The sequence below is a fragment of the Medicago sativa genome, chromosome 7 (assembly GCF_051527215.1).
Source record: "Medicago sativa cultivar Bolivia chromosome 7, Bolivia_mono, whole genome shotgun sequence".
Classification (NCBI taxonomy): Eukaryota; Viridiplantae; Streptophyta; class Magnoliopsida; order Fabales; family Fabaceae; genus Medicago; species Medicago sativa.
In genome coordinates, this window is record NC_140755.1 from 54,262,491 (window position 1) to 54,318,896 (window position 56,406).

At 33.8% G+C, this 56,406-nt stretch overlaps 3 protein-coding genes and 1 pseudogene across 6 annotated transcripts; all 4 read right to left on the reverse strand.

Annotated features, from left to right (window-relative positions):
* Window positions 1-6,382: 6,382 nt before the first annotated feature.
* On the reverse strand, window positions 6,383-9,562 carry LOC146906808 (ras-related protein RABA5b pseudogene; annotated as a pseudogene). Its single transcript, XR_015020173.1, has 2 exons — window positions 9,433-9,562; window positions 6,383-6,967 (listed from the first exon to the last, which is right to left on the reverse strand). The product of XR_015020173.1 is annotated as a ras-related protein RABA5b pseudogene (transcript).
* A 9,628-nt stretch (window positions 9,563-19,190) lies between these two features.
* LOC146906809 (ras-related protein RABA5b-like) lies at window positions 19,191-22,994 on the reverse strand. The gene is made up of 2 exons (XM_085730398.1): window positions 22,553-22,994; window positions 19,191-19,663 (listed from the first exon to the last, which is right to left on the reverse strand). Exons 1-2 carry the CDS (start codon window positions 22,890-22,892, stop codon window positions 19,353-19,355), a joined length of 651 nt encoding a protein of 216 aa, XP_085586524.1. The 5' UTR covers window positions 22,893-22,994; the 3' UTR covers window positions 19,191-19,352.
* Window positions 22,995-26,118: 3,124 nt separating this feature from the next.
* LOC146906810 (FAD/NAD(P)-binding oxidoreductase family protein) lies at window positions 26,119-37,533 on the reverse strand. Of its 3 annotated transcripts, none has more exons than XM_085730395.1 (10): window positions 37,293-37,533; window positions 37,029-37,137; window positions 34,415-34,514; window positions 31,347-31,490; window positions 29,999-30,057; window positions 29,580-29,647; window positions 29,448-29,499; window positions 28,133-28,306; window positions 27,147-27,746; window positions 26,119-26,618 (listed from the first exon to the last, which is right to left on the reverse strand). In XM_085730395.1, exons 1-10 carry the CDS (start codon window positions 37,298-37,300, stop codon window positions 26,403-26,405), a joined length of 1,530 nt encoding a protein of 509 aa, XP_085586521.1. In that variant the 5' UTR covers window positions 37,301-37,533; the 3' UTR covers window positions 26,119-26,402. The 3 variants fall into 3 exon arrangements, with proteins under 3 accessions (XP_085586521.1, XP_085586522.1, XP_085586523.1); XM_085730396.1 differs by having other exon boundaries at window positions 34,311-34,514; XM_085730397.1 differs by having other exon boundaries at window positions 34,307-34,514.
* Window positions 37,534-40,957: 3,424 nt separating this feature from the next.
* LOC146906811 (receptor-like protein kinase-related family protein) lies at window positions 40,958-41,931 on the reverse strand. The gene has a single exon (XM_085725538.1). The coding sequence runs from the start codon at window positions 41,899-41,901 to the stop codon at window positions 41,128-41,130; it is 774 nt and encodes a 257-aa protein (XP_085581664.1). The 5' UTR covers window positions 41,902-41,931; the 3' UTR covers window positions 40,958-41,127.
* Window positions 41,932-56,406: the final 14,475 nt, after the last annotated feature.

The window sequence follows — 56,406 nt, forward strand, 5'->3', positions numbered from 1 at the left end:
AATCTTAGCCATGTGGTTGGTATTACAACTATATTGATATAATTGATAACGGTAACATAGTTATTGCCCTATAAGTTCTTTTTACAGCTACAATTCACTAATTATCAATTATAAACTATTAGATAGCTTATTAACTATTCCCTATTTTTATCAAAAAGAGCCTTATATGGAATATAGATCAAAGTTTAGTCCCAACTCATCTTTCATTACCACAAATAATGTGATTTTTCCTATTAATACAAGTTTGTTCCTCTCTATGTAAATACATGTTTTTGGCCTCCGTGAGCTTAACTCAGTATGTAGCAACAATGCATATTATATAAAGGATCGGGGTTCGAACCTCAAACATCTCACTTATTCATCTTAAAGAAGTGAATATTTAACTATTAGACTACTTGAAGAAGGAAAAAAACTAACAATGTGTTTGTGTAAAAGTTAGTAAAGCTAATCCTTTGTATGATACTCACTTCCACTATGATGCTAATCTAATCAATCATAACTCTTAGCAATAATTTCACGTACTCTATTACACTAAAAGATCTAAATGTAGAGTTGCAAAGCTTCACACAGTTCAAATTAAAATTATCAACTATCTATTGAGAATTTTCTTGAATTGTCGGAAGTTATAGTGAAGGTGGAGATAATCTATTGGCTTGGTCATATATATGAGGGACCTTACATTAGTAAATTGACAACAAAGGTGCTACTTTTGCTTAACGTTAAACATTTGGTTAACGTTACTCACCAAACCACATATTATAATTGAGAACATGTTGATTTCTATAGAGCCCGTGAAGTTGGTTATGGACCCAACATTGTTCGTAATACCTTATCCCAACAACTAATGCTTTAACTTTCATTATTACTCTTGCTTTTTTTTTTTTGAAGGAATTATTACTCTTGCTTTTGTTGCTTTCCTTTTAATCATGGCTTAGATTTTATGATATTAATTCCCATGTGATGTTATCCATGCATGGACACATCCTCATTAGTAATTAAGAATTAGTTAAAGAAAAATATAATCATCATCATGATGAATTTCAATTTGTTAAATAAAATAATGGTTTTATTAACTGCTGCCCCGGAACACTGGAACATTGGTTAAAGAATTCAAAAATAAAAAATTTGTTTTAAAATTATAAGTTGTTACTCTTAATCAAGTAATTTACACCATTTTTTAATAAAATCTTAATTCTTTTGACCGTTTAACATTCTCCATAAAATAATTGTAAAGAGTCTTTTTAGAAAAAATTGTACTTAAAATACTGTGTACTAAAAATTGTTCGATCAAAATTGATAGTTATTTTTTCAACAACTGTATTTTTTGAACAGAAAAATACAAATTTTGCATGTGATACAGTATCTATTTATATCATCTATTTCTTTTCTTTTTTATCTTAATTGTGAAATTTCAGCATCTGTTTAATTGTGAAATTTTGAAATTAATTGTGAAATACCAAAATTTCTCTTTTTTATTGTGAACTTTTAATCAATCACTTATATTTTGAACAGAAAAACAAGTACAATTAATTGTGAAATTTCTCTTTTTTATTGTACTTGTTATTTTTAAATATTTATCTAAGATACATAAAAACAAAAAACAAGATGTCATTATTATTCTTTTCTGTACGAATCATTAAAAATCATCACAAATGAGCCAAAATTTTCAACCAAAAATAATATCAGAATAAAAAGTAGAAATATTTTTGGGTTCTATCTGTTTATCGTATATATATGGCCTTTCATGGTCTTGTTTAGTGTTTTAACCAACATAAATTAAATGGTTGCTATGAACTCAAGGTATAGACAACAACATGCATGCTTTGTCTTTTCCATGCAATATCAATCACAAAGGGTAAGGGTGATGTCTAACTTTTGGTGTTTTCCCTTTTTTGAAAATGAAATGAAAGAATAAGACGATAAAGTAAATACATTATAAAAATAGTTATATGACAAAAATGTATAATAATTGTGTTGTCGTAACAATTATTTTTTAAATATTTTAATTTTTATGCAATTTATGCTTAATTTCTAATAATCCATTAGTGTATATACACAAACTAATTAATCATGTTTTTGAAAAAAAAGACATAAACTAATTAATCATGCTTTAATGTGACTCATTGTTTGTAGTGAAGAGTTTTCAAAAATCTAAGACAATTTTGAGGAGACTTAAAAATAGATAGTAGAATTAGTTGCATAAATGTAATCGGATGGATTTTGTTATTTTTCATATTCACAAAGAAGGAAATAGTTGTCTTGATAAATTACATTTGTTGGACTCTTTCACCTAATTTCATTTTACAAGACTTTAACCGTAGGTAGAGTCTTCCTTTCTTTAGGTCTAGTTGATTTTGTTTTCCTTCATAGGTTTTGGTATTTGTCTCTCATGTTTGTATTTTCATTTTATTCTTTTTTTTTTAATTTTTGGTTTAGGTTTTGGTGGTTGTCCTTCATGTTTGTATTTTTCTTTTGTTTTCTGAAAATATTCTTTGTTTGAGTTTTGGTGTTTGTACCTCATGTTTGTATCTTAATATATGTTTTTGGTCTACGGTACATGATAAGAATCGTCTCAAATTTAATTCCACATTCATCAAATACTAATAACTAACCTATGCTAACATCGATCTTTTAAAAAAATATATAAGACTTTAATAAAAAATAAAAAAAAAGTAATCATACACAAGAATTGGAGCCCAGAAAATGATCTAGCTAGGTTCCATTGTACAGACTAATTATATATGCTATGAGTTGCCACTGATTAGTTGACAAGGTTATCAATAGGGTTTCATATTTACACACTGAAGTCATTATTCCGTCACTCTTAGCTCATTCTGGTTCGACTCTTCGATTATCTTACATATTTTCTTTTGAACACTTATTTCAGTTATTTGTATGTCATATATATATATATATATATATATATATATATATATATATATATATATATATATGAAGCGAATGTATAATGTTTTGTCCCTTTCAATCAAGGATAACATAACAGCAAGCTTTCCCTTCAGCCCCTATGGGCTATGGCTATGTACCACTATTATGTGGTCCTTCATCTATTGACTTGTGAATTAGGGTTATCTTGCGATAGTGAAGTGTAAACACGCTCATGATCGTGGGTCCCACCCTTGTAGATGCAAAGAGGTTTTTTGGGTTTATCGTGTTATAAGTACTTATTTTCTCTTCTCCTTGGTTAAGATTAATCTTAGTCGAAAATTTGTTAGATATATAAAATGGATTCTCCTTTTACAAAATGTGACATATAAATTCAAGTTAATGTTGTGACATAAAAAAAAAATTAATAGTAAATTTAACCAATAAACAAAAAAAAAATCACAATAAATATAAAATATACTTCACAAAATACACTTAAAGCAGTGGATTTTACCAAAAAAAAGCAACAATGGAACAAATAATTGTACCTAAAAATCAACAACTAAAGAAATTAAAACTAATAGTAGCTAATTATGAAAGTCGAACTCGAGGATCCTTCAATTACTCAAATTCATCCATAAATGCCTATGAATTTAAGTGAATTGCAATGTCCTTTTCGGTGTAACTAAAGTGTTGTTTCCTTTCATTTGCCCAATTTCTTTATTAATAAAATAATAATATTATAATTTTAATATAACAATAATAATGGATTTTCAAATTTCTCTCTCATGTATTTTATATGTTGAGAATTTCACTTTCAAAATTTGTTTTCTATTTTTCATATGAGCAGCACTGACATTTGGAAACAAAAATTGAACACTATATCGCTTTCACTTTTATGGTGGTTAAAATTGATTATGAAGATGTAGAATTTATTTTCATTTCAAATGTTTGGTTTTTTTTAAGTAGAATTGATTTTGACTTCAGAATTGATTTGACTTAAAAAATTTTATATGGAGATCTTTTTCCATGTAAGTTTATAAGTGAGAAAATTGCTCTTATCCTTTTCTTTTTTTCTTATTCCCTTAATTCAGCGTGACTTAACTCACTCTGACACTTTTAAGATTGGTTCAATCACTTTTTAAGTCGGATTAACCGGTCTTAAAAGTGTCAGCGTAAATTAACTCACACTGACAAATGTCGAGTGTGAGTTAACCTCCGCTGAGATAAAGGAATTAACAATTTTGAAAGGAAGAAGAGCAATTCTGTAAGTAATGGTTATGGATTTACTATTGATTTGAATTTCAAAACGAACTTTGAAAGCATACGAATTGATGCGTCTTTTTGCACCCCCATCTTAAAACTTTATTCGGCAACACATATTCGATTAACTACTAGACTACATTCACTCGAAAAGTTACGTAATTTTCTCTCAGACACTTTGCAAAATTTGAATACATCACAAAGCTCTATGCGGATATAAACTTCTAGAGTGTTAATGGATGATTATTTACATTGGTATGGTGTTTGAAGGACTGAGATTGCACCTATTAAATCAATTGTACACTACTGCTTAATAACGTACTATGACATATCTAGAAATTTTGATTAGTGACGGATAGGTGTTTGGATGTTTATAATGGTGTTTATATGACTACCAACTCAGAATCCTAACCAACACAACAAGTTTAAGGAATAAGGATATAATTCAAGAAGCTACAACAGTTATAGAACAAAATCAAAGTTATCACAAAAATGGACGAACAAGAAGAAAAGTTTGGTGACAAAACTCAAACTTTGAAACGGGTTGAGCCACCAAAAGTGAAAATTAAAAGTTAGATTCTCATTATTTGCTTTCTAGCATAAAAAAGATAAAAGTTTCACTTTATCAAGTTATTGGTGTGTTGAATACTCCTTATGCTAAAAGATGTGACAGTTTATCTCCTTCCAAATAACGCAATCACAAACCATCCAAATCAATTGGAATGAATATCGAACTTTTTAGAATGGCCTCCTAACTCGGCAATTCGATGAAAAGGTCGGAAAGGTGATTTGGAGTTACCGATAAAATTCATAACCATGGAAGAACAACAAACCAAATACTCACAAAGTAATCCCAACCCAAAAACAGATGATTTTTTTTTTTTTTTGGTTACAGAAAGTTTAGGTGGGTTCGGCTCCGGTAACCACCAGGGTCAGGGCAGGCCTCAGGGCTCAGAGGAATTTCTTCACAAAGAGCGCTTATAGAGGTACTTACAGATCACCAAAAAAGTTTAGGTGGGTTCGGCTCCGGTAACCACCAGGGTCAGGGCAGGCCTCAGGGCTCAGAGGAATTTCTTCACAAAGAGCGATTATAGAGGTACTTACAGATCACCCACCAATACTGTCCTCACATCGGCAGAGGGAGTCGAACACACAACCTTCTGCAAGGAAGTGGCCCGCTCCTTACCAACTGAGCCATATTTCATTTGTACGATCGAAATATATAAATACATAAAAAAAACACATTTTAATGTATTTTTAAGAAGACAACACACCTAATGAGCTTAGGAACGCCGAAGAACAAAGAGCTCAAAGCTCAAACCGTCAAAATTAATACAAGCCACTAATTTACTAACATTAGTCCATAGAAAACATTTTAAGTAAAAAGTTGGAAATAACAAAAACTATGCAATTATGTGTATAAAAAAATTGAAGACACTTTTACATCTTTCTTTCTTTTTTTTTACCAGAAGACACTTTAAAATCTATGAACTTTAAAGCTGTTTAATGATTTTTTGTTACATATATGATTGTTTCATTTTCAATATTATCAAAAATATTCGATATGTAAAACACTATAAAAAACATTTTCCTCTATGTTTCTGATGAAGCAATTGTTCATCAACTGATCTCTCATATAGTTAGTCATTTGATTTTTTACAAAAGTACACCATCGAAGATACAATATATCTCCTAGTTTCTATTAATGTTTTGAAAAGATCACTAATCAAAAAAATTAAGTGGGTACAACTAACATTGTACTAGGACTATTGTTATGAAACGCCTCATTTCAGAAACAGTTATCAAAAGCCCTTCAGAAACCATACTCTTTCTTAATTATAAGAGTCTAACACTCATTTTTTTATTTTACAAATCTCAAATTACAACGACCTATGAAGAGATCGTGTTTGAAGTCATTGTACTTGATGTTTTTAAACCAATTGTTAAACGATCAAAACTATAATATCAAAAGGGTAGTTGATATTGATTATCGATGTCCTAAATCCATAGGATATGAAAGTGTTCAATACGAGACTCATAAACTCGACGGGTAAAGGGGGAAGATAGAAAATAAAAGAGATTTTCCTTTTCCAAAAATACGATCTTAAGTTTTGATCATAGTTAGCCAAGAAGTTAATTTTATGGCTTATTCGTTATCATATTTGGATATCAGTAACCAGCAAATGAGAATATAGTATTTTCTTAAAAGCTTTCAAGTACAGATCTACCAAAAAAATTGCCTCTAAAACTCCATAATTTCTATCATGAAAATATTGTTATAGTTTCATGGAAGAGTAAAAACTTTCTAGTTTCTTTTCTTTTCTTCTTTCAGAATGTATGGATGAGGGTCATAAGAACTAAAAACATTGAGGAGGAACAGAAGAGGCAAATACATAATGCCAAGAAATAGTAGCAAGGGAAAATGACCCAAAAGAAAAAAAAATTATAGAACAACATACAGCTCTTGAAGGATCCAAAGTATCAATTCAAAGTTAAAGCTAAAAAGCTCATCAAGAACAACAGGAACTGAACATACTTTTCTTTGATCCAGACCCATTAGCCAGGGTTACTCGATTCACAGACAATTCAGCCTTATAGGAATCGGAGTTTAAGACTTTGCGGCTGATATTATTGTAAATTTCACGGATGACAATCTCAAAAGCCGTTTGGACATTAGTAGAATCGAGTGCCGATGTCTCCATAAAGAACAAACCTTCTTCTTCTGCAAGAGCTTTGCCCTCCTCTATGCTCACCTCTCTGATATTCTCCAAATCACACTTATTTCCCACCAACATTCTCGCAACGGTGCTATCATTTTGAGCTGCAATTATGCAAAGAATCAAAAACTCTGATATGAAACTGAAACTTTATGGAAAGCAAATATCTGATATAAATTAAGGGTATTATAGCACGTTATTAGTAAAACGTCAAAGGTAAAAGCCAAGTTTTAAAAGTTTATCTCTTCGAAATGTTTGTGACTGACCCAAGCAGCAGACATAATCAGCTAGACCGAGACTTAGCCTGCAGTCACTACATCAGCAGATCTCAACTGTTTGATGAAGATTGGACAGCTTCTATTTTGACATCACAAAATCAAATTTAAAATACAAGCTGTCTTATCCTCATCCAACAGTCGAGATCCGTGATTGTTGCAGATTATCCATTTCCCGTCACAAGTATCAAATAAGTATAACTTGGTACTCGAGGTTTTTTCATCAATTTAGGCTGTCAATAATGCAAGTATGATCAGTTAGGTTCTCCAAACATTTCAGTGACATCTATTTAATCCTCAATAATGCAAAGCCCGATCATTTTACTCCATCTATCATACAAAATACCATCAAATTAGCCCTGATTAAGGGTTCCATTATACTCATTTCTTAGTCCAACAAAAAAGGATTAATTTGATGACACTATGCATAATGGAGAAACTCAATTGATAACATAAAGAGGACAATGTACGTTGAATAAAGCAAATGGAAGTTTATATAACAAGTTCACGTTGTCCATAGTTAAGAATATATGCACACAATAGCATTCCATCTTCAAAATTCACAATACAGTCAGTCAGGAACCACTCATCGTGGTTCAACTTGTTAAAAAGATATCTGCAAGTTCTCTACAAAAGTATATCTTATTGTTAACTTCGAAAAATCCATAAAAATCTCTCATCTACGGTCACGGGAATGCTAATTAAGCAACAGGTGTTGAGGATCAAAGGGAGACATACATACATCTAGCAAAAACAGGGATCATATACCGTTTATCAAATAGAATAACCTAGTGTCCCTTTTTAATGATTTGCAAATTTTAGGCCACTACTGAGGTAACTCCCATTCATATCATGAAGGAAACAAAACCAGATAGATATCCTTCCAAATTCAAATGTATTTATCCTAATTCTAATCAAATAAAAAAATCCAGATCAGCGCATTATATTGAAAGAATAACATAATACTATATGATAATTTATTACTAGGTATTTGGAAGTGCTTATATGAAGAGTGAAATAATAATGCGCTTATAGGATAACTTAATTTTACACATATAATACTATCTGACCATATTTTTTTGGTGTACAATCCTATCTCACCATAATGCCATATTATAGTAATATATTTTAAATATTCGAGCAAATATCTTAATTTATTAGTCAAAAAATTTCTTATAATGTGAAAGCATATTAATTAAGGAATTAATTTGTATGCATAGTGAGTGTAAAGATCTTATACACACTATTGAGCAATCACAAATCATCATGTATGATTGTTCAGATAAATAAGATTAAAGCCCACATTTTAAATGATACAGCAATTTATAACTTATTGACAATGCATTATTATTGTGAGGCATACAATCTATTTATTTTTTTGTGTGTTACCCTAGGGGAAGGGGGTCCTGCTCATCCCGAGTTCGACCGAGAGATAAATCAGGATTGCTCAAGAATTGTTGTTCCACACAGGAATCGAGTTCGGCTAATCAATACAAGGAAAGTGTATAAAAAGTAAACTTAATAGTTAAATCCTTACAAAAATGAACAATGTTCAATATATGTATAACTTAAGTTCACAATCGTCATATGATAGCTTATGAATGCAACTTATCCACACCTTACACAAAGTTCTATTCCATCTATATCCCCTCTTAACCTCTTTGGTTGTAAAAGCACCTCTTGCATAAAAATTTAATTAAATCGTTGAATCAAACGTTCACCTAGTCTACTCTTGAATAAAAGCGCCCCAATCTCGTCTCAGTGCACATTTTTCAGTTAGTAGATACAATGCATTGAAATATGTAGGGGTCAGGGATCAAACCGCGAGATTCCACTTATTCACTAAGTAAGGGTGAAATTCTAAACACCAGATACTAGACCAAAAGGTAAGTTCTCTTTTCTCAATCGGTTTTTCTCATTCCGCAAAAAAAAAAAAATTAAGAAAAAAAAACGCAATCCCTTATTATAAGCACTTTTCACCATTTTTACATAAACAATAAACATATATAGTAATTTATAAATGAAACAATTTTTTTAGAAAATTATACTATTTAAAAACAAAATTAAAATGAATCTCCAAAAGCAAGATTCAAGAACATATTCCTAAAAATAGGCAAATTAGTCCACAAATCAAACTCAAAAAAGTCAATAATATATATATCAACCATACAGTACGACACATGTAATTACACTGAATTATGTCATTTTCTCAAACTACTATGTGTCTGTGTGTCAGTATCGTGTCTGGTGTCGGTGCTTCAAAGAAAGAAAGTAAGAGTAATAGAAACACTTACTAGTGAGTTCATCAAGCCACCTCTTAATACTCTCAAACGTTCCTCTCCTACTAATATCATAAACAAGAGCACCAAAAGCACCACGATAATAAGCAGAAGTAACAGCTCTAAACCTTTTCAGAAGTTTCATCATCTAAAATTAAAGATGATTCTGAAACTGTTGATCATATAATTATGAGTGATAACAAAATTCCTTATGGAATTTATGAGACTAATAATAGTCATAAAGAACGTAAAACGTCCCCAACTGAATCAGATTTTTAATTCTTGTTTTATGGATCTTACGCCCAATAGTTTATGGAGAAAATTCATCAATGATGAATTTATGATGGAAAAATATTCTGATTTTAGAAAATGGTTTTTTAAGAAATTCCCAGATTGGGAACGTGAAAAAATTAAAGATAATTATTATGAACATCTTAACAAAACTCAGGATTTTGTTAGATTTATAGATTGGTTTATAACCTATTTTTTAAATCAAACTGAAAGTGAAATTCTAACTTTAAAGACCAGGCCTTGGTTTATTGCCGGGGAAAATGAACCTGTTCATATGCCTTTTCCTCCTGAAAAAATTGTTATTCTTGGAAAAGATGTTGAAGCTGTTGCTTATTCGCAATCTCTTATGGGTCAAAGAGTTATAAGTCTTCAAGAGTTAAATTCTATAATTAAAGCCCAAAATTTTTCTAAAGCTTATTTGACTCGTATTGGAGATCAACTTATATCTCTTGATAACGATATTGCTTTTTTAAAATTTTTGGTTGAAAAAAATATTGACAATCAAAAAATTATTATTGACAATTTTGAAAAAAAAGAGCAACCTACGAGTTCAAAAGGTTTTTATGACCAAATTAGTGAGACTCCTATAATTCAGCCTCCCACTAAAATTGAGAATTTCAAAATTGATGATAATTCTAATGAATTTATGAATACTTTACACGAGAAACTTAAGAAATTAAATCTTAATGTTATTTCCAAAGTTGATGATTCAAATAATGAATCCAAAAACTATAATAAAGATTTTGAGAATGTGGATGAACTTGCTACCATGTTTAATGATTTTAGTCTTAATGAAAAGGCTGATATTAATACCGTTTATACTAAACGCGGAGTTGATAAAATTTACTACGATAGACCTTCTCCTCAAGATTTGCTTTTTGAAGAAAATGAGGATATTGTTCAAAACTCGTACTCGGGTAGATCCATTTATGAATGGAACATTGACGGTCTAAATGATAGACAAATTGTCACGGTTATTCAAAAAATGCTTATGTATTCTACCATTTGTAAACAGCAAGGAAATTCTGATAGAAATATTGCTAGTTTCATAACCGTTGGTTTTGTTGGTCAACTTAGAGGTTGGTGGGATTGGTATCTCACAGATGTTCAAAGAGAAGAAATTCTTTCTCATAAAAAGATCATTAAAAATGAAGCCACATGATCTGTGACTAATACTAATGAAGAAGACGCAGTTTATACTCTAAGTCTTTCTATCATAAACAATTTTGTTGGTACTAGAATACCTGTTGGAGAGCGTATTTGCACTCTTTTACAAAACTTACGTTGTCCTTCTTTGACACATTTTAGATGGTACAAGGATACCTTTCTATCAAGACTTTTTATGATTGAAAATCCTAATAGCAGTCATTGGAAAGCTAAATTTGTTGATGGCTTACCTCATCTTTTTGCCAAAAAAATTAGGCAATCGTTAAGAAATAGAAATGATGGGATAAATATTAACTACCCAGAATTAACTTATGGTCAAATTACGAATACTTGTATTCAAGAAGGCCTTTCTTTATGTAATGACATAAAGTTAAAGAATCAGCTTAAAAAGCAGAAATTAACTGAGAAACACCAATTAGGTGAATTTTGTGAACAATTTGCCTTCGACTTAGGTAAACCTGCAGTTGAAAGAAAGAATAAGAAGAAAATTAGTTCTTCTAATGATACTTCTCAAACTAAGAGAAAGAAACATCATAAGTCTTCTAATAGGAAGAAACATAGAGAAAATTTCTCTAAAAGAAAGTCTAGGGAAAATTTTCCTAGTTCTAAAAACAAAAGGAAAGCTGATAAGTTTTCTAAAGATATTACTTACCATAAATGTGGTAAAGCTGGTCATTATGCCACTCAATGCTGGACTAAAAAACAGCTTAACGACATAGAAGATGATAATCTTCGATCTCAACTTGAGAAAGTTTTATTTAAATATTCTGATAATGAATCAGAAGATAATAATGAAGTCATAGATCAAATTGATGATTCTTCAAATGATAGCGAGTCTAATAAAAGCTCAGACTCTGATTGTCTTTGCAGTGAAGAAATAGACTATTGGAAACAAATAGTCAAAATGAATGGTTTAAATGTTCTAACTGCAGAACATGATGAAGCTTTAAAAGCTATTGATAGCATTTCAGACAATAATCTGAAAAGAAAAATGTTAGAATTTCTTATTAAAGATGGTTCTAATAAGGATAAAGGTCCTCAAATTATTGAGACACCTTATAGAATTAGTGAAGTCTTATCTAGATTTCGTGAAACCAATATTAAAGAAACACCTGTTTCTACTGATGATTTAAGAAGAGAAATTAATCTTTTAAAGGGTGAAATATCTCAGATAAAAAGAGATAATAATATATTATCTCAGCGAGTTTCTAAATTAGAAACTTTAAAGATTGAGGAAATTATTCAGGACATTCCTAAAATTGAAAATTCTAAACCTTCTACTTCCGAAGAAAAATCTGAAAATACTTTTTTAACTACTCTTCAAAGAGTTACTTCACAAAAATGGTTTGTGAAAATTACTTTAGTTATTAATAAAGAATATATTCTTAAAAATGAAATTGCTTTGGTTGATAGTGGTGCAGATTTGAACTGCATTCAGGAAGGAATTATTCCTACAAAATATTTTTCTAAAACTACTCAATCTCTAACCCAAGCTGGAGGAGATAAACTTCAAGTTAATTATAAACTTTCTAATGCTTATATTTGCAACCAAAATATTTGTTTACCAACTAATTTTATTTTGGTAAAAAATTTAATTCATAGAGTTATTTTAGGAACTCCCTTTTTGCATAATATTATGCCTATCAAAAATATTGATCAAAAAGGAATTACTACTTTAATTGATAATCAAGAAATTACTTTTGAGTTTATCACTAATCCTCACACTAGGATGCTTAATGAAGTTAAGGATATTCTTAGCAAAAAAGAAAAACAAATATGTTTTCTTAAAGAAGAAATAAATCTTCTTAATATAGAGGAACAGTTTAAAAAAGCTGATATACAAAGACAAATTAAGTCTTTAGAGCTTCAATTCAAAAATGAAGTTTGTAATGATCTTCCCAATGCTTTTTGGGATAGAAAGAAACATATGGTTTCTCTTCCTTACATTGATAACTTTAATGAAAGTCAAATTCCTACTAAAGCCAAATTGGCTCAAATGAATGATACTTATCAAGATTTGTGTAGGAAAGAGATTCAATCTCTTCTTGACAAGGGATTAATTAGAAAATCTAAATCCCCTTGGAGTTGTACAGCTTTTTATGTTAATAACGCAGCTGAAAAGGAACGTGGTGTTCCTAGACTTGTCATTAATTATAAACCCCTTAATAAAGTGTTAAGATGGATTAGGTATCCTATTCCAAACAAAAAAGATTTGTTAGATAGATTAGCAACTGCTGCTATCTTTTCAAAATTTGATATGAAGTCTGGTTATTGGCAAATCCAAATTAAGGAATCGGATAGATATAAAACTGCCTTTTCGGTAACTTTTGGTCAGTTTGAATGGCTGGTGATGGCTTTTGGTTTAAAGAACGCGCCATCAGAATTTCAAAAAATTATGAATGATATTTTCGAGTCATACTCAGAGTTTGTTATTGTCTACATTGATGATGTTTTAGTCTTTTCAAAAACTATAGATCAACATGTTAAACATTTGAAAATTTTCAAAGAAGTTGTTAAGCGTAGTGGGCTTGTTGTTTCTGCACCCAAAATGAAACTTTTTCAGACCAAGATTAGGTTTTTGGGTCACACTATTGATAAGGGAACTATTATTCCTATTGATAGAAGTATTGAATTTGCTTCTAAATTTCCAGATATTATTCTGGATAAAACTCAATTACAAAGATTTTTAGGTAGTCTTAACTATGTGTCAGACTACTATGAGTATTTAGCTAAAGATACAGCTATTCTGTATAATAGATTAAAATCTAAACCTAAACCTTGGACTAATGAACATACTCAAGCTGTCCAAAGGATTAAGAGCAAAGTCAAGTGTTTACCCTGCCTTTCTCTAGCTAATCCTAATTATTTCAAAATTGTTGAAACTGATGCTTCCAATTTGGGTTATGGGGGAATTCTTAAACAAGTTAACCCTACTTCTAATAAAGAAGTGTTAGTTAGATTTACTTCAGGAAAGTGGAATCCCACTCAAACTAAGTATTCTACGGTTAAGAAAGAAATGCTTTCTATTATTAAATGCATCTCTAAATTTCAGAGTGATTTACTTAATCAAAAGTCTTTGCTTAGAATTGATTGTAGTTCGACAAAACCTATTATTGAAAAAGATGTTAAGAATCTTGTAGCAAAACAAATTTTTGCTAATTGGCAAGCTCAATTATCTGCCTTTGAATTTGATATTCAATATATTAAAGGAGAAAATAACTCTCTTGCTGATTTCTTAACTCGTGAATTTTTGCAGGGATATGACAACCCCTTATAGGGGAAGAGGAGGCCGTGGCCAATATGGTCGAGGCTATCAAGGGAGCAATAATATGTTGCCTCAAGCTCAATCCACTCCTAATGTTCCGGTAATAGGAGATTGGTCTGTTGTGCAATACAACAAAGGAAGACCCACCTTTTCAAATATGAAAAAGGAAAAAGAAGAAGCATCTTCTTCTTCGACTTCTAAGAGTAAGAATATTTCTTACAAGCAAATAACTCAAGAAGAATCTTCCCAAGAGTATTTAGAAAATCCTATTGTTGAAACCATCATGTATATTGATGATGAAGACCTCTCGCTAAATAATAGTGATGGTTGGTCCATTAAAGACAGGTATTTGGACACTAGAGGCTATCCAGGAATGGCTGGAAAATCTAGACCTCATCTTGAGATGCTCTTGATAGGATCAGGGTCAGTTACCATTACTCATAATCACCATAATGGTAATACTAAAGACTTTATAAGTTTTTCTAAATGTCATATTAATAAAATTCTTCTTCCTAAAGACTGGGGAATTAACCCAAATATTGAAAAGGCTATTATAGATAGTCAAAACAATCCTATTAATTTCAACTATTGGGATTATGTTAACGCTTTTACCCAAATGTTTTATTACCAGAATCCTAAGAACAAGCATTCTTGGTTCTTTTCTATTAACCCAGAAATTGTGGAAAAATCTATCCCAAACTGGTTCTTTTCTTGGTGGCAAAAATTTGGTCCATCTTTAGAAATTCTACCTGAAGAAATTCAAAATTTGTATACCTCTTGGTGTAATACTAGCCCTTTAATTGAAAAGGTTGCGTCTAGTAAACTTATTACAGGACAATGTCCTTGTCTGTTTTTCTGTAAATTTCAAATTCCATGGATTTGGAGATGGAATATCACTATCTCTAAAGACAGGTTTAATGTTCCTATTCTCCAAAGAAATTTCTTTTATAAATTTTGGACTAATATGAGTCCAGACGACCTTAAAATTATGGTTGATAAAATTAAGGCTTCTATCTCATCAGATAAAGTCAAGAGTGTTAAAAATTCCAACACTCAAAACTTCTCTATGAATGAAGTAAAAACTTATTTTCAGAGGAAATATCCTCAAGAGACTAATGATCAAATTAAGGTCAGAGTTCTTGACTTCATGAAAGATCAGTTTTTCTGCTCTTTCCCAGAAGATAATATGTCAGTCTCATCAAAAGGATCCAAAGAAATTGATGAAGACGAAGAAGTTCTACCTGGTGAATCTCAACCAGATCCAACAATGGAAGATATTTGGGACTCTATGATTGAAATTGTCGCTAGCAAGGCCAAATAATTTCCCTCCGCAATTATCTCAAAGAATCTTTTGGTGGACAATATGTCCCTGTCAGCTTTTGCTTTAGTCGTAATCAGTTTTAGCTTTAGCTTTTTCTTTTGCTCTACCTTTTTGGCAACTTTGTAAAAGTTGTTTGTCTTGTTGTATTTATTGTCAAAGTGACGATGGGGCCCTTTGTGCACCCGGCTTTAACAATAATGTTGTTTTGTCGTTTGTTTTTGGCTACCGAATGTTCAGGTCGCCTTTTACCGGTTCAAATAGTGGACCTCTTTTCCTATATATAGGAAGTTTTTTTTTCTTTCAGAAGCACGCTTTGCTTCCGCCTTGTAATCTTTTCTCAGTTTATATATAAAATTGTGAAATTTCCTGTTAACCTCTATATTTCTGCATTATTAGAGCAACAAGAACAACTATATATATATATATATATATATATATATATATATATATATATATATATATATATATATATGAACCGAATGTATAATGTTTTGTCCCTGTCAGTCAAGCTCAAGGGTAACATAACAGCAAGCTTTCCCTTCAGCCCTTATGGCTATGTACCACTTTTCTGTGGTCCTTTATCTAATGAATTTTGGAATAAGGTTATTATCTTGCGATAGTGAAGTGTAAACACGCTCATGATCGTGGGTCCCACCCTTGAAAATGCAAAGAGTTTTTTTGGCTTATCGTGTTATTTATAAGTACTAATTTTCTCCTCTCTTTCATTAAAATTAATCTTCATCGAAAATTTGTTAAGATACATAAAATGGCTTCTTCTCTTACAAGATGCGACATGAAAGTTCAAGTTAATGTTGTGTTTGGTTACCCGTTCAATTTAGCTTCTCATTAAAAAAAAATTGCATCCATCTTTCAAATTGATTCTCAACCAAAGTAGTTTTTCCGACCTTTTCCATTAGAATAAGTGGTAAACCGTAAAACTCACACGCAATTTCCCTGATTTGCCCTTTTATTCAACACCTGCATGACATGAGAGTTGAACAACATTCTTAAGTAACTAAAAGAAATATGTTATTTGAAGAGTTATTTTTGGGACAATTTATGAAACAACTAAAAATATTAAAAAAAATGTAAATATTGACACGAAAATCAAAACAATGGAGAGAGTAAAAACATAATGAGATTATGAGAGAGAGATGTTTTAAAAATTATCATAAAATAGTTGTACAACTATCATTTCTATAACTAAAAATGGATTTTCAAATTTTTATTTCTCATGTATTTTGTATGTTGAGAATTTCACTTTCAAAATTTGTTTTCAATTTTTCATATGAGCAGCTCTGACAATTGGAAACAAAAATTGAACATTGTATATACATTGTATATTTGCTTTCACTTTTATAGTGGTTAAAATTGATTCTGAAAATGTAGAATTGATTTTCAAATGTTTGGTTGTTTTTAAGTAAAATTGATTTTGACTTCAGAACTTAAATTGATTTTCATATATGGAGATCCTTTTCCATGCAAGTTTATAAGTGAGAAAATTGTTCTTCTCCCTTTCTTTTTTTCTCATTCCCTTGATAGTGTGAGTTAACTCACGCAACACTTTTAAGATCGGTTCAATCACTTTTTAAGTTGGATTAACCGGTCTTAAAAGTATCAGCGTAAGTTAACTCACGCTGACAAATGCCGAGTGTGAGTTAACCTCTGCTAAGATAAACGAATTAGCAATTTTGAAAGGAAGAAGAGCAATTTTCTGTAAGTAATGGTTATGGACTTACTTACTATTGATTTGAATTTCATAATGGACTTTGAAAGCATACGAAATGATGCGGCTTTTTGCACCCCCCATTTTAAAACTTCATACAGGCAACACATATTCGATTAACTTCTAGACCACATTCACTTGAAAAGTTACCTAATTTTCTCTCAGACACTTTGCAAAATTTGAATACATCATGAGGCTCTATGCGGATATAAACTTCTAGAGTGTTATTTGGATGTTTATTTACATTGGTATGGTGTTTGGAAGACTGAGATTGCACCTATTAAATCAATTGTACACTACTGCCTAATAACGTGATTGCATCTATGACATATCTAGAAATTTTGAGTAGTGACGGATAGGCGTTTGGATGTTTATTTATATTGCAATGGTGTTTATATGACTACCAACTCAGAATCCTAACCAACACAATAAGTGTAAGGATATAATTCATGAAGCTACAACAGTTATAGAACAAAATCAAAGTTATCACAAAAATGGACGAACAAGAACAAAAGTTTGGTACAAAACTCAAACTTTGAAGAGGGTAATCAAAAGTTAGATTCTCATTATTTGCTTTCAACCATAAAAAAGATAAAAGTTTCACTTTATCAAGTTATAGGTGCGTCAAATACTCCTTTTACTAAAAGATGGAGCAGTTTCAGGTTATAGGTGCTTAATGATAACATTCATAACCATTGAAGAACAACAATCCAAAATACTCCCAAAGTGATCGCAAAAATAGATAATGTTTTTTTGTGGTGGTTGGGGTTTGAACCTCAGACCTTGCATATATTATGCATTGTCTATACCAACTGAGCTAAGCTCACGAGGACACCTAAAAACAGATAATTAATATTTCATATGTACGATCAAAATATTAAAAAAGTACATTTTAATGTATTTTTAAGAAGACAACACACCAGATGAGCTTAGAAACGCTGAAGAACAAAGAGCTTAAAGCTCAAACCGTCAAAATTAATACAAGCCACTAATTTACTAACATTAGTCCATAGAAAACATCTTAAGTAAAAAGTTGGAAATAACAAAAACTATGCAATTATATGTGTATAAAAAAATTGAAGACACTTTTACATCTCTTTCTTTTTCTTTACCAGAAGACACTTTAACATCTATGATTTAAACCTGTTTATTGATTTTTTGTTATATATTTGATTGTTTCATTTTCAACATTATCAAAAATATTCGATATGTAAAACTCTATAAAAAACATTTTCCTTTATGTATCTGATGAAGTAATTATTCATCAACTGATCTCTCATATAGTTGGTCATTTGATTCTTCACAAAAGTACACCGTTGAAGATACAATATATTTCCTAGTTTCCATTAATATTTTGAAAAGCTCACTAATAAAAAAAATTAAGTGGGGACATCTAACATTGTAATAGCATATGTATAAATAAAATTGTTATGAAACGCCTCATTTCAGAAACAGCAATCAAAATCCCTTCAGAAACCATACTCTTTCTTAATTTTAAGAGTCTAACACTCATTTTTGTGTATTACAAATCTCAAATTACAACGATCTATGAAAAGATCGTGTTTGAAGTCATTATATACTTGATGTTTTTAAACCAATTGTTAAAAGATCAAAACTATAGATGTCAAAAGGGTAGTTGATATTGATTATCGATGTCCTAAATCCATAAGATATGAAAGTGTTCGATACGAGACTCTACACTTGACGGGTAAAAGGAGAGGATAGAAAATACGAGTGATTTTCCTTTTCCAAATATACGATCATAAGTTTAGAAAATGGTTAGCCAATAAGTTAATTTTATGGCTTATTTGTTAACATATTTGGATACCAGTAACCAGAAAATGAGAATATAGAATTTTCTTGAAAGCATTGAAGTACAGGGCTACCAAAAAATTTGCCTCTAAAACTCCATAAATTCCATCATGAAAATATTGTTATAGTTTCATGGAAGAGTAAAATCTTTCTCGTTTCTTTTCTTTTCTTTCAGAATGTATGGATGAGGGTCATAAGAACTAAAAACATTGAGGAGGAACAGAAGAGGCAAATACAGAATGCCAAGAAATAGTAGCTAGGGAAAATGACCCAAAGAGAAAAAAAATTATAGAACAACATACAGCTCTTGAAGGATCCAAAGTATCAATTCAAAGTTAAAGCTGAAAAGCTCATCAAGAACAACAGGAACTGAACATATTTTTCTTTGAACCAGACCCATTAACCAGGGTTACTCGATTCACAGACAATTCAGCTTTATAGGAATCGGAGTTTAAGACTTTGCGGCTGATATTATTGTAAATTTCACGGATGACAATCTCAAAAGCCGTTTGGACATTGGTAGAATCGAGTGCTGATGTCTCCATAAAGAACAAACCTTCTTCTTCTGCAAGGGCTTTGCCCTCCTCTATGCTCACTTCTCTGATATTCTCCAAATCACACTTATTTCCCACCAACATTCTCGCAACGGTGCTATCATTTTGAGCTGCAATTATGCAAGAACCAAAAACTCTGTTACGAAACTGTATGGAAAGCAAATATCTGATATGAATTAAGAGTATTAAAGCACGCTATTAGCGAAATTTCAAAGGTAAAAGCCAAGTTTTAAAAGTTTATCTCTTCAAAATGTTTGTGACTGACCCAAGCAGCAGACACATTTAGCCCGACCGAGACTTAGCCTGCAATCACTACATCAGCAGATCTCAACTGTTTGACCAAGATTGGACAGCTTCTATTTTGACATCACAAAATCAAATTTAAAATACAAGCTGTCTGATCCTCATCCAACAGTCGAGATCCGTGATTGTTGCAGATTATCCATTTCCCGTCACAAGTATCAAATAAGTATAACTTGGTACTCGAGGATTTTTCATCAATTTAGTTTGACAATAATGCAAGTATCATCACTTAGATTCTCCAAACATTTCTGTGACTTCTATTTAATCCTCAATAATGCAAAGCCTGATCATTTTACTTCATCTATCATAGAAAATACCATCATATTAGCCCTGATTAAGGGCTCCATTATACTCATTTTTTAGTCCAACAAAAAAGGATTAATTTGATGATACTATGCATAATAGAGAAACTCAATTGATAACATAAATAGGACAATGTACTCATCTCCTTAAAATATGTCTAACTGACACATGCACTCCTCACTTTTGCAAAAGATATTAACCTCCCCTTAATTATATCCATTCCTCTATATTGTAATATAGGGGTATGTATGTATTATTTAAATAAGGGAGGTAGGTGTTTGTTTTTAAAAAAAGGAGTGTGGGAGTGTACTTCTCAACAGAAATGTTTTGAGAACTAAAGTAATGATGACACTTGTATGTTTGGAAGACTAAATTAAGGTTCACTCCTATTTGACTCATATAATAATGTACTAAAGTAAAGCAGTAACAAAAAGAAAATAATATGCTAAATTTGATTAAGTAGGCTCTGAGTTCTGACAGTAACACATGTCAGTAATTTTAGCAGCTAAAATATAGTTTCAGTCAATTAGAGACTTAGAAAATGCAATCTCCGAGTAAAGTGTCGGATAAAAAATAACATAAGATAAAGCAAATGGGAAGTTTATATAACAAGTTCACGTTGTCCATAGTTAAGAATATATGCACACAATAGCATTCCATCTTCACAATTCACAATACACTCAGTCAGGAACCAGTCATATGGTGGTAGCAACATTTAATTATAAAATATAGTTCAACTTGTTAAAAAGATATCTACAAGTTCTCTACAAAAGTATGTCTTATTGTTAACTTTGAGAAATCCATAAAAATCTCTCATATCTACGGTCGCAGGAATGCTAATTAAGCAACAGGTGTTGATGATCAAAGGGAGACATGCATACATCTATAAAAACAGGGAACATATACCGTTTACCAAATATAATAACCTAGCGTCCCTTTTAATGATTTCAGGCCACTCCTGAAGTAACTCCAATTCATTCATATCATAAAGGAAACAAAACCAGGTAGATATCCTTCCAAATTCAAATGTATTTATCCTAATTCTAATCAAATAGAAAAATCCAGATCAGCACACTATACGGAAAGAAGAACATAATATATGATTATTTATTACTAGGTATTTGGAAGTGCTTATATGAAGAGTTAAATAATCAAGCTCTTATAGGATGACTTAATTTTACACATCTAATCCTATCTCTGTATTTTTTTTGGTGTACAATCCTATCTCACCATAATCTCATATTATAGCAATATATTTTAAATATTAGTGCAAATATCTTAATTTATTAGTCAAAAAATTTCTTATAATGTCAAAGCATATTAATTAAGGAATTAATTGGTATGCATAGTTAGTGTAAAGATCTAATACACTATAGAGCAATCACAAATCATCATGTGTGATTGTTCAGATAAACAAGATTAAAGCCAACATTCTAAATGATACAGCAATTTATAACTTATTGACAATGCATTATTATTGTGAGGCATACAATCTATTTTTCTTGTGTTAACAGGGGGTCCTGCTCATCCTGAGTTCGACCGAGAGAAAAATTAGGATTGCTCAAGAATTGTTGTTCCACGCAGGAATCGAGTTCGGCTTATCAATAAAACGAAAGTGTATCAAAGGTAAACTTAATAGTTAAATCCTTACAAAAATGAAAAATGTCCAAAATATATGTATAACTTAAGTTCACAATCGTCATATGATAGCTTATGAAAGCAACTTATCCACACCTTACACAAAGTGTTATTCCATATATCCCCTCTTAACCTCTTTGGTTGTAAAAGCACCTCTTGAATAAAAAATTAATTAAATCGTTGAATCAAACATTCACCTAATCTACTCTTGAATAAAAGCGCCCCAATCTCGTCTCAGTGCACATAGTTCAGTTAGTAGATACAATGCATTGAAATATGTAGGGGTCAGGGATCAAACCGCGAGATTCCACTTATTCACTAAGGGTGAAATTCTAAACACCAGATACTAGACCAAAAGGTAAGTTCTCTTTTCTCAATCGGTTTTTCTCATTCCGCAAAAAAAAAAAAAATTAAAAAAAAAAACGCAATCCCTTATTATAAGCACTTTTCACCATTTTTACATAAACAATAAACATATATAGTAATTTATAAATGAAACAATTTTTTTAGAAAATTATACTATTTAAAAACAAAATTAAAATGAATCTCCAAAAGCAAGATTCAAGAACATATTCCTAAAAATAGGCAAATTAGTCCACAAATCAAACTTAAAAAAGTCAATAATATATACATCACCCATATTGTACTACACCTGTAATTACACTGAATTATGTCATTTTCTCAAACTACTATGTGTCTGGTGTCGTGTCCGGTGTCCGTGCTTCAAAGAAAGTAAAAGTAATAGAAACACTTACTAGTGAGTTCATCAAGCCACCTCTTAATACTCTCAAACGTTCCTCTCCTACTAATATCATAAACAACAAGAGCACCAAAAGCACCACGATAATAAGCAGAAGTAACAGCTCTAAACCTTTCTTGACCAGCAGTATCCCAGATCTGTGCTTTCACTTCTTTTCCATCGATCTCCACCATCTGTGTCTGAAACTCAACTCCAATTGTTGCTTTTGAATTTGAATCGAACTCGTTTCGCGCGAACCGGGATAAGAGGTTTGATTTTCCTACGGCGGAGTCGCCGATTAAGACGATTTTGAAGAGGTACTCTTCTCCTCCTTCTTCGTTGTTTTCTTCTGACATTGTTGTGGTTTTTTTTTTGGATGAGAAGAAGAAGAAGAAGATGAAGATGATGAATTTGAAGAGTGTGTGTGTGGATGGAATGTGAAGAACGTGAATGCGATTATCTTTTTGTGTTGGGGTTTTGGGGGTTTTAAATGTTTTTGAAATTGATAAATAATGAGTTTTTGTTTTAAAATAAATAAATGATGAGTTTTTGTTTTTGAAATTGCTAGGGTCTAAAAAGGGCTTTTTGACTTGCTAAGCACTACTTTTTGACTCAATAAAAAATGTACAAAGAGAGTTTTTTAAGGAAAGGGAATATCTTTTTTTTTTTTTTTTTGAATTTTTAATAGATTTTTTTTAAGAGATTTTTTTTAATAGATTTGTTTGCCTAATAACTCGTGATTGTAGCATAAAAATTTAATATGCAAATGACTAATTTGTTGTTGTGGTAGAAAATTTTAAAAAAATATTATTTTTGTTTTATTTACAAAGCTAAGAGAGAGAAAAAATAACAAAAATGAAAAAATATTACTCTCCGTTTCAAAATGAATGTCGTTTTAGCCAAAAAATTGTTTCAAAATGAATGTCACTTTACATTTTCAATGCAAATTTAATTTCTTTTTCCAACTTTGCCCTCAATAAATACTCCAATTTTTCTCTCTCTCGCAATTTCCAATTAAGTTTGTCTTTGTCAAATATAGTAAGGCTATTTTAGTAAAATTGATATGATATTTGACTACTTTTATTCCATTTCTTAATCTGTGTGCAATTGGCGAAAACGACACTCATTTTGAAACAGAGGGAGTATATACTCCCTCCGTCTCACAATAATTGTTTCTTTACCATTTTTTATTTTTCTCAAAATAATTGTCACTTTACAATACCAATGCAACATTTATTATTTTTTCCCCATTATCATACCCTTATTTATTGAATTTCATGCAACTTAACTACTCCATTAACTACAATTAATAAGGGTGTTTTAGTAAATGCTACTAATCTTACCATCAAAATCAACACAATTAATCATTTCCGTAATAATCGTGCATAAACCTTAAACGACTGTAATTTAGAGACGGAGGGAGTAGAATAAAGTTTTTGCATGGTCTACAAGAAGGAAGTGTGATATGTGTCTCGTAGGTGTACGAACTGTAAGCGCCGTTGTTGAAGAAACACGAAGCTTAACTAGAAAATCAACACAACAATTTTCTTTGGGGAGGGTGTGGGGACAATGGAAGTAAGTCGGTCAAGGTTGTTAAAATCCTCAAATTTTTTTAATTAATGTTACATACTTATAGAATCTAGTTGGTTCACGAACGATGATGATATGAAGATGATGAAGAGAATATATAGTCGAAGATCAACTCCTCTACAAATAACAATCATCGTTAAATGGTGTGTTGTTTAACAAGAAATATATCATGTGTCTACAATATAATTTAAGAAACCTAAAATTCAAAATCCATGGACAGCGGAGAATGCCTCCAAATCCAACTATAATATTGCAAATTAAAAATATTGATTTATTTAATTTTAAATAATAATTATAATCATTGGCCTATGTCAAAATAAAATAAGGAAAATCTTTAGCCGCGGATATAGTTGTTAGATTAGTTGTGAGGGGTGGTGATTAAAGAGTGGTGCACTACTCTATGTGCAATTTAAAATTATGGTTGACAATTGACATAAATATGTTTAAATTTTGACAGTTAGAACCATCGACATCTTTAAATGTGGACAATTAACACCTCAAAAAAAAATTTGTGCACAATTAAGTTAGGTTCCAGCGGTATAAATTGGATGAATTTTAAGATCAAAAAATTATTCAATCAAATAATTAAAACTATATGCATTTCTTTTAAATAAAATATATGCAATTTGTATCAACGCATAATTAAATATCAAGTCTTGATTATTTATTTTATATGATAAAAGTTAACATTTTAAGCAAAAATTAACATTTTAGATTCATTCATTAAATGATGTATGTGATCTATAATAAAGATCATATACATAATTAATTGAATGAATATGAAATGTTTTTTTCTTATAATAATGAACGGAGAGTGTATTTTATTTCAATGAAAAGAGTAGCAGTGATACAACTTCGATCATAGCTCCTCTCAAAAAAAAAAAAAACTTGGAACATAGCTCAAAATGCAGCATTATAGGACCTGGCCAATAGGTGGGCAACCATAATGATTTTACACTAAATGTATTTTTTGAAAGAAAATAATAATAATAGGAAAGTAAAATGTTAATAGAGAAGTAAAAAGTTTTGATCTACACTCTTGGTTAATTGACCAAAATTTAGACAATTTTTAATTCTCAAAGTAAATACAAACATTTATGGTGTGTAGTATTTGGTTTCAAGAAGAAAGCGAGAAGATAAAAAGAGTATGTGAAGAGAAAAACTAAATGTGAAATATAATTGATATATTGTTTGATAAAAAAAAAGTAACATTTCATTTGCTTTTTTGGTGATGGTCAGGGTTTGAATTCCGAATTGCATATATTATGCATTGTCCTTACCAACTGAACTAAGCTCATGAGGACAATATTTCATTTGTTTGATCAGATAGAAAGAGTGAAAGATAAGCATAAATTAAAAATAATAAAGATAACCTTGTACAAAAAATTATACAACTTAATTTTCCATCAATGGATAATTCATTAGTTAATTAAAATTAATTTAACTAAATGGATGAACTCGAATTATTTATGAATCTGTGACAAATCTCTAGGGGGAGAACAATCTTTGGCCAAAATTTCAGAGTTGACAAACCCTCCAAAATCGAATGGATTGTGTTTTTATTCATCGTGACTAAATGTGTCTTTCCAAGTTCAACCCTAAGTCCCTTATTGTATTGGTTAAAATTCACATGAGTTTCACCATTTATATGTCGCTGTTTTCACATTTCAATGCGCTAGAATAGAAATATATTAATTAATAATTTTCTATTGTAATAGAATTAAATTCCACTCCATACTAAACCTAAAAAAAAAAAAAAAAAAAAAAAAAAAAAAAATAGGCAGAGAATGATATATTAAAGTAAAGTAGAAATAGGGAAAACGAAATTCTAGGATAAATAATTTGTGTTTTCCTAGAGTCCCATTCCTTATGGGACCCAAACAAGTTTTTACCACTAAAAGAGTGTTAAAAAAATGTGTTAGTGTGTTGATAACACTCATATTCTAATATACTACTGTCATATACTTAACAAATAAAACAGCAAACATTCAATAAGCTCTAAATTGACCACATCATAGAAGGCTTAGAAAATGCAAAACTAACCAACTTCCATCCATTGTTGCATAAAAACTTTACAAAGAGACAGAATAAATATGAAAACTAAATCATTTTAATTCTTCCATCATCCTCAAACCCTATAAACGAAAAAGATAAACTATGGTGTTGCTGAACCTTTGGCCAAAACTTATTTTGATCATGTGGAAAGTAAAAGAACCGGCCATGTGGAAAATGCAGTCAAAGCATTGACTTTATTTATAAAAACTACATTTCTTTGTTCAGAAGAAAATGGGCAATTTTCTCTCCCCTGAAGCATAAGAAATGATGCTTCTCTTAAGTGGTGATACAAAGTTTGCTCCATTGAAGGCTGCGCCTCGCAGAAAATTAAAAGGTCCAAAATCAATAGAGTAAGCTTTTTGGAAGCCGTCAAGGATCGCCATCATCGTAACGTTTGCTGGTTTCCTCTCCTGTTCGTACTTCTTTAACAAATTTACCTGCATATCAACATTAAGAAAATGAAATAACCATATAATTTCCGGTAAAGAGGGAAAATGTTTGAGGACTTTTTGAAAACCGTCCAAAACCCTCCTCCAATGGTTTGTTTAGTTCCCTGCATTCGGGGCGCTACCCTCCCTTCACTAGCTGAGCTGGTTGGCACCTTAGGCTGTCTTTTGGAGTTGGCTCTTGGAGGGAAAGGGAGAGGAAAGGCTTATTTGTCATTTAAAAATTAAAGAAATTACAAAATGTTTATAAAACGATTAAAAGAGTGATTGAAATATTATATGATCATCTCTCACATTATTCATTCAATTTTTTAAAAAAAGTATCAAATCTATATCAAGATATAGACTTGGTCTTCTACAACCTTCCCCTCCAAAATCCAACTCCCAAACATACCTCAAGAGAAGTCCAAGACACCATGATAAAAGCATTGGAGACATAATATACACCTCCAATATGGGTTCCCAACTAGTCTTTAATCTTATAAATACCATTATATAATTATCAGAGTCATAACATACCTCTCCAATATCGGATCCCAAAGCAATTCCCTCAGCAATAACTCTTGAAAGAGAATATGCATCTCCGAAACCCAAATTAACTCCTTGACCAGCAAGAGGATGGATCGTGTGGGCTGCATCTCCTATTAGAACCACGCGCTTCGTTGCATAGGAATTGGCATGCCGTAAAGACAGAGGAAACACCATCCTTTCAGATGCCAATCTTATTGCTTTTGGAGGAATTTCAAAGGGTTCATTAGCTGATAAAGTTCCGTCCATTTTAAGCCAAGAAAATATGTCACGAGCTCCTAATGAGCTTGACGTAGGATGAGGTCCATATCCATAATCCAAAGCAGAATTCACGTCCTTCAAAAACATTTCTTCGGTTATTGATTTGCGGTCGTTTGACTCTGTTGGACTCATGGTCCAAACAATATTGCTAAAATTTTCACCCATGGGTAGAAGTGCAATTGGACCGTTAGGTAGAAACCGTTGCCATGCACAATGGTTAGCAGAAGTATGCTCTACAGTGCAGATGATTGCATTCTGAGAGTAATTCCATCCAGTTGTTTTGAATCCTGCTAATTCTCTAACGCGTGATTTTCCTCCATCAGAACCAACCTTCAGAACAAGCATCCATGTAATTCGACTCCAATTATAGTATATTAAATAAATTATAACAATCACACAATTGCTAATGGGCCTCTACATATGATTTTGTCACTACTTGTAGCATTGCAACATACTCTCTCCGTTCCTTTTTAATTGTCACTTTTATAGAAAAAAGATTGTTCCGTTTTATTTGTCGTTTACAAAGTTCAATACAACATGAACTATTGCTTTGTCAATCATATCGTTTACTATTTATTACAGAGAGAAATAAATGGAATGAGATAAATATTAGTTAGGGGTATAATAGGAAAAAGATAAATAATTTCTTTGAAATAATAAAATGTATTGGTTATCTTGGTATATGAGTAAATAAATTTAAATAGCTTTTCACTTACCACCAACTTGGCATATATGCTACTGCCATCGCTAAGTTCCAGCTTTGAAGCATGACCTTGAGCAGGTGAAGGTTCTTTGGATGGCGTATTCTCCTCCACAGCGGACATAGAGTTTGTATTTGAAGTCATTGAAGTTAACTTCGACGGATAGAATGTTGTCTTGAAATCGGAATCCTGTCAACAAGTTTGTAGTTCTCAATGTAATGCAAGAGTCGTGCCTTGGAATAAAAAGTTCTACTCAATGAAAACATAATAAGCGAAGTATTTGACTGTGAAACCACTGAAGCAGTCAAAAGTGAAATAGTACAATTACATATTCCTAGAACAGCCAGGGACAAGACAGTATTGCATCTCAATGACATTTAAGCTACTATTACCAAGCATACTATTCAAGACTATCTTCGCACACATAGTAACAAAATTAGTTGAAGAATATGAAAATATGAGACTTCCTATTTATTGAAGTCTAATTTTATTGCATGAATCAGACTAAAATTGGTACTGAATTGCTTAGAGATTGATTCTCAACCTTGTGAATATATAATAACAGTATGCACTTTAATACCACTTTGATCCTGCACCTCACTGTCTCTCTTAAACACTTAGCAATCCACCCACAAAAGGTTCATTGAGAGTTTAAACACCGTGTTTCCTAGATCTTGGTTTGAAAGATTTACAAAATTCATGAAGGAGTTTGGGTATAAGAAAATCCAAGGTAACCTATCTTTATTAAACATTCAGCTATAGGGGGGTGACTAACTGCATGATGGGAAGAGTGAATTGCAGCATAGACTAGTCAAAAAGTTTGAGATAAAGGGATGGAAAAATCAAACATTTTCTTCATATTGAAGTTACATATACCACACGAGGGATTTTCATATCTCAGTAAAAAAAAGCGACCAATTTGTCAGTAGAAATACAAAAGATTGGACCTAAACCAGTCACTACCCTGATGGGCCCTAATGATAAGTTGGGAGATGCTAAAGAATAACTATTTACAAGAGAATGGACCAAATGTTGGTGGGTAAGCACGTATACCTCGCTCACACTAGGCCAGACATAAATCATCAACATAATCAGTACTTGGGGCTATTCCCAAGGACTATTAGAACTACTTTGGCTGAAGATGGTCCTAGATAATAAGAGTCGGACTGGAGGGTCCTATGAAGCTCCTCATTTGCCCCCTTTAAAATATTACAAAATGTTATGTAGTATCAGTTCAAATTCAATCAAAATAATTCATATTTCTTATCATACAGTATTAATCATAATCAACCATGAACTCCATATCACAGACTGACGATGTGAATTATACCTTTATGCATGACAATAAGGAACTATGAAGAACTTTATTCTCTGCTACACACCTGATTTATAGAATTTTTGCAATTAGTAATGCGATAGCTATTTTCAAAGAGATTTGCTTAACTACAACATGTACACTTACCCTAGAAAGTCTTTATTTACATCTCTTGCATCGTATCTAGCATACCCAAAACCAGTATAATCCCAGACCTGCAGCAAGATACAAAAGAAAATGAATTTTTGAATAATGGAATAAACAATAATGTCAGAGGAAAACGGCATCCTTAGGCTGAGAACCAAGTCTCCCAATCAAAAGCCCCTAACAATGCTCAGATAATCCTGTTGCAAACAATCATACAAGTGACCCATACTTGTATGATTGGAAATATAGATAAATTTTGCATTTAAACTGAACAAATAGTGTCTATGTGTCACAACATTCAATTCAATTTCCCTAAATAATTCCCCAACAACTTTGCACCTCGAGAACTAATATTCATATTTGAAAATAGATGTAGATAAAAATTTAAATCCCTATAATGAATTAGAAAGAAAAAGTACCTGCATCTTTTTAAAATAAGCATGTCTATTCTGTTCAACATATTTCCAAGCACCGGCCTCTGGAAAAAGATTGATTGTCAGGAGGACTTGAAATTCGATTAAGAAAAATGTCAACATGTTGAAGCACGTGCACTCATCAAACAGGGTCTAATTGCTACTTGTTATTTACATTTTACGCCAAGTAAACCAGTTACCGGTTAATGCATAGAAACAGGCCTTGCAAAAAAGTCTGGACCACTATTTAGGATCGCTGTTGGTCATGATAGCTTGACACTTGACAGTAACATAGACTTGAAGTGAAGTGATCGATTGTCCAATCATTTAGATGCATGAGTTATGATTGTAGATGCCACTTTAGTTTTTCATACATATTAGTTGTGATAGTTATGATATGTTCTATTCTCTATAGAAATACCATCAATTGCTAAAAGAGCATTAATCACTATTAACATGTTCCCTTATGCTTAAGCAGTTTTCCATACTTCACTGCACAGATTTTAGCAAGGGAACAATTTTATGGAAATGTACAGTTTATATAAATCTTTGGTGCATTTGACTAATGGAATTCACTCATCCGTGACAGTGTCAATCATCCCACTAACTTCATATTAGAAAGGACAGTATTTGTTGCTTCTGTTAGTTGTTCTATACATAGTTGTTTTACTTTTAGGGATGTTGCGATTTATGCAATGTAGAAGGATTTGACGGCTACGCTAAATTCTTGTTATTTTTTAAGAAATGTTATTTAAACATCAAATTGGGACACCTAAGTTTGACAACTTTTTAAATGCTAAGCGTACTTCACACACCTGGTTAACACAATTCAATGAGTGGTTAATGGGTATATCAAGATTGGCTAACTCAATAACCATCAACTGAACTTACTACAAATTTGAACATTATTAACCACGATTTCAGTTGTTTCAACTACATGTAGATTAGATTTTTGAACACTTGAAAATCAACGTTAATAACATTTAATTCGTGGTTAATGAAGTTCAGTAGATGGCCAATGAGCTATGACACCTAATATACATTTAACCAAATCTAACACCTCATCAGTCGCACGTGTGAACTGTGTTAGCCATTTAAAAAATTGTTGAATTTAGGTGTCCAAACCCAAATTGATGTTCAAGTAACATTTCTGTTTTTTTATATGTTCATGTTATATCTTGTTTGTTTTATTTTGATCATATCCTCCTATCCTTTGCATAGTTGCAGTTTCCTCGGTTTCTCTCTAATAAATGTTTGGCTTATTCTATTTTAAGAAAAAGGGCAAAAGGAGACATTGAAATTTACGCTGCAATGATAGTAAAAAAAAAAAAAAAAAACCCTAAAAACAGGATACCTTGGAGAAAAGATATAGAAGCAGGAGTTACTGTACTGACTCTAGGATCAGGGGGGTCTTCCTTTTTGATACACAAGCCACTACTCAGAGCTGGATTGCTGTCAATAATTGCCACGTTCAACTGCTTTGTCATTGGCATACTAGCTGGAAAAACAAAACAATTGGTCAGATTTGTTGCTTTAATAGCTTTGTTTATCACAAGTAATACTCTTCATCATCATCATCAATTAGACAACTATTTGTTTTCATTGTATGCTTGTCTTATTTTCTACCATTTCCACGTCCCTCCCTTGCTCCTACCATCCCCCTTTTCAATACTGCCTTCTTTTACTCATAAACATTTAAGACTCAAGAATCAAACATACAGAACACTGGTTATATACTACTGATGTAATATGGTTTATACATCATAAATCAGACCTGACTACAAAATCAACAGACACAGGGTTTTCCCCTGACAAAGAATCTCCTCCTTCAAATAACAGACACAAAGTTCACCCCAACCAAGAAGTATCCTCCCTTTGCCTAAACTCACAAGGAAAAATCCTATAATCCAATAAATTCTGTAGAACATAGACCCTATTAATACCAAATAATAATCACCACATACAAAAACAATAAATGCCACATGAAAAATAACTATGACTTTTATAAGTTACATAGGTTTGGAGGTGACCAAACTAGAAATTATGGGTTTTTTGGGAAATGGAAGTAGGTGTTCGTCCCAGGGACTTTGGAAGGCCTTGGAGGTAAAGGTCAGCAATATACAATTGTCATGAATGCTTACATTCTGGATTTGGGAGGCATAGACCTGATAATGGGAGTGGAATAGCTACCTACAGAAAAATTACCATCAGTGTTGTCAATCAATATATAGCGGTTTGTTCAAATTCTTCTATGCTGCACCACTTTTTTTTTTTTGAACCAGCCAATATTATTAAAAACAGTCCCTGCAAGACGCAATGGACCGATGCGAAAATACACGGGTACCGTATATATGTGAAAGACCCCAAAGAGGAATACACCAAAAACACCAACAACAGGAGAACCAACATAAATGAAAAAACTACCCACCCAAATAGATTGGTTATGAGGCTGCATTCCAGGGAAGACCGAGCAAGATTGCAAAACCACAAAGCTAGACCTATATACGAAATAAACAAAACCGAACCTTACCACTATCACAGAAAACCGCACAACAGAAACAGCACAACAGGAACAGCAAGTTTGCTGGACTGCGCTGCATAACAGACTAAACAAACATGCGGCAGCACCAAAGGCCCCTAAAACTGAACCAACCCAAAAAGCAAACAACCAAAACCTATGCACTCCCCCTCAAAAATTAGTCCTTCGGGTTCCAACTCCATTCATAGTACATACACGTCGGAATGTTTAGCCGAGTTAAGCTCCACAGCCAAGATAACACTTTAATCGCCTCCACTAAACTTTCAACACAACACACCTCATTTTCAAAGATTTTTTTCTTTCTTACTTGCCAAATACACCACACCGCCGCGTGCCAAATGAGCCTAATGCCTTTCCGGATTCTCTTATTTGAAGCCATTCCACTCCAACATTCCTAGTGAATGAAATCTAACCAACCCATCAAATGCACCCAAACGTTCTGTACTACTTCACAAAGTAAATATGCTACACCGCTATAGCGTCTATTTGACAACATTTTGTACTGAATCACTTATTGCAGAACAATAGCAGGTTGTTCAAATTCCGCTGTGCTTTAGTGTTGCTATAGCCACTTAATTTGACAACACTAACTACCATGGATTGGAGGAAGAAGAAAATAAGCTTTGGGGAAAATGGTAGGTTCATCACACTAAAGGGGTACCACATCCAAGATAGCAGTCACACCCAAGCCTTGCAAGGAATTGTCCAACTGCTGGATTAGGCCAAAAGCGCAGCCACTTGAAAGATGGCAGAAAAACAAGACGAACTAGAACCCAGGGGAGAGACGTTGGAGGATTTGCAGCAAGTTTTGGAGACCAAAGGACTGCAACCACATTGAACTGAAGACCACGCAATCACCCTTCGACTGGAAGCCAAACCGGTATGTGTTTGCCCCTAACGTTATGCCTATCATCATAAAATTGAGATCGAGGGTCAAGTAGCAGGAATGTTGGCTGAAGGAATTATCAAGCATAGCACTTGTCCATTTTATAGCCCGCTGATACTCGGAAGAAAAAGGATGGCTCTTGGTGAATGTTTGTGGACTACTGTTCTTCATAAATTTCCTATTCCCACCATAAATGAGCTATTCGATGAGCTACATGGGTCAAAACATTTTTCCAAGATTGATCTTAAGTGGGGGGTTCCATTGGATACATTTAAGTGAGGAAGACACCTAAAAACATCTTTTTGAACCCACAAGTGCCACTAAGAGTACCTTGTCAGATGCCCTACAGGATTATGAATGCCCTCCCTCCGTCCACATTTCAATCCAATATGAATTTAGTTTTTCGTTTCTTTTAAGGAAGTACATGCTGGTGTTTTCAATGAGCTATTAACAATCGTATCTCAAAACCAGTTTGAAACTAAAAGGGCAACCTGGTGCACTGAAGCTCCCGCATACACAGGGTCCGGGAAGGGGTCCCACCATTTGGTGTATTGTACGCAGCCTTACCCTATTTTTACACAGGAGGTTGTTTCCAGGACTTGAACCCGTGACCTTACAGTCACATGACAACAACTTTACCAGTTGCGCCAACGTTACCCCTCAAAACCAGTTTGAAACTAACGGAAAAAAAATGATTTGGGCAATCATCTATTGAATATCTTAGGATAGGCTCATAGGCATATAATTATTGTTCAAGGAGTGGAGATGGTTTTGGAATGTGAAACCATTCATTGGTTTATTGACCTGAGAAAGGGGATAACTATGTTCAGATTAATAAGAATAAACTCTGACAGGACATGACTAGTTAACGATATCTGATAAAACATACCTACCTAAAACAACCCATCCCCATGAGTTATGCAGATGATGGCATGATACAATATATTGCAGTCTAGAAAAAATACGACTTCGACATACGCCCATTGCAAGAAGATACCTAAGAAACAAGCTAAAGCCATGCCAACCATGCCTCCTCCAACAATAGCAACATCATATTCTGGAATAATTTGGCTAATAGTTGGCTTCTTCTCATGCTCCTGCATATTTTCAAGAATATAAATTATAAAACTTTCATTTTCTTTTCCAGTGGTAAATCATTATCTTTCAATTGAAAATGCAGAGACATAAAACTACTCCCTCCGTCCCTAATAGAACAAGCACCCATTGTGAAAAAAAAATTGTCCATAAATATAAGCTCTCTTTCAATTTCTTAGATGCATTTAGTAATATCGTTTCGTCCGTCCCTAATTAATACTACTGGTTTATCTTGGAATATAAAACGCCGATATTGAATAGTTACATACAAAGGACAATTTAGTAATATCCCCACACAAAATAGACACATTAATTACATTAAAAACTTTTCAAGGATGCTTATATTAAGGGTCGGAGGGAGTAGTACGGAAGAAGAAATGGAAATAGAGAAGGATTATGAAGAAGCTGAGCGCCAAGAAACATCACAATTATCCCTTTAACCAATGTAACATGAATATACTGCCAAATGTAAAAGTAAAACTCGGAACTCAAATGTTTTATAGGTTAGAATCCACCCTAAATTAGTAGAGAAAACGATTGAATGACAACGTCAGATAATTTTTCCTTTGGTTGTGGTTTCTATTAACCCCACAGAACTTGTTCAGGGCGGTGAACACCAGATGCTAAACTTAATAATAATAACTCTGGTCTGTGTTGACCAAAAGAGTTTGTTAATCAGGGGAGTGAGGGCTAATTACTCAACTCAAAAAATAACCATGGTCTGTGTTAATTCATAAAGTAACCTGCTCAGGGGAGTCAGGGTGATCTCACCAACTAAATAGTTTTTCTTAACTAATAGAGAAGCTGTTAAGCAAGACACTAATGACCCAACAAAAGGACTATGAAGGCTATCACAGGAAGAAGTTCAGAAATAGGAATGAATAAGAATCAATTCTGTCAGTATTTACCCTTTTGATCCAGACGATTGGATCAATTGTTAGGGTTATTTACCGTCCAACTTTTCCAATGTTCCAACTTCCAACCCTTTTGTCCATCACGCAGCCCTTTTTGATCCAGCCGATTGGATCAAACAACAACAACAACAACCAAGCCTTATCCCACTACGTGGGGTCGGCTACATGAATCAAATGACGCCATAGTGTTCTATCATAAACCAAATTTGGATCCAACTCATTGACCTCTAAATCCTTTCTAATGGTTTCTCTAATAGTTTTCCTAGGTCTTCCTCTACCTCTTCTAACTTGACTCTCCTCCATTTGATCTACTCTTCTTACGACGGCATCTACGGGTCTTCTCTCTACATGCCCAAACCATCTAAGCCTATTTTATACCAACTTCTCTCCTATAGGTGCTACCCCCACTCTCTCTCTAATGGTGTCATTCCTAATCCTATCATGTCTAGTCTTACCACTCATCCAGCGCAACATCCTCATCTCTGCTACACTTACTTGATTCTCGTGTTGACTCTTAACCGCCCAACATTCTGTACCATACAACATCGCCGGTCTGACTGCTGTCCGATAGAACTTTCCTTTCAACTTAAGTGGTACTTTCTTATCACACAAAACACCTGAGGCTCTTCTCCACTTCAAACGTTAGGGTTATTTAAGTAGCGGTGGGAAGGGGGTTATTCGCTCCTGAAAGTCTAAATAAGACTTTCCTTTCTGTTTTAGGGATCTTTTGGGAAAATTACTAGTATTGACTGGTTATCCAGTGCGAGGAGAGCTATTCTCTCGTGTGTAATATTTTCTTTCGTGATCAATAAAATTCATGAGCAAAAAATTTCCTTTCAGCCTACTAATACTCGAATAACCCTAACAAAAGCTTGCTTAGTATAGTTTTGGTTTGCTATTAATAAAAGGAGTTAAAGTAAATGCAGTGGTCGACTTAGAAACACAAGAAGCAAACACAATGATAAAATTATAGATAAACATTTCACTTTCCAGAATCTAACTTTCAGGTTCTCATCATAGTTCTAAATTTTTGTTTGCAACCGCAAGTACGGCCGTAATATAAAGGTTTTAGAGATCTTTGCAACACCATCGCACCTACAATTGCGGCAACATCAACACATTTTGTTGGAATATCATGGTTCGCAGCATGACCGCAATTTAGAACCATAGTTCTTATTGTAAAAAGTACAGTCTCCAACTTAAAAAGAAAAGGGCAACCCGGTGCACTAAAGCTCCCGCATACGCAGGGTCCGGGAAGGGGTCCCACCATTCGGTGTATTGTACGCAGCCTTACCCTGTTTTTTACACAAGAGGCTGTTTCTAGGACTTGAACCCATGACCTTCCAGTCACATGACAACAACTTTACCAGTTGCGCCAACTTTACCAGTTGCTCCAACTTGCTATGTCAAATTTATTCATTTTTATAAAATTCTAATATTGTCAACATGAGACTAGAATAAGACAAAATCATACGTCCCCTTTTGAATGTAATTTTCTACCTAAACATATCATTATTCATATAAACCTCCAAAATATATTAAAAAATAAATAAAAACAGAAATTATTGATATGAAACGTAGTTATATAGTGATTTTGCTTACATTGGAAGGTAGTAAATTAGTGGAAGCATCAACTCTAACAACCTCAGAACAAAAAAACTTCCTTGAAATTTTGAGTGCAAAGCCATTTGAAACAGTCTTTTTAATCACCCTGCTATATGAAAAATACATTCAGTTAAACCCAAACCAACTCTTACATAGAAAAAAAAAAATTACACGAAAAAATAAAAAAAAATAAAAATTGGCATTGAGAATTTAGTGAAGAGCAAAAAAAAGAAGGAGAAGATTGAGAATAGTGAAAAGTACCTATTCATTGTTTGAAGATAGTGAGGGGAACGATGGGAGTAAGCAGATTAGCCAAAGTATCGCTTGCCGGGAAAGATGACGAACCGGAAAACGATGTGACGGTGTTAAACCGCGGTGGTTATAAGTGGCAGTTGGGTTGGACGAGGGCAGTGCGGCGGAGGAAGAAGATGCGATGTCAAGCTTCTTTTGTTTTTCTATTCTCAATTTTTACAGAGGCAAGGAGGACACGTGACTCGTGAGTGAGGAGGTTTAGTTTACGGTGTCGAGGTATACACTATACAGACGTGTGACTGACCGACTGTGATGTGTTCGCCTGTGTTTGGTTACCCGTTTGCACACCCCAAACTCACGTTTGGACCCTTAAACGTGATTCTTTCTTCTTCAACAATTGATTCTGTCTTCTAGAATCATTTAAGTTATCCAAACATAAATCACTTTACTCTAATCAATTCTACAAAATTAATTTTTTCAAAATCAATTTTTGCCGCTGCAGAACCAAACACACACGAAATATCCATTTATTTTATTTTATTTTCTTCCAAATCAATTTGTTTTTGTTTCACATGAACACCCAAATCAAATTATTTAATATTTTATGCAGCTCAGTTGGCGGGGATAATGAATTCTATTGTAATATGTAGAAGTTGGGTTCGACTCTCAACGTATGACTTTTCATTTTAAAAAGGTGAATTATAGTTATTAGATTATTTGACCAAAAAAATATTTTATATTTTAATATTTTTCTACATATAATTTTTATTTGGTCCTACCTCCTCGCCAATTATCTATCACCTACCTCCTTTCGCCACCGTCGATGCTCCTTTTGCCGCCCGTTTAGACTTCACATGTTCAGATGAAGGAACGTTTCAAGACAAAGAAGTTATCTCTTAAACAATTAGACTCCAGTGGTTCCTGATAGCAAAACCGAAGTATGTTCTGATTTGAAAATTGAGTGGAGATGAAAGAACATGAAATAAACAACAAAGAAGAAAGATAGAGAAAAAAAATTGTTTTTAATTTAATGAATTTTGTGGTTTTTTTTTAATTAATTAATTATGTGTCAAATAATTACACGCGTGGACAAATGAAAAAAAATGAAAAAACCAAATTATATTTCCACGTCAGCGCCACATCAGTGAGTTTGATGAGTCAGATGGGCTAGAGTCTATTTATGAAGAATCTTTATTTTACAAGGATGAAATCTAAAAATATATATATATGGGTAAACTGGAAATGACCTATATTACCGGGTAAAACTCTATTAACCCTTTATTAAACGAACCTAATTTTCAACTCTAGTTTGACTCATTTGATTCATGAACCAAGTTCAATGAATCAACTATCGGATCGAGTCTCTAGCTATATTTTCGAGTTGATTCGGCTCATTGTCAGTCCTAACTCCACTACAACTCCAGGTAAGTTCATTCTTTCCTTAAAACCTCAGAACCTCCTCGTTTCCCTTATGACTTAGGCGTCAGAGCGTTTGTGCAGGTACAATCCCCCTCTGTTCCACTGGCGGTGAAGCTTTCACCATGGATTCCGACGAGCATCTCATCAACGGAGCACTTTCTTCATCAATCCGTCCTTAATGTGAGCATTATTATCTTCTTCAAGATAATCCGGCTCCCGAACAGAACCATTTCGTTAATAAAAATGTGCAAATTAGAATTGGGAACATCAATAAAATATGGAAGATTTCCTAAAAAATATGAAAACATGACAAATGTGACACCCTTTGCTAAAGTGTGAGTTATTGTATTGAGTTTTCTCCTAACAAACTCAATCTTAGAGTTTTAAAAAATAGGCTAAAATATGGTATTGGTCCCTGCAAAATAGGCCAGTTTTGGTTGTAGTCCCTGCAAATTTTTTTTATAGTTTTTGGTCCCTGCAAAAATAGGCCAGTTTTGGTTTTAGTCCCTGCAAATTTTTTTTATAGTTTTTGGTCCCTGCAAAAAATTTTGTTTTTGGAAATAGTCCCTGACCCCAGTTATGTGATGATTTGTCACTTTTATAAATTAAAAAATAATTATTGTATCTGTTTTATTATTATTTTTAATTAAAAAATAATTATTGTTATATAAATTATAAAAAATAATATTCTTTTTATTAAGTAAGCACATATGCACAAAATTGACAAATCATCACATAATTGGGGTCATGGACTATTTCCAAAGAAAAAAATTTGCAGGGATCAAAAACTATAAAAAAAAAAATTTGCAGGGACCAAAACGAAAACTGACCTATTTTTGCAGGGACCAAAAACTATAAAAAAAATTTGCAGGGACTAAAACCAAAACTGACCTATTTTTGCAGGGACCAAAAACTATAAAAAAAAATTTGCAGGAACTAAAACCAAAACTGGCCTATTTTGCAGGGACCAATACCATATTTTAGCCTAAAAAATAAAATAAAAAGATGTTTATTCTTTTTAAGAATGGAACAAAAATTAGACCATGTCATCATAAAATGGTTAAATGTGTCCATGACACATTCCGAGTCTATTTCAAAATTCACATTTTCTTGTTGAAGTTGACGAAACTATTTAATTATCATTATATATTTTGTCTTGTTAGGGACAAATCTCTCAAATTCATCTCTTAGATACAAAGCATGTTTGTTATAAATTTTAAAAAAGTGAATTTTACTTTGTATTTCAAAAAATAATCTTTATGAAAACTAAATAAAAATAGCAGAAGTTATCTTGAATTCACTTCTATAGATTAAAATAGTAATATTAACATTCGATAATTTAGATATACTTAGAGACTTAATATAATAAAAAAATTCACATGTTTTTTTTTTCTTTTAAAAAGGTATATCTAAAAAAAAAAATTTATGCGAAGCTATTCATTTCAAGTTTTTTTTTTTAAATTTTATTATCCAAAAAAAGTTGTAACAAAATTATGAAGCTTTCTTAAAAATATCGTTCTTAAAAACTTAAAACAAAAATATAAAACACTACAATAATCATTTAAACCTACTTCTCAAACAAAAATCATTTAAAAAATACGTACATATATATTTATACGAAATTAAACCTCACAAATGCCCTGCAAGTGTCCCTCTCCAACAAGCTGGCCCTAGTTTTCTCTCTTGGTTTTCTCTTCCGGTTTCTTCATTGAGGGGTGATTTTGGGTCAATTCTTGACCTGAAATCACCATCTCTTCATCTTTTTCTCTCTATTTCAATCTAAATAAGTAATTTTTACATAGATCTATGTTTTTTCTTTGGGATTTCATCATCTAAGTGTGGTGGTTTGTTGTTCGTCGTCTTGTGCAACACTGTTTGATTTCCCGTCTTCTTGCGGTGTTCATTTGATTCATCTTAAAATATCGATTATTCAATCAAAGATTTGGGCGTCAACGTTGCAGATCCGGAGGCCATGGATATTCCGGTCACTTTAATTTTATCATGTTTTTGTCGGCATTATGTCGTTATATGCTATTAGCGGTGTTGAATGATGTAATATCTCGATTTGAATGAATGAATATCATTTTGTTTTTTTTTTTCAAAATAAAAAATAAAAAAAATGCCCTGCAAGTGGTAATTATAATACCCGTGTGTGTTATTCATTTATGGGTTATTATTTTTGTTGGTGACACTGAAAGTCTCTCCTTAACATGCATAATTTGTCATAAATAACATACATCAGACATAGATCAAGCTTTTGAACTAACTGCATAGTTTGAGTAATGCATAATTGCTTACAATTGAAACAAACTCCTTTTATTCCCCTTATTTTTTATGACAACAAAGTCTTCTTCTCAAATACAGACAAATTCCATGTTCTAATCTAGAATGCTATATTTTTGGCATGACAGAACATTTAGACATATTAAGGATAAACAATAACCTTTCCTATTTTAGAAGGTCTTGTTTTGGTTGAATCAAGAGGGAAGAAAAAAGGGTATAGCTCATATCTAACATAACAAGAGCTATACAACACTCTACAACCTTTACGATTATTACAAAAAGTTTGAAAATTATTCACTGCAATAGCCAAACACTGAGCACATGAAATCTCATCAAGGTCCCTAGTACATTGAACCAATCCATAAAGTGTCACAAATGGTGACAACACAGTTTTTCCCTTTCCAAGTCCTTTATTTTTAGCCATAACAGCTTCTCCTCTTATTTGATCCATTAAATTTCCAAGTTTCTTGTTAAAAACTTCAGAATCAGTAACATTTTCAACATTGAAATAAAATATACCAAAAGATGTATCAACTTCACCAATGAAACTCTTGTTACTATACCTTAAAAAACAATAATCATACCAAATTCTTGCGTCGGCTTGGTTCGGACAACGTTGTCGGATTTGTTTTGTTGCATCTTGAATGCAATTGGTGCAATCTTGATTGTTAATATCTCCCCTACATTGAGCTAAGCCATAAACTTTTTCTTTGTTATTACCATATGTTGTGGCAATAAAGAAAGTTGAAGGAGTTTGAAGGGCTAATTGAGACAAGAGTTTATCAATATTAGTTGATAATTTTCCTCCAGTGCTAATGTTTGTGTTTTTATTGCAGAATTCCCCTAAAGGGTCTTCTGATTTTGCACTCGAAGTGCTTAGAATTAATAAGAAAACAATTTTGTATAATAGATACATGTTTGGTTTTCCTTGTGAAAATTCATAACGTTAGTGCTTTTTGTGAAGGAAAATGGATGTGGGTGATAGTGGAATGTTGAACCGTTCAGCAGACAATTTTGACTTATTATAATTATTATAATGTTGTTGCATCCTCCACCACTATTGTGGGAAGAAAAATTAAGCATGATTATTAGGTTTTTGTTGACCTTTTGTAGTTAGCATTGATAATGACACTCATGAGACTTTATGAGAGGAAAAATTGATATGTAAATACAAATATCTCTGGATGAATAGAATGTTCTCTAGAATAAAGCATAGAATAGTTCTAGAAGCTTTTTGGCCATTTAAGTTGCTTGTAAATCTTATTTATTTTACTTGTGGTCTGTTGGAAAGAAATTGGAAGGTTGGAAGATTAAACACTAAGTAATTAAACTTTGATCTAGTGTTGTGTGAATTAAAAAAATAGAATGTGGGGGTCCCACATAAAATAGTACACACACATTAGTAGTGTTTAAATTGCGGTATTTAATTTTAAATACCTGATAATGATGAAAATAATAATAATAATTATTTTTTATTTATGAATATCACTTCCCATAATTTTAGGTTATGTTTGTTGTGATAAGATTGTGAATCCAACTGAATTTCCTATCTTTCCTTCGTTAGTAGATTTGTTTCCTTTTGAACTTATCTGATTAGTTTGTTACTTGAGCTGATTGCTTAATTTTTTAGTTTACTTAATTCTTAAGTTTCTCCAAATTAGTTACAAACCCTCCCTATAAAAGGAGGGCTCACCTAGTTCAAAAAACACACCAAAGAGTTTCATTGAGTTGTCGGGAACTCTTTCCCTCTTCTCCCTTTCTTGACTTGTGTTGACGAGTCTTTCTTCTCTTCATCTCCTTTTTCTGTCCCTTCGGATTTAAGAGTGTTCTTAAGACCATAGTTCCTTTTCGGTTTAATGTCCCTTCGAAATTAAGAATGGTCTTAAAAACATAGTCCCTTCGATAATATAAGTCCCTTCGAAATAAAGAGTACTATTAAGATCATAGTCCCTTTTGGAATAATATGTCCCGTCGGAATTAAGAATGAATGATCTTAACGGTATATAAAATATTTCAATATTTTTTCTATTTGAGGAGAAATGGTGGTATCACCATATTTAAGTGGTCGTAGTGCCATATTGATGTTTTGGAGAAATTAAAGTTAGAATGGTGGTAACACCATATTTGAGTGGTCTCAGCACCATAACAGAGTGGTAACAATACCATATTAAAGTGGTTTCAGTATTAAAAGAATGGTCTTGGTACCATATTGAAGGTGTAATTCTCGAACGGTTTTCTACAGTGCAGTAGTTAATCGAACAGTTGTAGTTGGGCTTGTTTTATCCTAGCGGCGTGGTTGATAGCTGCTTTGCACAATTTTGGACAGTGCCACGAAACGTCTTAAAGAGAGCGACCTGGTCGTGACTCAGCCTAGTAACAACTTCGGTAGAAAATAGAGTTTGGAAAACCAAAATACAACAGTTTGGGAATCCAAAAACAACATGGATGCTTCATGGTAAGACTCCTAATGACCCTCTATATTTAGAGGGAAAGTCACTTATGTTCTTCAGCTTTTCCCTCCATATTTCTTCATTTTTATTCCACATTTTCTCTCCTTTTTATGCCTAAAGTCACCCAAACATAAAGATAGAATTCAAAGTTAAAGAATCCAAATTCGTGTATGACTCTTGATGCGGCCCCAGAGAGTTCGATAGACCCTGGTCCGAACTCCGAACTTGGAATGAGGTGGAATATTATCATTCACAATGCCCTATTTCATTTTGAATTTTGATCGTTAAAATTCAATTTTTAAGTTTCAAAATATTATTTTGTTTCACAAGTGTTCATCTCACATATTTTAAGAAATAATTATGAATATAAGAAAGAGAATAATTGTCTTATCACAACTTATTGTTTAGTGAGCCGACAAATTGTATCCACTTATTATCACATATATGTTTCTTGTTATATTAGATATGAAATTATTGTGAGAGAAGAGAGAATAAAAACTTGTAGATTTTATAATAAAGAGAAAAGATCAGACAGAAAAGAATCGGAACTTTCCTATGAGCTTTGGTAGAGACATAACATTATATATGCAGAGGTCATATTTCGAATCTCGGACTCCCCATTATATATAGGCGATCTCACTTAATATTATAATGCTTAGTTTGTATACTATCACACTATTTTTTTTATTCATCAATCTAAAATTAATTCTTACTCAATCAAACCAAATTTTGTTAAACTCATAAGCTAATATTAATTTGATTTGTCGGTTATATTAGAGGATACTTATTTAGCTCCAAAATCTTATCCATGTACAAAAACATGATTATAATGATACTCTCATAATTGAGGACCAAGTTGATACTCTCATAATTGTCCAACAAGCCGACCACCTATGAAAGACTTATGGCCTAATAACATGTTGGCCTGTTTTGGCAAACAAGTTTTGACCGAAAGGCTGGTCCACTCCATTTTTTTAATACATTTCCTCCCTGAATTAAACTGCGAGCAAATAGTCACTTTAGTCGCTGACTCTGCATCTCGCTGTCACATAGGTCCCTGACTCAGGATTAAATATAAACAAGTCCCTGACTCTATACTTCCGTTATCACTTTAGTCCCTGCCGTTAAAAAAATCTGTTAAATGATGATGTGACACGTTGACAAGGTGTATGACGTGTCACAGGGACTAAAGTGAAAGTAAAAAATGGTCACTTTGGTCCCTGAATCGAAAATCAATATCCTCAATTTACTGTTAGATCCCTGACTGTGTATACTTACTGTTAGTTAGGTCCCTGAATCGAAAATCAATATCCTCAACTTACTGTTAGGTCCCTGACTGTGTATACTTACTGTCAGTTCGGTCCCTGACAGTAAACACAAATTTCTACTAAGATCCTTGGCAAGTTGTTAGTTTAACGTGCTACTTACCGACAACACTATGGTATCTGTGCTAAATACCAAAATATTATTATAACACTTATAAAAATGATTCCATAGTTTAATAGCAAATGTTTCCATAACTTAACTATTAAGTCATTAATGTCAACCATAGAGTAACAAACATCACATAGTTGGCCTCGGAACCCATGGAATAAATCTTGGAGTTGGCATGAAAGATGTAAGCATTTGTTGTTCATTCAGATGTGCATTTGAATTTTGACCTCTAATAGGTGGTGGCCTAACTCCAACCGGTGCTGGATCAAAAGTTCCCTGTCCAATTCCTATTGGTTGTGGTCCTTGCACGTTCACATCAAATAAATGCTCTTCACAAATCATATTGAAAAACTATTTCTGATTCAAGTCTTTGCCTCAGCAATAAAGCTCTTCACAAATTTCCTTGTTTTTTGGATTCCCAAACTGTTGTATTTTGGTTTTCCAAATTCTATTTTCTACCGAAGTTGTTACTAGGTTGAGTCACGACCAGGTCGCTCTCTTTAAGACGTTTCGTGGCACTGCCCAAAATTGTGCAAGACAGACTATCAACCACGCCGCCTCCAGGATAAAACAAGCCCAGCTACAACTGTGTGGTTAACTACTGCACTGTAGAAAATCTTTTGAGAATTACACCTTCAATGTGGTACTAAGACCACTCTTTTAATGTTGAAACCAATATGGTACTGTAACCACTCTATTATGGTGTTGAGACTGAAGGTGAGAAAAACACAAGAAGGGGGGTTGAATTGTGTTTTGAAAAATTCTTCGTTTCTCCTAAAAACTGGACACACTGATCAGAAGCTAAGTGAGACAGCTTCTGAAGTGATAATCAGAATCTAAATGCAGCGGAATAAAACAGAGAGAGAGAAGAAGAACGACACAAAGCAATTATACTGGTTCCTTCCACAATCCGGAAGTAGTCCAGTCCCCCTTGCACTTCCAAGGAGATTTCACTATGAGTAATATCTGATTACAAATGCTCAAGCACACAAGCAAGAGACTTCCTTTGCTCAAGCACACAAGCTAGAGACTTCCTTTGCTCAAGAACACAATCAAGAGACTTCCTGCTCAAGCACAACTGCAAGAGACTTCCTAACTAAACAAAATTACACAGAAAATTGTTTAAGGTTGAACACTTGATATACAATCAGAGGTGCTCTCAATACAAATCAGATACAGACTCAATGGACTTAAGAATTTCTAAGATATGACTTTTAGACACAGAAATTCTAAGTGAATGCAGAACAATTTCAGCAGAGATTTGGCACTTGTAAAAATGTTATGAGTCTTTCGTTTAGCGTTCTTGCATTACCAAATTTCTAGGTCTTCACTCCTTTATATAGAGGTGTGAAAGAGACGTTGTGAAATTGCCAGCACACCAAAGAGTCGTTGTTGAAGCTTGATCTTTCACCAATGATCTTTTGCCTGATTTGGTTGTTGTCCTATGAAGAACAAATTTGAAATCCATTCCTTATCCAAAGGAACATATATGCAGGCGAGACCGTATTCTGGAGCTGTTTTCTTGTCTTGAAGCGTGGACACAAAACAGAGTAGTGGAGAACGTGGCTGTACAATTCGTACAATAGTACAATGTCAACGCTTTCGTCCAAATTGCAAGCACATGCCTTCAAACACCTTTGAAATGGCCGTTGCAATGTTCCACTGATTTTCTGCTGTGTTTTCGAGACCAATAGACAGCTTTTGCAATGTAGATCCTTCAATCTTTGAATGTTTTGCAAATCCAGTTGATCTTCAGCTTCTGGTGAAATGACTTCTGATGAGGCAGCTTCTGATGATGCAGCTTCTGATGAAGCAGCTTCTGCAGCTTCTGATGGTGCAGCTTCTTCAGCTTCTGATGATGTGGCTTTTGGACCTCTTGTCTTCAGAAGCACTATTCTTCAGGAGCAGCTTTACTTCAGGAGCGGTATGCCTTCAGAATCATCTAAGCTTCATTTCCTTTTGCTCTTTATTTGCTCATTCAGAACCAACCAATGATGTAACTTTTTAACTGTGGTCCTGTACACTTGAACAAATATTAGCTAGTCCAATTTACAATTTTTAATACCTTGTTATCATCAAAACTCTTTAAGGTTCATTGTTAAACACATTTTGTTCCAACAATCTCCCCCTTTTTGATGATGACAAACAATAGTATTTAAAAATTGATCAATTGTTGTTAATCTAATTAACAAGTTGACTTTGGGGTTCTGAGGTTTGTAAGCTCAGAATCTGAGGTTTGTAAGCTCAAACTCCCCCTGAGTCTGATAGTCTTTAAGGTGAGGTTTGTAAGCTCCCCCTAAGTTCTATCCAGGTTAATTAAATTCATTTTTCGCACAATAAAATTATCAGAGCTTTAAAGAATGAATCAATGAAAGAGTTAATTCGGAGATAAGAAGAATGGTTCAATTAATTTTACTTGAATTTTGATACTCCTTCTTTCGTTCATAGCTTATACCAGTAAGGTAAAAAAAATGATAGAAGTTTTTCAAAAAAAAATTTCAAATGCCATTAATGGGGCTCAGAGCCTTTAAATACTTGTCACATATACTCCCCCTTTTGTCATTATCAAAAAGATTAAAAAAAATAAGCACAAAAGACAAAAAGATTTGAGAGAAAAAAAATTCAAACATGAAGAGAGTATAATAGAAAAATAACTAAGTCAATCAGTGCAAAGTAAATGAACAAGAATATCCAGGCATTGTACATAAATCAGAAGTAGCTAAGCAGTCAGAACCATTAAGCATTCAGAAACATAGAAAAACAAGATGGTTTCAGAAACAAGAACTAAGAATTTAAAACAAACAACAAACAAAAGATAACACTAAGGTGTGCAACTAATGATTGGTTTGTTGTTGTTTCTTCATCTTCTCCATTTCTTCAGTTTTTGTCTTCAACAGTTCTTCAAGGTATTGTTGCCTCTGGAGAAGAGCCTGTTCCCTTTCCTTAGCCTCTTGCTGCTGCTGTGCCATCTGTTTCTTTAGAAGCTCACACAACCTTGCTTCTCTGGTCAAGTAGTCCTTTTCTGAGAAGAAAGGCTGGTTTGCCAGGAGCAGTGTAGAACTTCTTACTCTGAGATTCTGCTTCAGATGCTCCATTAAATTCCTGACAGAAGCTTCCTTGCTTCTGATGCACTTAGCCTTTACATTTTCAATAAGCTCAGCTGCCCGGTTCTGAAGAGATGCCCAGGAGTCTTCATATGCGTTGGTGAGATCAATTGACCTTCTTTGATCCACCAGATTATGCATTTGACTAAGGATTGTGAGAAGCTCAGCATTAATATATCCAGATTCCAGGATGTTTGTGGGTGGTTGTTCAAGGGTTTCAGGATCAGAATCACTGATTTCCAGGTCTTGAACAGGGTTAGGAACTGGAATGGTAAAGTGTGTTTGTGTGTTTGAAGATGAAGGCTGGTCAGAAGCAATGTGTGCGGTAGAGGTTGAGGCTTGAACATTGACTTGAGAGTTGTCAACATCCATGGGAGTTGGTTCTGGGGAGTGTTCAATTTCAGTTGGTGGTTGTTGTGGTGAAGTTGATGTTTGAGTGTTGAGTTGGGGGTCAATGGTAGCTGTTGGTGATTGTGGGGGTGTTGTGGGTTTATGTGGTTCAGGTGTTTGTTGATGGGGGTTTTCTGAAACAACATTTTCAGAAGCAGCTGCTTCTGGAGTTGGTTCAGAGGCTTTTTCTGAGGTAGATTTGTCTATAGGTAACTCACCTTAGTAGTGGAGAGCAAGACTGTCTAAGACAGAAGTGTCTTCTTCTTGCTCAGTTGCTTGTGGTGAAAGGGGTGAAATGGGGGTAGAGGTGACTGGAATCTGACATACCTTGACTGAAGAGCCAGCTACAGAAGTGGTAGCACTAGGTGCTTTCAGAACCGCTTCTGAAGCTTTAACAGCCACTTCCTTGACTTCTTCAGACTTCTTCTTGAAGAATTCATCACAATTCTCCAGTCCTGAAGCCTTGAGCCTTTGATCCCTTTTCAGATTGTGCTGAGCTTCTTTCCTTTTTATCTCAGCTAGCATCTGAACAGCTTGCTCATCAGCTTCTTTCTCCATATCAGAAGTCACTACAACCATTGGAGTGAAGGTTAGTTCAGATGCCTTCTCCTTATGCTCATTTCTCTTTACCCCATCAAGAGCTTTGTTCAGATGCTCTTCTGTGATGATGGACTTTGGTTTGTCCTTACTTCTTTTCTCGGGAATAGAAGCAGCCCTAATTCTCTTCTTCTCCTGTAAATCTGCTAACTTAAAAGCAGCAAATTCCTTAGCCATTCTGGCCTTGGCAGGAGTCAGCTCAACCATAGAGCTTTTTATATCAACAGGTGCCTTTTTCTTCTTCAGCTTGGGCTCAACTTCCTCTTTTTCTACTTCATCCAAAGCTTCATCCAGTTTTTCCTTGTGATAAACTGTTTCAGCTTTCCCCCTCTTTCTTTTAACATCCTTCTTTTGCTTGCCCTTATCAGTAGTTGCTTCTGATGCAGGGGCACTCTTTACCTTCTTCACTATAGCAGGAACAGCTTCCTCCTGAGTGCTTGCATCTTCTTCCAGGACATACTTAGCAATTGATTGAACTAGGAAATCAGAGTCACTTTCCTTAAAGATGGGAGGAAAGTCCCTGATTATCTCAGTTTCAGCAGTTGTCATCTCTAACCACTTCTCATCTTTAGGGGCTGTCTTGAATATGTGCATAGAATGCAATGTCTTGCTACTGATAGTCTTCTCTGCAGTAGATACTTCGAAGCAATTATCAGAAGCACTCCTTGTATTTCTCAAGAAATCCAGCACTCTTCCTTGATGAAAGATCTCAGACAATAATCTTCCATAAGGAACTTGCTTCCTTCCTCTGATAGTGCTTTCATTTATTGCCCAGCAGAGATGATCCATTACATATCTTGGGAAGTTTATCTTTTCCAGAATAGCCATGAAGTAAATTGCTAGCTTCTGTTGGTTGTTAGGTTGATCGGACCCTCCTGCTCTTTGAAAGAAGCAGTCGTTACTGAATTTCACCAACATCCTGTTGTGAATCTCCATTTCAGAAGGCTTGGCATTTTTCTTCCCACCCAGAAGAGTGTTGTAGTAACCTTGTAGCAGAACATCTTCCTTCTTGACTATTTCTTGGAATCTACCCTCTGCTTCCATTCTACAAGCTTTAGCTATAACGTCCTCAGTGATGGTTATAGGAATGCCCATCACTTCAGACCTTATTTCTAAGCTATCAAATGATGTAGGATTCATATCCATGATCATTTTCCCTTTCTTTGAACCAGCTTGTTTGCTCACGACTTTTGCAGGCTTTTCATTGTACACTTCAGCTCTTAACCAAAAGTCCTTGACCAAGTTCACATAAGTTGGCCCATTTAGCATCTTGAAATACTCAGACAACTTCTGAGTTTCTATCAATCCTTCCATTTCCACTTCGTACTTCTTGAGTGAAGCAAAGTCCACCGGTGACTCTACTTGAACTATTAAGGATTTCCATGGAATATCCATAGTCTTTTCTTTGTAGACTGACCCAGATTCTGGTGCGCTTTGCATGTTTGATGTAGATTCTGAAACTTTTGAGCTTGATGATGCCATTTTGATGATTGACGAAGATTTGAAGAAGATGAAGATTTTAGGGTTCTAAGGTTGAGAGAATGCGCTTACTTCGCAAGAAGTTTGAGAGCAAATGTGTTTGTTGTGAGTGAGTAGTGTGTGAATTGACAAAGTGTTAAAAGTAAAACGATTGCAATTCAAAAGAGACAAAAAAACATAACATTAATGACAAAATTGGGGGCGCGTGAAAAGTACTTTCAAAGCTAAAATCATCATTGCCCTTTTTAGTTATACACCAACACATACAGGCCACGTAAGAAGTTCACAGAGTAACTACCAAGTTAGTGGGCCAGAAGTTACTTTTAAAAAGTAACTCCCAACGTTTCCACTAATTCAACTATTCAGAAGCAATAAATCCAGCTTTTGGACTTCAGATGCTGACGTCATCAGAAGCGAGTTTTCCTCAGAACCTCAATAAAGAGCTTCTGATGGACTACTGCTTCTGAACTAACTTCAGAACCTAAAATCCTATTCAGGAGCAAGCAAACATCTAATCAGACACGTAATGCATGTTCAAATTTTTCTTTATAAAATCAAATCTTTCAACAGTTAAAGGCTTAGTAAATATATCAGCCCATTGATTTTCAGTATCAATGAATTGTATATCTAAAATTCCTTTTTGAACATAATCTCTGATAAAATGGTGTTTGATTTCAATGTGCTTAGCTCTTGAATGCAAAATTGGATTTTTAGACAAACAAATAGCAGCAGTATTATCACAATAAATGGGAATACTGTTAGCAGTTATCTGATAATCTTCCAACTGATGTTTCATCCAAAGTAGTTGTGTACAACAACTTGCAGCTGAAATGTATTCTGCTTCTGCTGTAGACATAGCAATAGTTGTTTGTCTTTTGCTAGCCCAGGATATAAGATTATCACCCAGAAATTGACAATTGCCACTGGTTGACTTTCTTTCAATCCTATCACCAGCATAATCAGCATCACAGAATCCAATTAGCTTATAATCTAAGGATTTCCTATAAAGGAGTCCAAGATTAGTTGTTCCTTTCAAATACCTGAAGATTCTCTTGACAGCAGTCATATGAGATTCTCTAGGATCTGATTGGAATCTTGCACACAAGCATACACTGAATAAAATATCTGGCCTAGATGCAGTGAGGTATAACAAAGAACCAATCATACCTCTATACAGCTTCTGATCCACTTTAGCTCCTTCATCTTCTTTGCTTAAGGTGCACGTAGGGTGCATTGGAGTGTTCATCACTTTACAATCTTCAAGTTTGAACTTCTTCAGAAGCTCCTTTGTGTACTTTGATTGATGAACATAGACTCCATCTTTGCATTGATTGATTTGAATGCCAAGGAAGAACTTCAGCTCTCCCATCATGCGCATTTCAAATTCATCCTGCATTAACTCAGAAAATTCCTTGCAAAGAGATGCATTAGTAGAACCAAATATTATATCATCAACATATATTTGCACAACAAGAATATCTTTCCCAAGGGTCCTTCTGAAGAGTGTAGTATCAACCTGTCCTCTTTTAAAATCATTCTTGATTAAGAAATTACTTAGTCTATCATACCAAGCTCTGTGAGCTTGTTTCAAGCCATATAGTGATTTCTTCAGTTTAAAAACATGGTCAGGATATTTAATATCCTCAAATCCAGGAGGTTGCTTGACATACACTTCTTCTTCTATGACACCATTTAGAAATGCACTCTTGACATCCATTTGATATAATATTATGCCATGATTAACTGCATAGGAAAGAAGTAACCTGATTGCTTCCAATCTTGCAACTGGAGCAAACGTTTCAGTGTAATCAATGCCTTCTTGTTGACTATACCCTTGTGCAACAAGCCTGGCTTTATTTCTTGTTACTTCACCTTGCTCATTCAGCTTGTTTCTGAATACCCATTTTGTTCCAATAATGTTCTTGTGCTGAGGTTTGGGTACCAGATCCCACACATCATTTCTTTGAAATTGATTCAACTCTTCTTGCATAGCTAGGATCCATCCATCATCTGAAAGTGCTTCATCAACTGTTGTAGGTTCAATCATTGAGATTAGTCCAATCATTGACTCCACTTGTCTGAAATGTGATCTTGTTCTTCTTGGACTATCTTTGTTTCCAATGATTAGCTCCTCAGGATGTGAAGACTTGTGTTTGAATGTGTTTCTAGGAGGATCTGCTTGATGTGAGCCATCTTGTGCTTCATCAGAAGCAGCTTCATCTTGCGCTTCTGATGTGGGTTCAGCTTCTGGACTATCTTCAGACTCAGCTATCTGATCAGGTTCTGGAGTAGCTTCAGGAACCTGTATCTCTGCAAAACTTTCACCTTGCTTTGAAGTTTTATCTTCAAGCTCCTTGTCATCAAATTTAACGTGCATAGATTCTTCAACACAGAGTGTTTCTGAATTATACACTCTGTATGCCTTTGACCTTTCAGAGTAACCTAAAAAGATTCCTCTTTGGGCCTGGGCATCAAATTTCTTTAGGTAGAGCTTGTTGTTCAGAATGTAACATGTACATCCAAATTGATGAAAGTAAGAGATATTGGGTTTTCTTCCTTTAAAGAGTTCATATGCTGTTTTCTCCAAAATAGGTCTGATATAGATCCTGTTTTGAACATAGCATGCTGTATTCACTGCTTCTGCCCAAAAATGTTTTGGAAAATTGTTTTCATGAATCATGGTTCTGGCCATTTCTTGTAAAGTTCTATTCTTTCTCTCTACAACCCCATTTTGTTGTGGTGTTCTAGGAGAAGAGAATTCATGGAAAATTCCATTTTTTTCACAAAAAGCTTCAAATGGCTCATTTTCAAATTCTCCACCATGATCACTTCTGACTTTCAAAATTTTTGATTCTTTTTCAGATTGAATTTGAGTGCAGAAGCTACTGAATACATCACACGCAACATCTTTACTCTTTATGAATTTCACCCAAGTCCATCTGCTGTAATCATCAACAATGACTAATCCATATTTACTTCCATATAAGGATGCAGTACTCACTGGTCCAAATAAATCAATATGGAGTAATTCTAAAGGTCTTGAGGTTGAAACAATGTCTTTGGTTTTAAAAGATGATTTCACAATTTTCCCTCTCTGACATGCACCACAGAGTGCATCTGAATGATAGTCAATGTCTGGTAGCCCTTTCACAAGTTGTAACTTACTAAGCTTAGAGATTAACCTCCAGTTAGCATGTCCCAACCTTCTGTGCCACATCCATTTCTTATCATTCACTGATAGTAGGCACATCACCTTCTGATCAGCCAGTTCAGAAAAATTGATTTTATAGACATTGTCAACTCTCTTTCCCTTGAACACAATGGATTTGTCTTCCTTGTTGATTACTGTACAGTTGGGTTTTTCAAAAAGCACATCATAACCATTATCACAAAATTGACTAATGCTCAAAAGGTTATGTTCAAGACCATCTACCAACCATACATTATTAATTGAGGTAGAGGAATTACCAATAGTTCCTGTACCTATGATCTTGCCTGACTGGTTGCCTCCAAATTTCACATTTCCTCCCTCTTTCATTGTTAGGCTGAGAAACATGGACTTGTCTCCTGTCATGTGTCTTGAGCAACCGCTGTCTAGGTACCATGATCTTTGCTTTGGCACTGCTCTTAGACATACCTGCATCATTGACATTTTTAGATTTAGGTACCCATTGTTCTATGGGTCCTGGAAGGTTAGTACTTAAGACTTTACTCTTCACTTCTTGTACCTTGTGCTGTGAGTTGGGTTGCTTCTGATTAACCATCACCTTAGGTTTTGGTATTTCAGAAGCAGTAACTGTCTTCTTCTGAAACTTAGACTTCAGAGCCCCAGATTTTGGTTTTACCAGACTCTGAGGAATAGGTTCTGATCTTTTCAGGATCCTAACCTTTGAAGTCTTGGAGTCAGATTTGATCATAACCTTTGACTTAGAGTTCTTTGGCTTTGAAGTAATCTTAGCCTTAGAACTAGAAGCTTCAGGTTCTGATTGAACAACAGTTTCCAACTCAGCCCCTTCTGGTACAAAGAAGGTTTTCAGTCCTTCCTTGATGCATTCACAACAAGATTTTAGATTGGTTTTCTCAAGTTTCACTTCTGGAAAACCAATTCCTCTGCCATTGTTCTTGTAAATGCTATAAATCATAGAAGCTACTCTGCTTCTGTCAATGCCAGATATAATAAAATCTTCAAGAGCAATTTCATGGTTACTTAAAGGTTTTTCATTACACTTTTCTTGTAGCTTCTGACATAAGAACCTGAGCTGATCTTCGTATGTTTTACACATGAAGTCAAAGCCCCTAAGTCCTTGTTCAGAAGCTTTCAGATCCAATAGAGTTGATTTTTGCTGTTGTACCAAATCAGCATATTTTTCTTTTAAATCCTTCAACTCATTGGTTCTTACTTCAAAATGTGTAAGAAGTTCTTTAAGTGACTCAACAAGTTCATCTCTGGGAATTTTGGAATATACCTCGTTTTCATCTTCTGAGTCTGAATCTGATCCAGCTTCTGAAGTTGCTGTTGCTACCAACCCAACAGCTACCTTTGCATCTTCATCAGCTTCCTCTTTATCAGATCCAGATTCACTACCCAAATCATCCCAGGTTGCCATTAAACTCTGCTTAATCTGCTTCTTGAATTTGCTTGGTTTAAATGTAGACCTCTTTGACTTGTCCTTTGACTTTTCTCTTTGAAGATCAGGGCATTCAGCAATGAAGTGTCCAGGCTTCTTACAGTTGAAGCATCCCTTCTGATCTTCTTTCTTTGAGCTTCTGGAGTTACCTCTTCTGGAGAGAAACTTTCTGTTCTTCTTGGCCAGATATTGAAGTCTGTTTGAGAGCATGGCCATTTCAGCAGCATCTGGTTCAGAATCTGAACTTGACTGTTCTTCCTCTTCAGATTCAACCACTTTGAGAGCTTTTGATGACTTGCCTTTGGATGGAAGAGCTATTGATTTACTCTTCTTAGTAGACTCATGTTCATTAAGACTTAACTCATGAACTTTGAGAGAACTAACAAGATCTTCGACACTTAAAGTGTTTAAATCTTTAGCTTCCTCAATGGCAGTCACTTTTGGTCTCCATCTGGCAGGTAAGCTTCTGAGTATCTTGCTTACATGATCAGAAGCAACATAGCTCTTCTTTAGAATCTGTAGCCCAGAAACTAAGGTTTGAAACCTTGAGTACATCTCCTCAATAGTTTCATCATCCTTCATCTTGAATAACTCATACTGATGTACGAGCAGGAGAGCCTTTGCTTCTTTGACCTTCTTGCTCCCTTCATAATTTGAACAGAGAGAAGCAAACATAGCTTTAGCAGTGGATTTGTCACTCATCTTCATGTATTCTGCTTTGGGTATGGCAGTGACAAGGGCTCCTCTGATAATATGATGCTTCTTGTAAAGTTTCCTCAGTTCTGGAGTATGTTTCTTTCTATCCACAGCAGCTCCTTCTTCATCAAGGACTAAATCACCAACACCATCTTCCAGAATATCCCATAATTCTTCATCTAGGCTCATGATGTAACTGTAAAAGTTGGTCTTCCACCAAGAGAACTCTTCAGCATCTCCATTGAATTTTGGAATCTTTCCAACACTGGATTTCTTACTGTCACTATAATCATGTGAGACATGTTTATAGCTAGTATCACCAGAACCAGTAGGAGGAGGAGTAGACATGTTTTTCTCAGATCTTTGACTGTTGCACGGTTAAGTGTTACACAACAGACCAAGGCTCTAGATACCAATTGAAGGTGAGAAAAACACAAGAAGGGGGGTTGAATTGTGTTTTGAAAAATTCTTCGTTTCTCCTAAAAACTGGACACACTGATCAGAAGCTAAGTGAGACAGCTTCTGAAGTGATAATCAGAATCTAAATGCAGCGGAATAAAACAGAGAGAGAGAAGAAGAACGACACAAAGCAATTATACTGGTTCCTTCCACAATCCGGAAGTAGTCCAGTCCCCCTTGCACT

What these genes read in the sequence shown, in the direction of transcription:
- LOC146906809 (XM_085730398.1), bottom strand. Translation starts at nt 22,892, where the DNA reads ATGTCAGAAGAAAACAACGAAGAAGGAGGAGAAGAGTACCTCTTCAAA. An exon ending in GTGGCTTGATGAACTCACTA is followed by an intron (nt 19,664 to 22,552) that starts GTAAGTGTTTCT and finishes GCATAATTGCAG; the next exon opens with CTCAAAATGATAGCACCGTT.
- LOC146906810 (XM_085730395.1), bottom strand. An exon ending in TTCTATATCTTTTCTCCAAG is followed by an intron (nt 30,058 to 31,346) that starts GTATCCTGTTTT and finishes ATCTTTTTCCAG; the next exon opens with AGGCCGGTGCTTGGAAATAT. An exon ending in GCATATATGCCAAGTTGGTG is followed by an intron (nt 27,747 to 28,132) that starts GTAAGTGAAAAG and finishes CTTGTTCTGAAG; the next exon opens with GTTGGTTCTGATGGAGGAAA.
- LOC146906811 (XM_085725538.1), bottom strand. Translation starts at nt 41,901, where the DNA reads ATGTATCTATTATACAAAATTGTTTTCTTATTAATTCTAAGCACTTCG.